We start from the raw sequence: 56,114 nt of genomic DNA, 5'->3' as shown, positions 1-56,114 counted from the left end.
CCTTCACAGAATGGCCTACACCCTTCACCTTTCTTGGGTGCTTGAGCATAATGCGTGCTGCTTCCAGGATTCATATTTGCCGTTGCAATATCCACCTGCAGCATCACTGAATGCACTGCAGCTGTAATATTACATTGTTTTGTCTTTTTTATGTGAAACAGATTTTGCTTGTGACCCCCAGACAAATTATAGATCAATCTGACAAAGTGCAATCCAATCCACTTAGAAGAGATCATTTAAAACTGTATTTATATGAATCATCAGACCCAGGCATATATTTATTAATTTGGTGTATTAGTTCTGTAATTATAAATGCATTTAAAAAGTGGTACAGTGCCTTATGATACTTCAGTAAGAGAGCCTGGACAACGGTTTCTTTCCACACAGTCTCCTGAGTTTATACAGAATAGTTAACAGTAAGAGCGTTCTATAAACATCTGGCTCACATGCCAGCGATGCCAACAAACAAAACAACAGAATTATAAGACCCAGAAACTGCTGTGCTGGAATGGAACTGCGCTGAGGAAACACAAAACCCTCATTTACCAACAGTTGTACTGTAGCGTACTTACAGCCAAAAAAACAAATGCTATATGCCATACTGATAGTTCATAAATATAGTTCTCTGGTTGCCACTCAGTTCAGTTGGCCTCACTGGGAGGTACCATGACATCCATCTGTCCAGAGCTGCTGTGTTTACAGCTGTTTTTCCTGGAAGAGGATCTGAGCGTACACCGTGTCAGGGCTGGAGGGAGTGGGGTCAGGGTTGGAGGAGACTGGGGGCTCGGGCCTCGGCCTGACCAGCTCCAGTTCTGCATATGTCAGACTATCCTCCTGTGGTATTCGAGGCTGGAGGAGGGAGGGAAAGAGTGAGATAAACTTAACGGAATTTAACCCAGAGATAAGGCAAAAAAGGGAAATATATATATATATATATATATATATATATATATATAGACATTTCAGAAAAAAAGATGTATATAGGAAGTGTATGTATTTAATCTTTTTCAGCAAACCGTAGTTTCTTCCACTTTCCCATGATCAACATCCCCTTAGTGCTTTTCAGCTGCAGAAAGTATGTGTTTACAGGACCTCTTGGAACATCCAGTTTACCCAAAAAACATGTTGTACAATAGGAGTCCTATCCAACATCGTCAGATCCTCCTAGTTGCACTAATCCAATCAGTATGTTCGTGCAAAAGAAACGCTCACATCTCCGGAGCTTCGTTTCACTTCACAATCACAAGAATGTAGAAATACTGATGATCCTTAGTTTTAGTAGTTTTCTGCTGTATATACTTGTTTGACATTTTTATTGTAGATATAAAACCAATGAAGCACTCTAAATAAATAATTGTGTTTGAGAAGCAATAAAGCTAAATAGAATTATCAAACTCATAACTGAATGAAGAGACGGCAATAAACTCCTTTAGACAATCATGCAGTCGTGAGACAAATTCCCTCTTGCATGTACCTCAATAACAATAACTCTGTGCATGAAAAAAAACATCTTTTCAAAATGTTAATACATTTTAACAGATATATGTATATATAAGTGCATATGCTTTATAATTGATTTTATGGAGGAAGTGGACATTGGTGTTTGTATGACAGGTGAGAACTCACAGTGGCAGAACTCCTGAGCTGAGTCTTTAACCTTCTGGGCTTCTGAGGTCTCTTTGCAGCAATAGGCACTGAAAAACCGAGACAACCTTAATGACTCAAAAAGAACAGCCAAGAGGAATGAACTCACAAATATGACTGTGGTCCTTTACAACCACTTCTAAACCTAGTCAAGGTGTAGTTTAAAACCAAAGTAAGAGCTTTATACTGTCATTGTCAGCATCAGTGTTGATTCTACCTCAGACAATACACGCAGCAGGATTTTACCCAAATGCAGTATAAAGTTTCATTCGCCCTTTTTGGGGACCTTATCATACTCAAAAACTCACCAAACTTTGCACACACATCAGGCCTGGTGAAAAATGTTATATTTTAAGGGTTTTGGGAATAGGCGCACAAAAATGGCTCGCTAGCTCCCCCTACAAAGTTAAAGAAATTGAGCCCCTACAGTAAGTTTAAAGTAGACTAACAAAACGTGGTACACATATGTAGCATGTCAAGATGTACAAAAAAGATCATTGGAGCCATACCCTAAACCCAACAGGAAGTCCGCCATTTTGCCTAGAGATTTCATCCGATCAACTTCAAATTTGGTCTGTGCCATCTTAAGACGTTAAAGATGAAAAGTTATTAAAAGAAAAACTTTTCGTCATAGGGCATGGCTGTGGCGGGGGGGCCATTTTGTGCGTTTGAAGTGGGTGTAACTTGAGTGTACATTGTCCAATTGGCTCGAAACTTTTCAGGATTCATAAGAGTCCAACCCTGAGGACATATAAAGGCCGATATTGGCTCAAAGTCATAGCGCCCCCTAGTGGCAACAGGAAGTAGGCCTAAAAGTCAAGGTTCTATACTTTAACGAACTCCTCCTAGAGGAGGCCTGAGGACATTTATAGGCCAAAATTGACTTTTGGTCATAGCGACCCCCGCTGGCAACAGGAAATCAGCCTTATATGACAAACATCATCCGATTTACATGAAACTTATTATGTGTGGTCTACATGTGATACAGAGCCGCCCCCTATACTTTAACCACGCCCACTTACTCAGGCCACACCCCCTTTCATAACATTTGAACCGTTTAAGGTAGAGTCTTGTGTGAGGTGTCATTGAACTCAGCAAAGAGTTCTTTCTTCATTGGTGATGGTTTGGCCAGCCCCCTATGCTTAAGCCACGCCGCTTTCATAACATTTGAACCGTTTAAGGTAGATCCTTGTGTGAGGTATCAATGAACTCAGCAGAGACTTCCTTCTTCATTGTTGATGGTTTGGCCCGCCCCCTATGCTTAAACCACACCCCCTTTCATAACTGGTGACCCATTTAAGGTAGAGTCTTGTGTGAGGTATCATTGAACTCAGCAGAGACTTCCTTTTTTATTGGTAAAGGTTTGCCCCGACCCCTATGCTTTGGCCACGCCCCCTTTCACAGCTAATGAACTGTATGACGTAGAGTCTTGTGTGAGGTATCATTGAACTCAGCAGAGAGTTCCCTTTTCATTGGTGATGATTTGCAGTGTCTGAGTGCCACGCAAATGCACGGTCGCAAGGAACAGCGTCCGCCAGTAACCCCGACGCGTGCAGAGGCGCGAGGGCCCGTCCAACGCTGCTTGCAGCTTTAATTTACTGTTGTTTTCTTTACTCACTAATTCCTTTTCTTGGGGCTGGAGCCTCTCTCAGTCCCCCTGTTACTCTAATACAGTAATCAGGTTTTTTTCTTTTCAAGATTTCACATTTTTGTGAAATACTGGCTAATTTTACCTCTCCAGGCTGATATAAACCATTTAAATGAAACATTCTAAGTAGGAAAATTACTCTTTGGTTAAATTGCTCATAACTCATGTCCACACTGAGGCCATAACCTGTGACATGGGGTCACAAGTAGACTTTGCTTTATTTTAAAAGGGCACAAGCCATTATGGTTGGAAACCACTGAAGAATTTAAAGTGCTCATATAATGCTTTTTGGCTTTTTCCCTTTTGTGGTTTCCTTTATTGTGTTATATATCTTTTTTGTGCACGCTATAGGTTTACAAAGTGAAAAAGCCCAAAGTCCACCCCAAAGGCACTTACCATCTTCCAGAGAAAACAATGTTCACAAACTGCTCCAAACAGCTCTATTGTAGTCCAGCCTTTACTTCCGTGACGAACGTGCGTCATTTTCTAACACGTTATAATGCTCGCCTAGCTGCTAGCATGACACTCCCTCATCTGCTTCTGACTGGCAAGTAGTCCTTACCTAGCTACTGTGCATGTGCACATTGTGACTCCCAACAAAGATGGAACAGAAGTGGGATGTCTCACTCTGTAGCTAAAACAGAGAGCTCAACACACAGGGTGAAAAGAGGAGCTGCAGCAATGTTTTTTGAAAACAATGTAAACCTATTCTGGTACAACCTCTGAATACAATTATGAACTCGAAAATGAGCATAATATGAGCACTTTAATTTTTCCCAGAGGTTCCATCCTGCCCTCACAATGTCATTTTACCTTTGTGGTGTGGTATGTATGGTGGTGGCTCCTTGGGTAGTTTAGGTGGTGTTACTGTTATTCTTCTGTCAGGTTTCTGTCTTGTGTCTTTCCTTTGGGCTTTTGGGGAGGAACTGGAGGAACTGCTGAAGCTGGTTACAGTCTCTCCTGAGCTGCATGGAGCAAAAGCAATACTTTAAAATTTAATTATCAAAATTGTGCCTGATTAATTTTCTGTAAATTGACTGAGCAATTAATCAACAAATTGTTTTAGCACTAGTTTAAAAAAAACAAAAAAAAACTGTACCTGCTTTCTGGACACTTGACCAGAAGGTAACTGGCTGTGGAGAAAGTAGAAAAATCCTGGTGACTCAGCAAAGGCATCCAGTTATTGTTTTGAATAGGAAAACTGCAAGATAAAGGTATAAATGTGGGGTTACTGTAGTAAAACAAATGATGTTTTATTACCTTTGAGCCTTTGTCTTCTGTGAAAGTACTGGCAGGTGAGAACCACAGAGAACAGGAAAATGGACAGCAGGCCCAGAGAGCAAATCAGCACAGCGCACAGATACACATCTACAAAACAGACAGACATCAGAACAGTGGCATTGTCAAAGTAAGACTTGTGTATGATGAGGTGAAACAGAAGGACTAGATATGAAAACAGTACCTGCAAATAAACGCCACAGTCCTTTACTGCTACCATCCTCGAGAGTGAAGTGTACTGAAGAAAAAAATGGTTTAAAAAGTCAGCAAAAATAGTTTGTTGAGAGTAGAAAACTGTGTTGAGACAAAGTATATTTGTAAATTGCTGTTGTCTGAGGGCACTGGCGCAACACAGCAGACAGCCTCAGTGGTTTCCAGAAATATCAAAACTGCACTCATAAAGGGAGATTCTGCTGCAGCATCAGCCAAACCCACAACACACACACACACACACACACACACACACACACACACACACACACACACACACACAGAGGCCTGGCTGTATTGCTGTTCTTGGACAGTGTTTTTGGGGGTTCCCCGTTGCTCTGCATCTCCACTTCCTTTTGTTGGTCACTCCACAATCGTTTAATGTTGCAATTTTCTTTGTGTGCTTATTAATGTGAAAAGGGAACCAATAAGGAAGTTGTTGTCAGTGTGTGTCAATGAATGATGGGTTGTATATAGGTCAGGGGTATTTAGCAAGAGGTTGAGGAGAGTGAATACTGCAGAGGCTTTGCACATAAATTACTTAGTCTCTGCTTCCCGTAATGAGTTTTTAATATGTCTTTTAAACACAGGTTGATAAACATATTAATAAGAAATGATAAGATATTAACTCTAATTGGCTTCTAGCCTTTTTCCAGATCACTGGACTGGCAGCAAAAATGTCAAATGTGGTCTCTGCCGTTCCGTCTGAATATCATGGTAATTAATGTCAGGCAGCAACACAATGGCTGTTGTGAGCAAACGTGAGAAACTGTATCAGATGTTTCAGTGATCAGTTTTACAGGCAGTAAAGGCAGGAGAAGATACACTTTAGAATCTCAACACATTACTTCTGTTATGTTATATAATCTGCTGATTAGATTTTTTATGCTCATTCTTTTTCTAAAATATGCATCAGTCCAAGAAACAAGACTGATGCATATATATATATATATTAGAAAAAAAATGAGGAGCAAAAAAAAAATCTAATCAGCAGATAGACATCAAATGGAGGCTTTATAACAGTGTAGTATAATACAAGAGCCCTGTAATATGCTGATTTTTTCTAAATCTTAAATGTAATTTTTTTGTGTTGAGACTAGCTAATTAAATGCTATGATCATTTTGTTTGATTGGACTGCATTCAATTGTATGGTGTTCCTGTTTTTTTGTCCAACCACTGTTTACCACAAGATGACAAGTAATTACAGAATTGTAAAGTAGACAAATTGTAGTCTAACTCAACTGATGAGATGATGGGCTACAGGCATCTCTTGACAATTTGAGCAGTTAGCAGTTAATGTAAGTAAACCACATATCTGACCTTTACACTGTGGTTAACCACATGCTAAACCCCAAATGTGATCTGTGCACCAGCCCCAGGTTAACAGGTTGGCTGTTGGTTGGGAGCTATTAAAGGACACACTCTCTACAGATGTGTCTACACAAGCTCAAGTTTATGCAAAAAAAACAACAAAAAAACGCAGAAAACCATCAGGTACATATTTCGGCTCATCTGCTTTCCTCCCATCAATCCAGCCGTGAAGGCAGGATTCAGAAAAATGAACCATCCGCTGAAACTGGCAGGGTTTGAAACCTGAAGTCAGACAAAAGTGTGTAAGATTGTAGTACAGATTGACTGCTCATTTTTCCAGTTTAGAAAAGCACCAGAAATCACTCAACCATTAGGTCTGAAGTGGGGATTTAGAGATGTGGGAGAGGGCAAGCATCTTGTCTCCGTGCAAAGTCTTTTGAATAAGACTAGTCTAATTATCTCAGTGGGGTGTGGCCTTTGCTCTGAGATCTGCAGACGGAGGGGTTACCTGGATAATAGTTACAACTTAGGTTTCTCTTTGTTTACACTTATAATGTCAGCTCTTGGGTTTCTGGATCTGTGGTCAATGCATGTCGGAGATGCCTGAGGTTGTGTGGCTTCCTTAGTGCGACATTTCCCTGAATATAGGGCAGGGCGTTGTCAGATGGCTTTGTCCAACTCTAACTAAGCTTTTCTGGCATTTAACTAGTGAAAGGTAAACTGTTCAACTGTGTCAGGTGTAGTCACGCTTATAGCACAGTATAGCAACGTCTTACATCTCTATTGAACCCCTTTTATCAGTTGCATCCCACAGTGACAGACGGCTTCCTTGTTGATCAATCCAGTTAAATCAGATGAAGGATCGTACTGTATAAAGACATATTTATTACTGCATCAGATTTAAATTAGTTCTTAACCTGATTAGTTCAAGATGTTTATCACACATTGGCCACACATTGTTCCACTGCAAGTGAATTCTCCAGTACATTTTCTCCTGAGGCGTGCATAAAAGTAAACCCAGAATGCTGACATCATGTGTTATAGAGTTTTTGAACGTAGCCAGCTCAGCAACACTTTTACTCCTCACACTCCATCGACACACAGAGTGATATTGTTGAGTGTGGTTTGGCTGTGTGAGCTCATTGTTTTGAGATGGAAATGCCAGAGGATTGGGGTCACACTCAAACACACACTACTTACAGCAGAGCGCAGGTCGAGTCAGAAAATATATGCTACACATTTCTATTTGGCCTTTGTCCTTTAATAAAAACTATTGCTCCTCCTTCATTTGGTAATTTCCATTGCCAGATAACATGGACAGCATGCCTCAGCTGTGCGGCTGTAAGGGAATTCCTTGGAAAGGAATATTCCATAGAAAACCTTTTCACCGGAGGCCCATTTGCATTTGATCCTCTTTTGTCAGTGACGAGGGTTGCGCAAAGTTATATAAAAAAGAAATGTAAAATACTTTCTTCATATTTTTTTGTCAAAGGCCAAATGGTGTATGACACAATTCACACTTTTACTGTGTCGTTTAATGCAATCTGACCTATCCTATCCTATTCTGCTAGAAATAGTGCAATAAGTGCCTTTAAGGGCCCTTTCAACAGACAGACACATGTGATATGGAGAGCAGAGTGTGTTAAAGTAGGCTACACCTTTATTACCTGTCAGCTGTGTGGTGCTGGTACCATTGGACGATGCCCTCCATGTGTTTCTGTGTTTGCGAATCTCCTGAACTTTGCAGGTATAGAAACCCTGGTCCGTCCCTGTCACATTGAGAATCCGCAACCGGTACAACTCTCCCTCCGTTTCTTCATACAGACGAAACTTTAGCTGGGGGAAACGACGGGTGTAGTTCCCGTACAGCTTAATTTTCTTTATGCCCATCTTCACAATCAGAACCTGAGAGGGCTCGATTGCAGGAGGAGAGCGGGATGGAGAGGAGGGAGGAGGCACGAGAGTGGGAGCAGCAAGAGGAGAAAGGAACCAGCGTAGGATGAGGACGCTGCCGCTCCTCTTCCTCTGAGATACCAGGCAGGAGAGTGTCACATTGTCTTTCTCTGTTACCATGACAACAGGCCCAGGGGTCACTGTCACATTCAGGCCATGACAGACCTCTGTTGACAAAAGACACAAGCAGTACAGTTGGTATGTACAGTCATTTTTTGTTATTTTCTGTTTTGCATACAAATATCTTATACTCTATTGAATGTGTTTCTTTGTGTGTGTGCTTATTGTATTATGCATTGTTAATATTTACTCTGTATGTTATACATGTTCTGTTTTTTGATGAATAAAATCAAGCCAAATCATAAAACGTATGCTTTTCGAAACATAAGGACACTCAGAATACTGTGATCTGGTAGCTTGTGTGACCCCTCCCTGCTAGTTAAATTAGTAATTGCAAATGAACCCCACATGGGAAAAATCTGAGTTAATTTTGGCAAGATCTTTGATTTCCCGCCAATTAAACATAATTGTAGCATTTAGACAAAGCACGTTTATATGCACACCCACAGTGGCTGCTTGGATTCCACACTATCTTTGGTTCTACTTATATATGTCATTCCATCACTGGATGGGAATTTGGTCTGTCACAGCTAGAAAGTGCAAGAGGACTGAGAATCAGAAAACTAAAACATACTTTGTGTGCACCTATTTTACTTCCCTGAAGGTACTTTTATTGTGCTGCCAGCTGGGTCAGGTCTGGAGTTTGAACACAATATGTATGATCAAACAGGCAAAGAGAATCTACAGGTGGGAAACATTCATCTTCAGTACGGTACAGCCCGAAACAGGCCAAGAGAAACGCGACAAGATAACAGGGACCATCTGGGCTGCCTTGCTGTTTTGTTTTTTATTTTGTTGCTGTGTTAGTTGTGGAATCTCCCTCGGGGTCTGTCCTACACTATTTAATTTGACAACAAAAGCAGTGACAGGGACTCAAACCAAATACAAAACTGAGCATAACCAAAAGATTATAGGGCAGGAAATATGAGTTGTAAGTCCACTTTATGGCAGTTTATAGAATGCAAATTATACTGAGGTTTTCTCTGATCACAGGGAACAAACTCGCTTAACTCCACAACTGGTTTGATTTTAAACAAAATATTTGCCCAAATTGCCCAAATTGCCCAGTTTGCAAAACACCTTCTGCTTCATCAATATTTTCAATAATGTAGAAATAATTAAAGCATTTGCAAGTTTTGGTTGTTGTAGACGATGACTGTTAAGATCTGTGTTTTTTTTGTATGTTTGTCATGTTTTTCATGCTCCATAATAAACTCAAAATATATGGTTCACAATGGTGTTTCTTAGATGATAGATCAAGTTACTAGTTTAGACACATTCTCTTTCTTTCTTGCCAGCTTGCTCACTTTCTTACTGGTTATTGCTGTAAACAAGGTGAACTTACCTGTGACCAGAGCCTTAGTCAGGACAAGGACCACTATAGAGAAGTACATTTTCCACAGTCAACGAATCCATAAACCCAGAAAACTGCACAGCACTTACACAACCAGCTACATTCAAAACAGAGCCTGGCTGGACAAGCCACCAGAGCCCTTACCCACCATTAACTCTTCTCCTCTTTCTCCTCTTTTCTGTGTAATATGAAACAGAAAATTCTCTGTTTCCACTTAGAAACTCCCACTCACTCTCCCAGTACACTCTCTCTCTCTCTCTCTCTCTCTCTCTCTCTCTCTCTCTCTCTCTCTCTCTCTCTCTCTCTCTCTCTCTCTCTCTCTCTCTCTCTCTCTCTCGCTCTCTCTTGCAAAACGTAGGAAATGTCATTTCCTGTGTTCCTGTGAGGAGTCTTGGACAAAAGCCCCAAACCCCAGAACTCTAAAGCGATGGTCAAGTCTCGTGGTTTGTGTGTGTGCATGCGCCTTTCATATTGTGTGTCATTTGGAGAAGCATATACAGTAAAGCGCTCAAAATGCATAGTGTGTACATAGTGATAATCCTCAACTGACATCTCACAATAAAGTTTACAAAGAGCAATGTTCATTTATGTGAGCTTTGTGTGCGTCATGCATGCGTGTGTGTGTGTGTGTGTGTGTGTATATGCATGTGTTATTGCATTTATGTGTGTGTGTGTGTGTGTGTGTGTGTGCAGGAACCTCTCCCTGTCTGGCTGCTGGTCAGAGTGGCATGGGCTTGTCTCTGGCTGTGGTTGTCAGACTGTCCCAGTGGTATGAAGCCTGCTGCTTTATTGGGCAGACTGAACTGCTGAGGCAGGGCTTCTGCTGGCGCTTCGAGCTCTGCCAAAGCCAAATGGAATTACACAACAGATTTAACCCTTCAGGTCGTATGTAGGATTCTCCAGGAAAGCATGGATTCAGTGGAAAATGGACTGGCTAGGTTGATAATGGGGTTTAATATTTCTAACCTTGACAAAATATTTTATTTTGAAAAGATAAGTCTTACAAGTTTTATCAATTGAGTGTCGTGTAAAAGTGTCAAAATAATAGTTATGGTAACTGTGTAGAAACATTGTCTTCTGAACTACATCTTTTACTTGGGGTTTCCCAAAAGTTTTCCTTTACATAAGTCTCAAGTTCAAATCTTTTCTCCAGTGGAGAATCGCTCTCCTCTGCCCTGCTGTGGTCAAAGCAGGTTACTGCTTCTCAGGGGATCAACAATACATTACATTACATGTCATTTAGCTGACGCTTTTATCCAAAGTGACTTACAGTTACTACATATGTCAGAGGATGCACACCTCTGGAGCAACTATGGGTTTGTGTCTTGCTCAGGGATACATTGGTTGATGTATTACAGTGGGAATTGAACCCAGCTCTTCCACACCGAAGGCATGTGTCATATCCACTACGCCATCACCAGCCACCCATACTACTTTACTTTAGGTTACTCTGAAGCTGGGGTGTATATGCAATGCAGGCATTCTCACCACAGCCATGTACATTTTATCTGCATTGGGGAAACAAGGCAAATCAAAGAAAAAACATTGTCATTCGATTATTTCTCACTGGATCCCATAGGTATACTAGGCAAATACAAAAACACAAATTTCATTACCAAAATGTTATTATGTCTTTTTGTGTTTATCAACTCTCTCAGGACATATCATTGAGCTCTCTCAATAACACTTTGTAATTGTCTATGCACTCAGTAAAAAAGACTCTTCATTTTGAGTCATTTAGACCCAGGGTACATTTCAAGAGTGAGAACAGGATCACAGTGGCAGTAATATTATATTGTTATTATAGTCTTCTGAGTGGTAAAATCAAATCAACCTGTAGCAGCAATCTTATATTTTTCCTTTTTGTTTATTTATAATCTTTACAATGTGATTTTGAAACAGTCATTGTGGTGAGAAATTATTTATTTGAATCACGTGTGTTGTAATTGCCTGAGTAAGTCCATGTCACACAATTCTGTTTCACAGCAACACAGAAACATTCTCACACACTTCCAACTTTAAAAATGGACTACAGTATGAAATTAAACCTCCAAAACGGCAATAATCACATCACCATGTTTTCACTTTGACACAGTGGTTGAACACACAAACTATGCTTTACACCATCTGCAGATATTTAATTGACACTGTGGGCTTAATCACAAAATGCCAAAAGTATGATTTCTTCAACAAGAAAAAACTAATTGCAAACTTAAGCAGGCCTGCCAGTGTTCAAAACTACTAAACACTGTGGACACACTGTTGCTGTTTGATATATGATAACATACTTTTAGGTTTAGTAGGCAATGGGATACTGATCATACAGTATACACAATAAACATATCTTAGCTTCTCACATTCAAAAGTCAAATGGAATGAACTTCTCTGTAACACAATAAATAGCTCAACAGTGAATCACCAAAATCAACAGCATCAATCTAACAACATGTCACAAGGGCCCTTTTAAAACTACAAACCAAAAACTTTCTTAGACTATTTTCACTTGAAAAGTAATTTACAAACAGTTACAATACTGCATATTATGATTCATTCATACTGTGCTTTGTTTGATCAAATACTTTATTTAGCTACCCCTTCTGAGTAAAAGCTACCAGTCTTTGTTCTCACCAGTCAGACACCTCCATAAAGTCCTCCAGTTCACTCATAGTTATTATATCACGGGGCTGACATTGTGAGTGGGCTGAGTTATCATTTTCACAGACTGAGCTTCCTGCAAGCTGGCTGTTTGTTTCTCCCTCTGGGGACGACTCATATGGGGCATTAACTGTGTCCATGTATGGAGTCTTTTCTGGGCTGTAGCGATGCCCTTCAGAGTTCTGTCCCATTTTAGGGGCTGGATATCCGTAGCTGTGGCTCTCCCTGACAGGCTGTTGGTCCTGGTGGAGAGTCACAGGGGCTGATGACCTGTTGCGGGGCACAGAGTTGATAGCCAGAGGTTGGTAGTCTTGGGGATAACTCTGGCTGCCCTGATAAAGCACAAAAGGCTTGCCAGCTGGAGAGGCCTGGGGCTGTTGTTGAAGCTTGACCTGCATTTGGGGTTGGAGTTGAGGTTGTGGGTACGTCTGCTGGGGCTGGGTTCGGGAGGTGCTCTGGCCCGACTCGCGAACATTCAGCTGGACATACTTTCCTGTCTCTGGGTCAAAGAAAGTCTTCTTTTTCACTTCAACAGGCACGTCCACCACGAAATACTGACCAGAGCCGAGGTCTTGCAGCACCTTTCGCTGGGTTAGTGGGTAGGACTGGTGATAGCTTGACTCTACATGGTACTGTGTCACTGGAGCTGGGTGGTTGGCATGATGGAGAGTGGGAGAAGAGGAAACATGAGCAACTGTCTTAGGAGCAGTAGTGTGGGAAGCAGGGCCAGTAGCATTAGGCAAGGCAACAGGGAGGGAAACAGGGGCAGTAGCATGAGGTGAAGCAACTGGGATGGAGATAGGACCAGTGGCATGAGGGGAAGCATAGGAGGAGCTGCGAGAAGATTTGTGCTCTGTGTGTGAAGAAAGCAAGCTAGACCCCAATGTTGGAGCATGAGCGAGGGAGACAGGTGAGGAAAAATGGGAGGAAGCCATAGCTTGGCGGCTGGAAGAGCGTACCTCAGTGGAGGAGGAGGAAGTAATATTGGAGACTTCTTGAAGAGATTTCTCAACTCCATCAGGGCTGTCTGCTGCAGATTTGGACAACTCCTTCTTGATTCTCCGAGTAGTCAACCTTTTTGCTCTGCGCAAGGCTTTCTCACTCTTTGGGGGAACAGTCGGAGGCTTGCCCAAAGAACGGGAAACATCACTGCTAAAGCTACAGGCTGATTCTGGCCTCTCTCCATCATAGAAGCCTCGTACATCTGCCAGGTCTGTTGCACCGGTGGCAAAACTCTCTACATCCTCTGACATGTTGCTGATGAGAGAACGGGAGTCATCTTCATCCAGAGCGATGCTCTTCCTGGAGTAAGGCCTGTGTTGTGGGAGAAGGGCTGAGTAATCCTGTGATGAATATGCTGGCTGAAAAGTGGAGGATTCTTTGATAGCAGCAAGTCTGTTTGATCCTGTGTCCGGATAGACAGGCGTTCCAGCACTGTGTCTCATTATGTCTTGCTCTTCCTCTCTTCTCTCTGACCCCCTCTCCATCGGCGAACCCACTCGGAAATCCTCTCCAAAGTTCTTATGGAGGCGTGGTTTGACTGACTTGAAAGAGGAACCTCTGATGGTGTTATCCTTCACCCTGAACATTGAGGGCTTGGTTCCCAGAGCAGGAGAGGAGGTATTGGAGCGGGGCAGAGATGGAGCTGGAGAAGCAGGGGCATGTGGCCTATAAGGCCTAGTATGGGCTCCTGAGTCCTCAGGTGATCCAAGCCCTGATGGATTGTGTCTTTGTTGGGATGGTAAAGGGGAGCATAGTTGTCTTTCTCTGGGTTTCCGCTCTGATTCTGTTGAGGTGATGGCATAGTACTGGAGAGCATCCATCCTCTGCGCTGCTCTTTTTTGCTCCTCCATCTGAGTGGCTCTCTTCTTTTCTCGGTGAGCTGCTAACGTTTCTTCTCCTCTCTTTTTAGCCCTGATCTCATCCTCTCTTTGAGCTAGCGTCCATTCTTGTGCTAGTCTCTTCTCCTCCTCTTTCAGTGCTGCTTGGCTCTCCTCAAGGAGTCTGGTTCTCTCCTCTTTGGCTTGCTTTTCTTCTCTTTGTTTTATAATTGTTTTGTCTTTTTCAACAGCTCTCTGAGTTCTCATCCATTCTTCCTTTTTCTGTCTTTCTTCCCTCAGCTCTTCAATCATCTGCTCTGCTTTCTTTTTCTCCTGGATCTGTTTGAGCCTTTCCTCCTCTGAAATCCGAGCAGCTTTTTCCTCAATATCAGCGAGTATCCGCTCCTCAATCAGTTTAGCTCGCCTTTGCTCCTCAATCAGAGCAGCTCTCCGCTGCTTCTCCTCTTCAGCAGCTCTCCTCTGCTTCTCCTCTTCAGCAGCTCTCCTCTGCTTCTCCTCTTCAGCAGCTCTCCTCTGCTTCTCCTCTTCAGCAGCTCTCCTCTGCTTTGCCTCTTCAGCAGCTCTCCTCTGCTTCCCTTCTTCAGCAGCTCTCCTCTGCTTCTCCTCTTCAGCAGCTCTCTGCTTTGCCTCTTCAGCAGCTCTCCTCTGCTTCTCCTCTTCAGCAGCTCTCCTCTGCTTCTCCTCTTCAGCAGCTCTCCTCTGCTTCTCCTCTTCAGCAGCTCTCCTCTGCTTTGCCTCTTCAGCAGCTCTCCTCTGCTTCTCCTCTTCAGCAGCTCTCTGCTTTGCCTCTTCAGCAGCTCTCCTCTGCTTCTCCTCTTCAGCAGCTCTCTGCTTTGCCTCTTCAGCAGCTCTCTGCTTTGCCTCTTCAGCAGCTCTCTGCTTTGCCTCTTCAGCAGCTCTCTGCTTTGCCTCTTCAGCAGCTCTCCTCTGCTTCTCCTCTTCAGCAGCTCTCCTCTGCTTCCCTTCTTCAGCAGTTCTTCTCTGCTTCTCCTCTTCAGCAGCTCTCTGCTTTGCCTCTTCAGCAGCTCTTCTCTGCTTCTCCTCTTCAGCAGCTCTTCTCTGCATCTCCTCTTGTGCAGCTCTCTCCTCCTCTTGCTGTTTCACCCTCCTCTTCTCCTCATTCTCTTTTATCTGCTCTTCCTCCTCTCTCAATTTTGCTTTACGCTCCTCAATTTTTATTCTCCTCTTCTCCTCAATTTCTTTCATTCTCCTTTCTTCTTCTCTTTGATTTGCTTTTATCGCCTCTTCTTTTTGAGCAGCTCTTTCTTCCTCTGCCCTTCTTTCTGCTTCTCTCTGTTTTTCCCGCTTCTCCTTGATCTTAATAGCAATGGCCTCCCGCTCTCTTGCTCTCCTCTCCTCTTCTTCTCTCTGAGCGGCTCTCCTCTCTTCTTCAGCAACAGAAGCTCTATTCTCCTCTATCATATTTCTTACTCTCATGTCTTCAGCTCTTTTCTCCTCTTCTATCCTAGAAGCTTGTTTTTCCTCAAACTGTTTTGCTCTATTCTGATGTTGTGTTTCGGTTTCTTCATGCCGAGTTGCAAGCCTTTCTTGCCTCATTTTATCTGTTCTCTTTTCCCCAATCTTAGCCAGTGCATTTTCAATCTCCTCATCTTTTTTTGGAGTTGCTGTGCTTTCCTCTATGTTGTACACTTGTCCCACAAGTTTTTCATATGGATTGGAGTTCTCATGTGGCTTTAGGTGTTGTGACACAGAAGTGCTTCTTGGCCTGTTGACTGCAGAAGATGAGGTTGTTGCTTGCATAGGAGGATTGTTTGGCTGATGAATACTTTGTTCTCCTTGTCGAACTCTTTGGGTATCAGTTCCAGTCACTTGTTCTTCACTTCCCTGGTTCTTAAGATGACTTGATGGTGACTTGTTACTTGCTTTGAGCTGTTGTGCATGTTTTGCCTCAGTGTCTAATACACCTTCATTGGCTTTGGCATCTAAAATCATTTTCTCTTGTCTTTCTTTGTCTCCCAGTTTAAACATCCCCGTCCTTTGGTGTTCTCTGTCAGTAATGGGAAATACTAAGGGTTTGGGCTCTTTGTTCACTTTGGAACTGACCTCTGTCTTATTTGGCAAACTTTTCTCTTTTACAGAGAGGTCTTGTGGGTCAGCAGTGAACATTGGACGTTTGCTATGACGAGTTTGTATTAGTGGGAAAAATCCCTCCTTTTTGTTGGGTGGGAATTCCTGAATTTTGTTTGCCTCGTCTTCTGAAACAATTACTTTTAACCTGGCATAGTCTGCAATTGCTGATATCTCAGGTATTGTGGATACTCTTTCTTTTGGTTTTGGTTTAACTTTAGGTTTTTCTGTATTTTCCTGTGTTGGGTGTGAATTTCTTGAGCTCTGTGTTTCCCTTGTTGTTAAACTGGACTGGTTCTCTGTATGATGTTTTCTGATATGAACAGCTTGACCAGCATCTGTCTTCTCATTTTTATTACTCTGTCTCTCTGTGGGAACATCACTCGGTTTTGAATCCAGGTTATCATCTGTTTCCCTGTTTTTCTTTTTCATGTTCTCATCTTGAACTCTTACTGAACTTGATTTCCTTTTACTTTGATCCAAAACAAATACTTGATTTTTTCCTTCATTGCAAGATTCATTGCTGATAGCTGCCTTGTTTGTTAGTAATGCTGGAAGTTCCCTTCCCTTTGAAACAGCATCTGACGTATCTCCAGCATCTGACGTATCTCCAGCATTAGTAGGATTGTATGGTTCATTATTTGTTTCTGCGACCCCTTGCACTTGAAAGTAGTCTCCCACCATTGGTCTTATTGTTGATTCATCTGCTGATTTCCCGCTTTTATTTACTTTTTCAGGCTTTCCATTTTCAGCTTGAGTATTCTCTCTGGTGGTGTTTATGCTGTTCTGTTGATTACTGAGTTTTAGTGATTTGGACAGTTTTTTCACACTGGACAAAACGCATTGTACTCCAAATTTGTCTTCCAAACTGTCCTCCATTTGCTTTTCCCTACTTGCTGGATGCTTGCTTTCATTGTTTAAAGTGTTCACTTTTTTTTCAAGACTAGATGATGCATCTTGTTTATGTTCATTAGCTGCAGCTACATCAGACGGGAGAGTGGTGATGTTGACATGCTGTTTTTCTGCCATTTTCAGGTTGTCCTCAGTTACTGCTGGCACAACTCTGATGGCTATGCTGCCTATATTCAAATCATCATCCCATTGATTATTTTCTCCAATGTGTGTCTCTTTATACTGATGTTTTGGAGATACATGAACATTTTCATTCTCAGTTAAATGGTTAGATGGAATGGTTTTGTTGAATGGCTTTGGTGGTGTTAAGTCACATCTCTTTTCTTCCACTGGTGCACTCTTACCATCTATGTTCCTGCTTTTGGATGGATGGATGCCAGTTGTCATATCTTCTTTCACTGATGGCTGGATGTCATGTTTTATCAGAGTTTCAGCAGCAGCACTGTTTGAATCATTTGTGTCGCTTATTGCTGAGTTCACCACTTTGGCTATGCAGTTCTCATTGGCATGTGCTGTATGACTTTTTTGTGGATTTTTCTCTTCAGTATTACTCTTTACTTCAACTTTCTTTATGATCTTTACTGAGTTTTCTTTTGGCATTTCATTCGTGTTGTCTTTTGTTTTATTTGCTATTATGTCTTGGTTGTAGAGAAGCGGATTCGTTTCAGCCAACACTTTATTTTTGCAAGGCACACCTTTTTCAGCCAATGGCTCCTGGAGTTGTGTTATCCTTTGGGGTCTTACATTTATAGAAGAACTCTCCTGTTGGAGATAAGTCCTTTTCACAGTAACATTCTCAGACACATTGTTCTGTCTTGCCTCTAGGGTTGAAGTTTCTTGCATGTTTTCAGGATGATTATTCATACCAACTTTAGTTTGATCTTCTTTCACTGTAGGATGAGTGTTCTGTACAACTCCATCATTCGGCTTTACTATGCTAACTTCCTTTGAAGATGTATTTCCTTTACCTATTTCCAAACCTGAGCTGGGATGACATTTATCTAGCTCTGAATTACTGCACTCTTTCTCTTTTACATTCATTTGTTCTTGAGTGCTGTTATTCCTCTGACCATTGTCCACAGAGGGCTTTCTTTCTTGTACAGTTACCAATATTCCCATGATCTGCAATTTGTCCTCAGCCACAGGGGTCTCATTCTGACCAAAGGTAAGACTTAGTGAAGGTGCTGAGTCCTCATGAACTGCCTCATGTTTACTCTCAGCCTTTTCTGTCGGCATAGGTTTGGAGCTTTCAGCTTCGACCAGAGCTGTAGCTTGTGGAGGATCCTGTTTCTTCTTGTTGAGATGATCAGTGTTTACGACAGTATTGTCTTTAAGTCCCTCTTTCTGTTTTCCAAATATTTCTCCTTTCTTTGCTTCCTGTGTTTCTGGCTTGTTTTTGAGTGCCTGCTCTTTACTTTGTGTAAGTGATTTAATTCCAAATTGATTCTCTTTCTTTTGATTTTCTACCAAGCCGTCATCTGTGCTCATGGTATAACTTCCCGTCTGTTTTGCTTCGCTGGGGGGTTTTGGCAAATTGTCATTGCTCTTCATTGGTTCTTTGTGAAGTTGTTTCTGTGAATGAACCTGACTGGTGGTTGCTGCAGACTTATTTGGTATTGTAGCAGAGCTGGGAAGTGAAACAAACTTGACTGGTTCCATCTGTATTCCTGAAGGCTCCATCTGGTGCTTTAATGTAATATTACTGGCCATTGTGCTTTCATGCTTTTTAGACACTTCCTGTGATGGTGGCCTCTGTCGTATATTATTACCTGCTAATTGCTTGGTAGAAGTTTTGGATATAAACCCATCTCGTACAGCAAAACCCTTTTCTTTAATAGCTGAAATCTCTTTTTCAGCATGAGCTTTTATCTTGGAAGTCAGAATCTCCTGCTTAGTCTGAGCTCTCTCTTTATGGAACAATGCTCTGGGAGGGGTAAAAAGCATATCTTTACCTGGACCTAAACTGTGCTCAGTTGACTTTGGTTTTCTTACAAGGGGGAGCGGTTTAGCCAAATCAGAATCTCTTTGCTGTGAAATATCAGTTTGTTTCAGAGGGTCAGACTTTTCAACACTGTCATCCTTCACTTTATCAGAAACAGTGTCACTATTTTCTCTTTTATCTACATTGATAGTCAAATAATTACTCTCAGAAAGTTTGAATTCTTTGGATGACTCACTGTAAACATACTGACTCTCTGTCAACTCAATGGGTTTAAAGCTGCCCACTTCCTCCTTGCTTTCTGTGTTAGCTCTTGCAACTCTGCTTGTAGGACTATAATTGCCTTTTGATTTCTCGTTATTCGTTGTCTCAACTTTATCGAGAGATAAAGCTGGTGTTTCATTGGCACTATTTGACACTTTGTTTCTGTTTGGTAAGTCTGTATCAGTAAAACCATATTTCTCTCTAAGACGCTCATACTCAGCCCCTCTATTAGCTTGATCTGAATTTTGCCTGCTGACAACAACTGAGTCTTCGCCCTGTTTATGCATTTGTGTTGCCTGGTCTTGATCTTTGTACTCTTCCTTTTTGTTGATATTTACCTTCAAAGGAACATCTGTCTTAATCCCGTCTTCATTTGTGAGAACTCTATTTCTGACTTTCTCTTTTTGCTCTCCTCTCATTTTCTCCTTTATTTTAGCCAATTCTGCTTTAGCTTTAGCTAACTCTGTCTTAACTTGTTCAAGTTTATCTGGCTCATTTTTTACCTGTTGTGTCACTGTTAGTTTTGCTGCCGGTTTAGCTGACCTTTCCGGCATGTTCTCTGTTTTTGTTAGCTCTGCTTTAGCTAGCTCCAATTTGGTTTGTTCCAACTTTGCCAACTCTGCCTTTCTCTCTTTGGCTTTACTTATCTGTGTTACAGGTTGCTCTGCATTTACTCGACCCGCTTGAATTGAATCTTCCTCAGCTTTCTCCTGGTTAACATCCTCAACTTGAATGTGGTTTGCTTTCACCTTTCCCACTTCAACTACATTAGTCTTCTCTTGTTCTACTTTAGCTTGTTGCTCTTGTAGGTGCTCTAATTTAGCTTGTTCTGCTTTTTTATGCTCTGCTTCAGCCTGCTCTGATTTAACCTTTTCTGTTCTGATTTCCACTTGCTCCCTTTCAACTTGATCTGCTCTAACCCATTCTTTGTCAATTTGTTCTGCTTTGATCCTTTCTCTACTGGCCTGTTCACTTTTAGCTCGCGCCAAGCAATCCTGCCTGGCCTGCTCGGCCTTTGCCAGTTCAGTTTTTATGTGTTCTTCTTTTAGCCTCTTTGCTTCGGCTTGTTTTAATTTGACCTGCTCACCCTGCTCCTCTCTCAAGTGCTCGGTCCCTACTTCCTCTGTTATATTTCTAGGCTCTTCTGTTACTTGTACTCTGGATTGCGCTGCCTTTATCTGTTCCTCTCTGGCACGCTCTGGTTGTTTTTCTCTGGACTGTTCTATTCGTTCCTCTTTTCTCTTATCCTCTTTAATATGTTCTGCTTTAGCCTGGTTTACTCTCTGGTACTCTGTTAATTCTGCTTTGGCCTCTTCTGCTTTGACTTTGTCTGAACCAGTCTGCCCTGCTAAAATTAACCTGGCCGACTCTGCTTTGGGCTGCTCCACTTGAGCCCAGTGCTGAGCCTTTGCCAGCTCTGCTTGGGTGTGTTGTGCTTTTATATGCTCTGCCATGACCTGTTCAGCCTTGACCTCAACAAACTGTCTGTCTTTTACCTGGTTTGCTATTGTGGTGGCAGATGCATTGTCAGGGTTAGATAATGACATTTTCTGCACATTCTGTTCAAACTGTGGTTTAGCTTCTATTGGCTGGAGACTTTGCATTTCATACGCCTGTGGAATTGACGTATATTGTTTTTTCTGAACGGTTTCTTGTGTGAGCATTCTTTTGTCTTTATTAGAATACAATGTGTGTTGGTTTCTGTATTCTTGATCACTATATCTATTATAGTTCTGTGTCAAATAATGAGCTTTCATTTCATTTTCCTTATTGTTATACTTCGGAGCTCCTGGTTGCTGTTGTCCATAATATGCTGGATTTTCTATAGTGTCATTACTAAATGGAGCATTTTGTTGCTGTTGGTTTGAAATGTTAGTGTTGACCAACCCAGCCTTTTTATGAGAATATGTTCCAATACCAAAACTCTCCCTCAACTCTATTTTCTCAAGTTCTTTATTTATACTTTGCTGATTTTCCCCTCTGTATGTGTCTCTTGGTGAATTTAGTTCCTCCTTTATCACAGCTGCTCTTTGGTAAGCCTGTGCATGTTGGTCTTTTTCCATTGAAGCAGTTATCTCTTGTTTCCATGGAGAGACTGCTTTCAGACTTAGACTTTCTGTATCTTGGCTGTTTGTCTGTCTCCACCTATCCTGTGAGGACACATTACTGTAATCATGTTTGTTTTCTTTGAGCTGCTGATATCTATCCACCTTTGTGAATTCCCCTCCCACTGTTTCATTAAAATGTTGCTCAGCATTTGCCTTACTTATTAAATATTCTCTTGGTTGATTGTTGTCAGCATTTATCCTTGGTGTTTCTGTAGCTGTATAAGATGTGTTCAGCCTGTATACATCTCCTCCCAGAGTTTCTACATTATCTATCATGCCTTGCTTATAGGGAGTAAATGATGATAAGTCATGGAGATGCTGCCCATTAGCCAGCTGATTGCTAGCGTAATTTTCAGGTATGAAGCCAGTGAACCCCGAGTGATGAACCATCTGACTTTGCATCTGAGCTGTCTGGTAATCACTTAAAGTGTATTCTGAGTGTTGGCCTGTATGTGCAGGTTGATAATGTGGTGTTGTAAGTGACAATCCAGGGCTATGGTACTGGTTTACATATTGATGCGAGGCAGCATTTGTTCTGCTGGATTCCTCTACCTGAAGAAATTGAAAGTCTAAATCTGGATAATCAGGGATGTCTATCACAGTGTCACTAGGCTCCTGAATAGAGTGATGTTTGCTTTTTTCCAGTGTCTCCAATCCTTTAAATTTGGCAGGACTGTAGGTGCTTTTTACTCTTTTCCTGTTGTCTTTGAGATTGAAGAGTAGGCTCGTGGCTCTGGATTTGTAGCTGCACATCCTTACATCAGGAGTGGCTCCCCTGCTTTCTGCTCGCACTGGAGGATGTTCCACAGGTTGAGGGGAAACTGCATACTGCCCGACCTCTGATGTCTCTGTTTCTTGATGTGCTTGCACTAAAGGTGTGAGCAGTTGGCTGATGTTGAAGGGAGTCATGCTTGTGTTACTGCTGACAACGTTTGGTGCCACTGTTTTTGCATTGTTGCCAAAGGGAATTAAATTATCATTGCTACAAAATACTCCTTGTTGATTTGCTGTCATCCCTGTTGTTGTATTTTTCTCTGTCATCATTTTAATTTTTTGCTGGAGGGCTTTGACGGAGCTGATGGTGTCCTGGACACGTTGAGACATATCACTGGTAGGTGATGCAGTTGATGGCCGATGCGATGGGAGCCTGTTAGTTCCCAGGCTCTGCGTCCGCTTCCTGTGAGGGTAATGACCTGTCAACTCTGACTCGCAGCGTTTCTCTACAGCCGAAGCTTTCTGCAGAATTGTGGATGTTGAGGTGGAGCGGGGAAGAGTGGAAGGAACCACAGGTGCCAAGTTCTTCCTTTGGTGTCTGATACCCCTCTCCTCAAACCTGTATGGACCCTGTGGTTGGGCCTCCATTGAAAGCTCCCTGTACATTGGTGTGTCATACCATTTAGGGAATTCTGAACAGTGCATAAACCCTGAGACTTCTCCTTGTTGGAAGGGAAACCTGTTATGGTCCCTCCAAACCTTGAAGGGACTACACTCACTGTGTATAAAGAAGTTAGAGTTACAGTTGACCTGCGTGGACATGCTGTGTTTACTGTGGGAAGATCTCATAAAAGAGGATGTAGAATTCATGTGAGCCACTGCTGCTACTTCAGAGGAGTAGAAGTTGGTGTCTTGGGATGAGAACGGGCAAGCTGAGGAGAAATGACCACTGTTAAAGTTTTGCTGGTAAGATGTAGAGAACTCAGAAAGTTCCCTTTGGATACTCATCAGAGCTGATTTGTCCCAGCTTGTCTCATCATTCCACTCTCTGAGTTGACCATCCTTCCCTGCTCCATCCCTTTGTCCTTCTGAGTTAAAAGCTCTGATCAGAGACGAAACTCTGGAGCGGCTTCTGCGTTGCCGCGAACTCAACTCTGTGGCTCCATTGCCTAGAAAGGACAGCTGTTCTCCCCCCAAAGATTCCTCCTGTTGAGAGGTTTCCACAAAGGAGTGCTGGAATGTGGCAGAAACCCTCCCCTGTGTCCTTTCCCCATAAACCTCCCATTGTGGATCTCTCTGGATCTCAGCCCCATACATTCCTCCATGGATCCAGTCCTGTCCATACTGCTGCATCCTGATGCTGAAGCTCTCATGTGCAGCTCTCTTGAGTTCATCCCTCTCTCTGTCCTCTCTGTCTCTGTCCTGGCCACTCTGGCTAAAGGCCAGCTGCCTGTCTCTCTGGGTGCAGGGAGAAGACGAACAGAGGTCTGAGTCATTATAAACAGCCTCATCCCCAATGCAGAGGCTCCTGAATGCTCGATCTGTCAGATTGCTGACCTCACGGTCAGTCTCATCCAGAAAGGACCCACCACTGGAGGTGTCGCTGTAGCCTCCATCGCTGTGCTTTCGATGCCCACCACTCTTTCGGCCTGAGCGGCGCTTCTCAACTGAGGTCATGATGCAAGGTCACTAGCATAGAGCTCTGTCCTCAGTTGTTCAGTCATTCATGCAAACACAGACCTCAAAATGATACACTCTGCCTGCTGATGGAGCTACAGGACCCAGAGTTTGGGGCCCCTTAGACCGGATTTTCTACAGCTAGTAGCTCCTAAGGCATTGTGCCTTTTAGTTGGCCTCTGTCCAAAAAAATCCTGGAATTTTTTCTTTTCCTACAGGAGAAAAGAAAGGAGAATTAGCCTGAACCTGAACAGGCACTTACATAACCATTCATCTTAAAAGAAAGAGTTTTATAATATTGTTTGCATTACGTGTGTGATGTATTTCAACCTTGATCCAAAGGCCTGATATATATATATATATATATATATATATATATATATATATATTATGAGAACATTTTAAAAGCTTTTGTTGTGGTGCTTATTTTGTAATAGCTGGCCCTGATAAGAAGCTTTTTTCCCTTTGCATTAAGCAGCAATGTACTGTACAGTATGTGCCTCTCAAAACAGCCCTGTAAATCCATCTACTCAATCACTATGACCTTCAGAGACATGTTGTGAATAAAACTACACTGTTGCTAGGCACAGTAAAGACAGCCTCACGTGAGTTATCTTGGGAAAGCAGGAAACATCCGTACAAACTTAGATGACCACACACACACACACACACACTCACACATTTTTTAATGGGTGACTTAGATCACTTGGAGCTAGATAGAGGCGTTGGTTTAACAATAATCAGAGGTTGGAACTAACTAAAAAAATGTCACATTATCAATGTATTAATATTGATAAATGGTTAGACAAGTTAGACCAGCAGGTTAGACTTCCATCAAGCTGTTTCTCTTTGAGTGAAAGACTTAAAAAGTCTGTTTACGGTCGGTCAGCTGTAACCTCTTTGGTTTTACTACAGTACAGAGAGCAGGTGGAAAGCAGATTATATATCCTTACACAGAAGTGTTGCTACATTAAGATTTCAGAGTTAAAATTACAACATTTATTGCTGGTATAAATACATAATATGTGATCTAAAATGTTTCAATGTGACATTTTAATTTATTAAAAACCAACTGTGTTTAAACTTAAAAACATTAACATTACCAAAATGGCCAATTTACAAAATAAAAAAGTGTATAAAGTATAAAACCATTATTGGAGTGCAAATCTTTTTTCATAAATAAAATCAGTGTTTTCTGATCTATAAATTTAAAACAGCCAAGGCCATGGGCTGTGACATATTTGTTTGTATTGACGCAATAGCTTTTTCTCAATGTTACTTCCACTCATCACCAGTAAGCTGACCGTTTTGTATTGCCTTCAAAACTGTACTCGTAATAAACTGGATTTAAAGTTTTAAATGATATGATGCAAAACATAAATAAATAAGTGTAATAAAGATAATGCTCATAACATCTCAGTAATAAAATAAGTGTTGTGCTCTTATAGCCTTCTTATTGCATACTCCCTCTCCCTTTAAATAAAAAGCTTTCACATTTAGATGCAACAAGGTAACGTCATATGTTCTGGTTAAATTTACTGCAGCTGCCAGGCAAGCAGTCACCTCGTTTAGAATATCCAGTAGTTCATTAATATCTCCTGACCTGGAAGCTATCCATCTTATATGCATCTACGAAACAGCACACGTCACTGCTGTACTGCACGGCTAAGTCACTATCAAATAAAACTGTTGCAAAAATGAAAGGAAGTCTAAAAATGTCATGCAACACCGTTCTTCTGAAGCAGAAAACAACAGCAGCTTAGGCGAGGCCAAGTCTTTTATAGTCACACTCACTTTATCTTCTTTTAATTCATGGTAAGCATTAACAAAATATTGAACACATATTTATCTCATTAAAAGCATTAGAAAATCATGCACAGTTGTGGTAACTGTCCCTAATTTGAGCCATTTTTCTCGTGTCAAATTGTCAGGGTGATTTCTGTTAATTCTTGCATGTGGCAGGTTTATTTCTGTCCTGTCCATTGACGGGTATCCAACTGTAAAACCTGACACCAAAGAGGCCTCGTTTTCAGAGGGACTGTGGTCCAAACGAAGACTGTTCAGCAGCAAATCTGTCAAATCTGAGAGCAGAAAGGATATGACTAAATGTTTATCAGTGTCAGCAGCTGTCAGTGGAATAAAATAAAATTCTCTCAGTCAATACCTTTAGTAAGTAATTGTGTGTTTTCTTTTGGAGATTAAAGCAGGGATTTTTTTCATGTGTTTTCATTTATTTATCTGCATGAAAATGCCCACTCTTACACTTAAATTCGCTGTAAATGACAATGCATGCATGTGTGGAAAGTCGAGTATATCTATTGTTTTAACTTTTCCCTGAGGCTTTTTATATATTATCTTTTAAGTGTCCCTACATCAATATGAACAAGAATGTAAAGCTAGCTCTTGGCTTACCTTTCAGTTTATAATCCATAATTTGGTCCCTGTCATAAACTCCTCAACAGGCTCCCCAAAAAGGCCTCTCACCTCACACAAGCCCTCTCTGGTAGTTGTGACTCTTTCTATTGACAACAATCCAAAGCAAAAAACCTCTATGTAGTCCACAGTCAAGTCTTTGAGCATCTGAGCAGAGGCAGGCAGCAGGACCCAGGGCTGGAGACCAGACAGAAATAGAAGAGTTGTCCCAGAGAGAGTGTCCACCATGGGGGGACAGAATGAGGGCTTGAGTTAGCATGCAGATCTGTGAGATCATTTGGTGTCGAGTGTCAGACGGATGAAACAAACAGCCTCGCAACTATTTATAAATCTGGACAGCTAACTGTTGGTCATTAGCAGCGAGAGCTAACTGTCACAAAGTGAGAAAGTGTTACAACTGACTGAGGTGGTTGTGGGGTCTAAACCAGGAAAAAAAACTAATTTCCTGAAGGTGTGTTATTATTGTGGGTGTTGGTTAGGTGTGTGAAGGGGGGACTGTAGTTTGGGTGCCCCTCTGGGAGATATAAATAACTAATTTCACACTAGAGTGCCACCCTCTTCGTTTAACAGATACTATATGGAGTGTCAACAAGTGTCTCCTGGTCACTACCCACCTGCTATCATCACCTTACACTTGAATAAAGCCTTCTGTTGACTATAAGACCAAATGACAGAAGCAGATTTTCAGAATTTTACAATCACTTATTACAGTACTTTGACTATGGAAGTCTAATCTCACTGGCTACAGGCCCCCCCCCCCCCCCCCTCCCCCCCAGCCGAAAAGGTCATAAGGCAGAGGAAGGGGAGGAACTGTTCCTACCCCCTCCTACAGCCCGCTGCTATAATAGGAGATTGCTGTAGCAGATAGTTTCCTGGGATAGTTGGCGGGTGCAGGGCCAGCCTAGCGGGATGATGGACACACACACATGGGCCTTAATGGAGACGCACTCCTCCACACACAACCACAACCACACACACACAGATGGTTTTGCATACAACTCACTAAACTTTGGGAAAGGCTGAGGTAATCCCTTTTTAACTAATCTCTTTCCTCCCCTCTAAACAACCTCCACCCACATGCTAATCTTATCCACCATTTTTCTCTCCACACTGGACTCTTTGTCAATCAGTAACATCCATGGATTTCCTCCATGTAGATGAGGGAATCAGCTTCACAGATCAGAAACATTCTCATCCAGAATTTGTAACTTCCTGCTATATCATCTTGTTTTGCTACTTTTAGGTCTTCAGTACTCAGCACTTAAATGTTTTTGGGTTTAATACAATTTAATTTACCAATATGTCCCTCAGCAAAAATTACTCAGTGTGTGTTTATCCAAAATGCTCAGATGTCCCACTGAAGATTGAAATAAAGGCTGTTTGTGGAGTCTGGACAAGTTTCCTGCTCACTAAGTCCCTCTAGTGGACAAACTAAGAACAGACGTCCATAACATTTGGCCTGTACTGAGATTTTGACTTTTATTTAAAAGACATATTTCCTCAGTCTTTTCAGAGTGCAACTCTCCAACTTTGCTTTACATAGTTGTGTTGTAAAGCTACTGAGGACTGTAAGCATTGATCACAAACGCTGAGGATGCTCTTCCCTGTGCTGCTGAGTAAGGAGGAGCGGAGCTGGGGTTGTGTGGCAGACAGCAGACAGGCACATTATTTGCTGCATTAAGATATGCTTTGTTTGTATTATCTCCATTCAAAAATGAGCTGAATTGATTCTAATTGATTGGGTTATTGATCAGGGCTGTTGCAGGAATGAAAAGCAGAGATGATACTTTAATATGGTGTTTTTGGCTCTTCAGTGGGCCGGCCCTCAATGCACTTTACAGTACGTCTGTTTTTGGAAACTGGGTCCTTGAATAGTCAAATTTAGGTGTTGCACCCAATGTCAAGCAAAAGAATTGTATGTATGTGCCAGTCTTTCTTAAGCAAACTGTCTCTTTTAGTGTGCCTCATATTGTCTGTGGATGGGTGCATGTGCACAACGTCGCCCTGTTTCAGGACATATTTCCCCACATCCCTGCAAAATATTTCATTACTGCAACAAAAGAAGCCCATTAACTGCACTGTAAGAACAGAGTTCAACTGCTGTCCCCCATATTCACCATGTTTGTCTGGTTTTCTGGCCGCTCTCCAGCTAATTTGATATAACAATGCTCCACAAAACCGCCTCGGGACTTTTTTTAGGTGACAGAAAATTATCAATGATGCCACATGCACAGCTGAATGTCAACACCAACTTGACTTGTTTATGAAATATTAAAGCAGTGAATTATGGGCACCATGCAGACTTAATGATGATCGGAGTCATTATAACTTCAGCATCCTTTGTTTTGGCTAATGATTAAATTCCACAACTACTGTATTCAATTTTGGAGAGATTGAATGTGTTTTCACGTCTTTTGTATGAGTTGGCTGGATTCCGTCATCCATATTGGTACATTTTTGGAAAAAAAGAGCTGATTTGTATAAGTATATATTGTGTTATCATTAGCTGCCATGTCAGGGGGCTTAACATCTTTGCTCTGGAGCTCTCTTAAAGCAAAATCATTATATTAGGACATGATGTTTTTGGTAATGATATTTGTGGCATGAATAGATACCTGCTGTATAATATTGTGATACCAAATATATAACAAAATAGGCCATAGGTTCTGATTTTGAAAATGTATTTTAACTGCATTTTGACATTTCTGTCTCAAAAGTGGAAATGTATTTGTATGGATGGTGTGTGTGTGTGTGTGTGTGTGTGTGTGTGTGTGTGTGTGTGTGTGTGTGTGTGTGTGTGTGTGTGTGTATATATGTGTGTGTGTTTTGTAGGGAAATATGATGTCCCAATAAAATAAAATCCCATCAAATTTTAAAAAGTGTTAATGTCACTAGAAAGTGACTCATAGTCAGTGAAAGTGTCACTTTATTGAAATATTTGTAGAGTGCTTACAACATGCACATATAATGGTGTAAAAAAGAGGATGTGAATGAGCTGTACTCCGTGTACAACCTGGTATGACTTCTGACATTATCTCCCTCTTCTATGTCACCAGGGTGTCGCCTCATCAATTATTGAACCAGTACTTCATGGTAATACATAATTTCTTATCAATTATTCATCATAATGTGTGGGTAGTTTACTTAATTGTGTTATTGACTATCAAAAGCAATTTCCTGAAAATCTTCAAGGACGCAAATTGAATCAGCCCAACTACTGGTTGTGTGCTCTGCGGTTAAGTATTCTCAATCTGATCAGCTGATCCTTTATTCAAGAGCCATTCTAGTGAGGAGAGATATTGAGGAATAATAAATCAACACATGTATTGCCTGCGATAAACTACTGCATGAAGAGCCCTGAGGTGATGAGAGATGATATTTAAAAAAAAAAAAAAAAAAAGGTAAATTCAACATTAATAAATAGCATGTATCATGTTTAATAGGGTTTATTAAAAAATGCTCTGGGAGAGGAAAAGAAAGAGGAAGAGGGTGAGCGTTACTAAAAGTAAATAAATAATAAGAGTCACAATTGCTCTCCTCTCCCGGCTTCAAGAGAAACTGATAAATAATGTATCAGAACAGATGGCTGGAGCGCGAGGCAACAGGAGAGGAACATGAGCGACTACATCTTTAATTGTTTTAAAGAACATGTCACAACAGGACTGGTGTGTGTGTTCCCTGTCTGCTGGCGCTACAGATGTGCTAACAGAGTGGAAGGGACAACTACCGCTCTGTCACTGGGTCTGCTTCAGCCTGCCTGCCTGGGGTTCACACGTAAACATACTGTATTCTGGCACATGTACACATTTATGCTGAAAATGGCTGATTAATATTAAAGTGCACATTCACTTTAAACTCAAAAGAATAAGAGATTGTTTGACCCCTTTAATGACCTGATGGCATAAACATTATATTGCCAAAATCCTCCAAAAAGCCTCACTGTCCTGCCATCAGTTGTACACTCACAGTTTACATGCATTAACATTTACAATGTAAGCATCTGTCCTCTTTTTGAAAATGAGAGGAACTGTATTAGGATTACTTAAATTCACATTATCAAATAGGTCTTTGTTGCACACATGTTGGATCTATCTTAGTCCATCAAATAGAGTCCAAGAGTGCATGAAGATCCCAAACCACATTTGTGCTTCCATGGGGATAACAAGGCCCCAAATATTCAGCATTTCTCACAAACAATAATAATTTACTGTCAAATAAATATTGTAATCTTTGCATCCATACAATGTGATATCAGCAAAGTCTTTTCCAGGCTGTTTCTTGAGTCAGTCAGTATTTGTGCTTAGGTGCTCATAGGACCAGAGTAGAGTAGAGTAGTAATAACAGGCACGATCACACAGATTTAGAGTATCAGTACATCCATTTTTTTGTCCAGCACTTCACTTTTTCTCCAGTGGTTCCTTGGAGCAGTGAGGGTGTTTGTCAGGACTGCTGCCCAGGACTGGGACCTTAGTGACCGTGCTAGGACTGGAGCTGTCTCCCCCTCTTCCCACAGTGACGGGCACCTCGATGGCAGGACCCACTGTGGGCCTCGCCACCCCAGCTGCGCCCATGCCGACTCCAGACAGGACTCCCACGCCGGGCCCACCGAGCAGGTTGGCAGACTGCAGTACAGCCTCCGAGTGCTCACGGGCCTTCATGCGCAAGGCGGCCACGCTGGCTGTGCGGTTGCCCTGACAACCGTAGGGCGGCAGGAAGGACAAGCCCATGGGGTCAGAAACACAGCAGGAGCACAAGCCATTACCTGAAAAATACCAAAAGTGGGACTAGTGGTTAGACTACTTAAAACCAGATGTTCATCATCACATCACCATTATCACCATCTCTTTTTTCCAATTAATGAGAATCATATTTACCTTTCAGTGTGGCGACCTGTGAGAGGGCCTGGGCATAGGTGGCAGAGTTGAGGAGTGTGCCTGGTATACAGGATGGGAAGAACGGACCACTTGGACCCACTGTCCTGTTGATACTGGAGAAAACAGACATACTGTATCTAATTATCTAGAAGTTAAAGTTAACCAAACAAATGTTTTAATACACATACATTTCTATACAACTATTGTACAACTTTCTTCTAACTAAAATGTGCACTATAAGAGCTGATTTTCTCTGTGGCTTTGATTGTTTCATAATCCATTCAACTGGAAGATTTTTATAAAGGACATTGTTTAATTTAAAGAAATGATCTAGATGGCTTTGAGTTTTGTGGGGACAGTTATTAACGGCCTCTTGTTTATTTCCATCACCCAGATCCACCAGTCTGCAAATCTGGACCAGCCACCTTTCTGCTGCCAATGGGACACTGTTTCACAACAAAATAATAGCTACAAAAAGCCTCTATCTGTCTTTTCTCACCTCTGCTGCATCTCCAGTGGTTCTTTCTGCTTTCTGCTGTGGTCCACTGGAGACTGAGAGTTGATGTTGCGAGATGGAGGACTGCTGTCACTCATCTGCTCTTTCCCTCCTTCAGGGTCTGCGCTCCCTCGCTCCGTCTTCCTCCACTTTGCTCTGCGGTTCTGAAACCAAACCTGCATAAAAAGAATTAAGGGGAAGACAATTAAATTAAATCACCAATTAAAACTGGAAAATGGCTGCATTTCCTGACACATTGGCAGTTTGCATCCATTTATTTTATTTATTGAATGCAGCTTTATAACCATGGCAAATTGTTTTTGCCAACATAATTCCATTTGCATATTCTTTTGGCATATCACAGACATTATATTTTACATTATATATTATATTTTTCTATCTTGTTAACAGGTCTAGCAAAGTTTAAGCAAATGTTCTATTTGCTTTGATTTTCCCTTGTATATCAAGAGTTGTTTAAATGTGTCACACCAGCGCTCCAATTTCCCACAGTCACCGACTTATCCCAAAAAAATCACTATCCACACAGCTGAGAACATATAACCAAGTTCTGGTGTCTTAATCGAATGAAGGTCGCTGCCTATAACAACATTTAATTGAGCAATTTTTCATTATCATATTTTAATGACTTCCCACTGACAGTTGTGCTGCCCGAGAGAGAGAGAGGCAGCTATGATGAAGTCGTTTATTTCCCTATTTAGTGATTGTTTGACAACATCAGATTCGATTAGGACTTGGTTCTAGTAGGCATTAATCATGATGTGTGAATGGAGGTTAGAGTCGGTGTGCATGTGCTCTGCATCCCTCCTATTGTACCAGAGGTATAAATGATGTCAACAGCCAACAAAACACATGCATTCATTCGGCATAAAGAAAGGACAACATGTTGGTGGCAGGACAACAATACAACCAATGGACTTATCTCACCCCTGCACCTTCGAGCTAGAAGTCGCGCCCCCCCCCACACACACACCCGTTTCTGAATGGGCTATAATTGCTCCATTAATCTCAATTTGCAGCGTGCTCTTAATGCGGGGGAGGCCCATTGACACTTTACAAAAAGGGGGGCAATAAGACTACAACAGAAAGGAAATTTATTTTCTAATAATAATGTAAGTTTAATATCCCTGCATACTGCGGTGGATTCATGTTCAGATTTAATAATAGGAATGTGGTAATCGGATTAGGAGGGGAATAATTTGTTTACAATCCCTAATTTACAGCGCTGGATTCCATTATCAACCCCGCCATTGGGTTTAAGCGATAGTAAGATGACCCTGGGGAACAAAAAGCAAACTATTATATTTCCCACAATTAGATCTGTGCGCACAACAAAACCCAAAAGCAAATCTGGAATGCAGGAAATTACATACAGGACACATAACTTAATTACATCTGGCCAAGTTTATAACCGCGCATATGTGCAGGGCAGGACCGGAATATAAATTGCCAAATTTAAGGTGCGTGTGTGTGTTTTTTTTGTGTGTGTGTGTGTGTGTGTGTGTGTGTGTGTGACAGAGAGAGAGAAATAAAGAGTTTTGGAGGCTGTTTGCCCTCTTTTAAAGCACACATCGTTTTCTGTCTGCGAACACTGGAAAAGGATCTGCATGGATGATGTATTCCTACCTTTGAGACGCGGACAAATTAGCGAGGAACATTATCGCTGGTTAATTATGAATGACCGATTAATCAAGCTAATCTAATATTCACCATTATGTTGATGTTATTAAAGTGCATTGCAGGAATGACAGAGTGGCTTAATTTACCCTCTCTTGCATGGTCAAACGTGCCCAGGACACATAACGCTGCTGCAGCCTACCTGCACCCTGGCCTCGGTCAGGTTGATCTTCATGGCCAGCTCCTCCCGGGTGAACACGTCCGGGTAGTGAGTCTGGGCGAAGACGGCCTCCAAAGCCTCCAACTGCATGGACAAAAAACACCAGTTATAGGCTACTTTAAAGAAGTTTATCTTCTCTTGATGTAGGCTATTTGCACTTTTCTATTTAGTTAGGTTTTTGTTTATTTCATTCTTCCTCTTCCTATTATCATCATCAGATCTATACTGATTCAAATGTAGGCTACTCGCTTATACATTTGACAGGGATAACAGACCAATATGAAAAAGGTAAAGTAGCCTAAAATAGGCGTAAATATTGGCCTAACATCAAATTGCCTGCATGCATAGAGAGAGGGCTATATGTCCACGCACAATCTTCAAAAGGAGAGATCTTAAATTTTAGAGGTTTCCTAATCTTCTTGCCTATTTTTATTTTCATGTGTGATGTGCGATGTTTTTTTTTTTCTTTTAGGTTGTTATCGCAACAAACTATATATTAGTTATATTTCTGTGATATTTTTGTTCTATGATAGTTATCCGGAAAGCAGAACTCTCTGCCAAAGTCCTTCATTTTGAAAACTTTCCCAAGTGTTTTATTCTTTTCCTACTTTCAGTATATGTGCCATAGGCCTGTGTCGCTTATGAAGTTCCATATATTTCTTATTCGGGATATGTTTGTCCTGGAAAATAATTACCTGTTGCAAAGTAAATGTTGTTCTGTTTCTGCGCTGTTTTCTGCGTAGAAATCCATCATCAAAATCAGCCGGGGCGTGGTTGCCGAAGCCGCTTGAATTCACTGGGGGGGAAAGTTTATTGGAGAGAATTCAGCCACTTAATAAAATATGGTTTACAATTGCATGCTTATATTAAAATAATTTCAATAAATGTGTTTAAAAAAAAAAAAGAAATGCAGAAAAAAAACAATACATTTTGGCCAAAGCAGACAAGACCTCTGGCACATTTTGTATTTCTATTAGTTGCATGAAACATTGATGCTGGGTGTCTGAGGGGAACCATGACGGAATAAGAGCCATGACACCCAACATCTGTGCCCGGGACAAAACGCCCCCTCTGCCCCGGGGCCAAACCACCAGCGCTTTTCACCAAATCAGCCAGCAGATTGACATCGCAGAGTGAAAACCAGACTTAACCCTTTGTATCCACCTTTCAATTTGTGGAAAAGAGAAAAAACTCGTTGACTTAGCTATTCATGTTGATGCATCAAGCATCCACGTCAAAACATTGAATATCTGTTTCCATGCTGTTGTTATAGCGATCACTATTCACTGCATAAAAATAACTTTTTCTTAGGCCTGTGTCATTTTCATTATTAATTGGACATAATCATAAAAAAAAACAGAAAAAAGAAAACATCTGCTCAGGCCTATTCTCGGTCCTCCAACAACAACAACAACAACAACAACAACACACACACTTTGTGCGCACGCAGCCTTAATATCACAAACAAACTTTTCAGACTGGCTTTAACAGATCCTACATTAGAAATAACTTGCAGCTGTATAAAAACGATGTTGTATAAATGCAGGAGACACAACTTACATGTGTTAGAGCGACAGCACTCTGCGTCCAGCTGAGGTGGACAGTGAAAGTAGAACATCCTGGCGTTTCTCCGAGCTGCGAATCTGAACCTGGAACAGAGACAAAAGTTTCAGCTACATGCAGCCGCTACCGTGCGATTCAGATCTGTGGTGGAAAAATAAACACATTTAATCGTCCTAAGAAGAGGTGTTGCCATGCGGGACTTGGAAAGATTCAAAGTTGATGTGAAAGAACATCCTACCTGCAGTCAGGATGCTGATGTGAGTGACTTCCCGCTCTGAAGAGAAGTGGCTGCTGCACTTCCACTGACTCTCTGACTGGGAGTGTCCTCTCTCTCTCTCCTCCTGCTCTCCCACACACACACACACACACACACACACACACACACACACACACACACACACACACACACACACACACACACACACACACACATCTCTGTCTCAGTCTCTCTCTCTCTCTCTGGGAGTGTCCAGATGTCTCTATAACTGTATAACTGTCTACAGAGTGTTAAGGCTTTCAGCTAGAGTCGCAGAATCTCACGCCTAATTGGTCCTAATCGGATTATCACGGGTTTGCCTCTCTCACCCCCAACCCCTGGTGTGTGTCTGGTGTGTGTGTGTGTGTGTGTGTGTGTGTGTGTGTGTGTGTGTGTGTGTGTGTGTGTGTGTGTGTGTGTGTGTGTGTTTCAGAGAAAGATAGAAAAAGGAGAGAGAGAGGGGAGCTATACCCAGGGTGGCAAACGGCAGCTCTGCTCTGGTGCCAAAAAAATTCATCACAAGTGATTGTTATTCCAGAGTCAAGCATATTCCCTAACTATAAACATGCACACATACCCGCTGCACTTTTTATTTGGTTCTTTCATATATTAAAAAAAGGAGGATGACTGCTTTTGGCTTTTAGATTGACTGTCGAGTGGGTTAATTGCTCGTCAGGGTGTGTTAGGGGGTCCACTTTACAAGGGGTTGCGCATGTAGAACACTCACAAGGCCAAATTTTTGATTTTGTTCACAGCAAGGGGTCCAGCGATTTATTTCGCTTCCTCAGATAAATGATCTGCTGCGGGACCCTTTCAATTAGTTTTAAAGCGCATCTGGGACGGCAGAGCGCAGACGCCATGCGTCTCTGAGGTGGAGGCAAAATGAGGCTTCGAGAAGCAGCTGAAATTTAGAAGAGGAGTGCGGGATTGGACTAAACCACATAAAGTGCAGAAAATCCCTTCTAATGGCGCGTAATTGGTTCTGTAATATCATTACAGGCGGATAATGGCCAGTTACAGGGCCCCGCGCTATTAAGGGTTTCCCTGGCGTGCAGCGTTTATGTTATTAAAGGGGGAATATAATGATATTTTAGTTATTAAATGCGCGTAATTAATTTATGCACCACTGAAAATAAAGTTGTTATTATGACCTCGGCGAGGTGCGTGGAGAAAATTGAAATCAAATAACGGTTGATAACTTTATCCCAATATTTGGTCTAGACAACTCTGACAAGAGTGCAGGCCTGAAGTGTGTGTGTGTGTGTGTGTGTGTGTGTGTCTGCTTCCTGTCAGCGGCTTCCTCTCCATCCTCTGATGATTGCTTAAGTGACTATATTAAATTACACTCTCATCTTCGTTGGTTAGAAACCATTTTACAAGTTAACTTTACCTATGTCTAGTGGAGTTTGAGTCCCATTTTTACATGATTTCTATAGTTATCAACCGGACTTCATTTCAGGACCTTGGTCAGCACCACACCTCCACACGCAAGTTAAACTCCGTGATGGTCTTGCTGGGACACCGATCTTAAATCAGATTACATTTTGATTAATCAAATTAAAAACAAACTTACATATCTACCACCATTATTGCGGTAAATACGATCATTTACCACAAACGTGTCAGATTTCTGCTCAGCAACTTGTATTTACGGGCTGATCATCTACTTTGAAATAAAAGAATTGTTTACATCGTTTCGAACTAATAGTCTAGACTAATAGGTCTTCTTTTACTCTAATCCTGTTCAAACAATTAAACTGGAAAAAACAGCAGTTACAGAGGTTTATTACATACAATAAATGCAAGCCAGTGCATTACTAGCCTTTCATTTTTTTTTTATAAAACATGACACCTAAGTTACTCTGCTTTTTGCCCATTTTTCCACAAAAAATTGGAGGTAGGTCATTTTAATATTACTGAAGTCCCCCCCACCCACACACTATTTGCACAGTTTAAGAAGTCAGTCATTACAAAATCTATGGTGATTTAGTCATATTTACAAAACGACACACTACTCCCCTATATTTCATAGAAGAATATTACAAAAGATGACACAAGTGAGGCTGTTAAATCTAATAGGAATTACTCACTGTATTACAGTTTTAACTTTCAGGCAAATATAAAACAAGTGAATTCAAGTATAACCAGGAACAACAAAGAACAGAAGCAATTGTAATAAGGTGTGAACAAGCACAAATCTCAAACCAACTCACATTGTAACAGATTTTACCCTTAAAGATGTAGTTAAGGATAATGAACTGATAATAATATGAGTAAATGTCTTTCCTACAATATGGTCCTTCCATGACAAACCCATTTCAATCTATTGTGATTTTGTTGTTGTTAGACATCTCAATTTGACAGAACATAAAAAAGATATTCTAGGCTTGAACTCTACAGATATATAGCTGACAAGTACTCAAATATGCATCACAGATCAGTCTTTTCTCTGGTTCTGTGCTTCACTCAGCGGAAGCCCTCCTTCAGTCTCCATATGCCCTCCTGACCAGAAGTCCTCTGGAAGTCACAGATGCTCCTGAGCAGCTCTCTGAAGACAGGCGCCTGTTTCTCAGTCAATCTTGGTTTGAAGTACTCCAGCACTTCCTGGGTGGAGGCCTGTCCGTCCACATTTGCCTGGAAGGCTATAAAGTTGCGCACATCCACCAACAGCTCGTCATGCTCAGTGGGCGGAGGTGGGGGGGAGCTCGTTCCTGGAGCTCCGGAGCCGTCCTCCTCTTCTTCTGCTTCTTCTCTTTGGCTGGAGGGCATGCTCAGGTAATTCCGGGCTTTCATCTTGGCCAGCAGGGAGGAGGAGGAGAGTGGGGCGGAGATTGAGTCACTTTCTGCACCCTCCCCACTGAAATGAGCTCCTGAACCAGGCTTCTTTGACACAGACCTCTTCACAATAACAGCATCCTAAAAGAGAGAAACGGATGCATTCACACAACATGGCCTCACAAATGCAAAATAACTGCCAATATACAGTGTATCTTTTCATAATAACAGTGCTGTTACCTTGCATTTGCTCGGAGTGGGGACAGATTTAACAGAAGGTGCAACCAGGAGAGAATTATTCTTTTGTCCAAACCGTTTCCTGAGACAGCAAACAAGGGAAAAACTGAGATGTTTATTTGACATGAGATTAGTGGAGCCCTAAACAACCTGTGTGTCAGTGTAAGACTGTATACCTTGCAGGTGGAGGAGGGGGTCTGTTGAAGGACAGCCTGCACTGCTGGCGAGAAACCTTAAGCGCTTTCAGGGCATCTTTGGCCACCCTGTTGGCTTCTGCTTCCACAAGAACATAGTCAGGGTTGGAGGACTCCATGATGCTGTCATGCTGCATCACACTGTGGATACCTGAAGAAGAAAAGAGTCAACAAAGAAGCTTATTGTTTTGCCGGACTTACTAAATGAACCATGATTGATATGGCTGATGGGGGTTGTGCACAAAAAGCCTACCAGATTTCTTGAAGAGCTTTGCCAAGACATAATCGTCTGATTTCTTCTCTGTCTCATTGTCTTCACTCTCCGCTTTCTTAAAAGTCTTTTTCTTCACCAAGTGAGAGATGCGGTGGCCTTCAAACCGAGAACCCTTGGAGTGTTTACGCTTCTTATGTTTGTGTTTGCCCGAGTCAGCTGAGTCGCAGTGCTTCCTCTTTTCCCTGTGTTTCTGTGGGCTAGTCAGGACAGAGTCTATGTCTCTGTGTTGGTGAGAGCTGGATGAGTCCGAGTTTCTAACTGCTGGCTTGGCTGTGTCCCAGTCTCTGTTATTTTTTCTTGTATACTGTGCATTTGCTGAAATATTTGGCTCTACATCCTGGCCATTTTGGTTGGTGCTTTGACTGTCTGTCGGACCGTTTGGTTTACCCGGAGAGTTTTTACTGCACGGAGTGTTTCCATCTCTTAATGCAGGAATGTTTGTAGCGGAGTGTCTGCTGCCTGCACCAGCTTCAATCAGGTTTGCTGAGGAGTGGTTCTGTATATGACTGCCATGGGTTACCATGTGTGATGGCCTTGGCCTCTGAGGCTTCTTGGGTGCCTTGACATCAGAACCAGTACCTGTAGGACAATCAAAACAAAACCTATTAGGTGAATTCTACCAAACTTTTTTTTTTTTTTTTGGAATCTCAGTGGATGTACATAATACAGCACAACACATCCATCATTTCCCGATGTTATATAGAAAAGAATAAAATAAAATGAACCAAAAGATAAATAAGTTAAAAAAAATAAAATAAGTGAATTAATAAGTAAACAGCATTTGCACTAACAAAGGTAAAGCATAAAGTAAATAAACTACTAAGAAAATAAAATAACAGATTAATTAATTAATAAATAATAAAAAATAATATGAAAGTAAGTCAGGCTGAATATATGTACTTCTAGAAAAGATTGCCAACCTAAATAAAATGAACAGTTAACATTTGAGTAGCTTCAACAAGATCTTGGGGGAGGTGCGGTGTAAATTAGATTATCTCGAGTCAAGTTAATTCTGGTCTGAGTGTGGATAATGATTCAAGTATTTAAAATGTATCCAGTTCAAGTCTTACAGTAAAAGTTTCTCCATCACATAAATACCAATTCTCAGCCTTGGGTACATCTGTTGTCAACCACTTTCTTGTAAGGGCTTTCTTACTAGCTATCAACATAATATTAAACATATACTTATTTCTTCTAAACCAAAGGAAATTAAGATGATCTAATAATAAGATAATACAATGTTTCTCAGGAAAGAACATAATGGAAAAAACACAAGAAAATTCTGCAGACCTGCAAATATGGCACTGGTCTCTGTTCCTTGACCTCCATCAGGGTCAGACAGAGTGAAGAGCTCATAGATGTCGTTAGACTTGAAGAAGCGCCTTTGTTTGGGGTCCTTCAGAACGCGGTTGGTCAGAAACTGTTTGAAGATTTGCCTGAATTACAACAGATAAAATACAGAATTAGATACTTGTGTGTAATTTGTTATTTTACCTCAGCAGGCAACCTTGATCATCTGTCACCACAGAGTAGTTTGGGTGATGGATGAGAAAATTAGTTAACCGCACTACTGCAGGTATCAAAATAGAATCCCTGCAGATCTTTCAACTTGCTTTTTGAAAGCACTTTACAGACCTAAACCAAACTGAGCAACAGTTTAGAAGTCCTAGATTGGCCATTTAATAATGCAGGAAAGCTTTTCAATTACTGAGAACTGGGAAAGTGCAAGTAGTAATACAGCAGTGATGTGAGCAATTAGTCATTTCATTACCAATATTCACGAATGTGTGAAGTCAATAGAAAGATAACTAAAATACAAGACTGCATTAGAAAAAGAACAAAGGCCAGTGCAGGATTTTTTTTCAAAACCTCGTTTTAATTAGGTTCTGTGATTGAATATCACATGTATGAAGAGCTTACGACCAAACATAAAAAGAAAAAATTGCACTCTGACTGACCTGTGGTAGATTTTCTCCTCGATGGTCCCTGCAGTCAGCAGTCTGTAGACCGTCACCTGCTGCTTCTGACCAATCCTCCATGCTCGCTCCCGTGCCTATGAACAACACAATACATTCAAATTAATTGTTAATGTAAATTACTTGAAACACACAGTCAAGTTTGTTTTAGCATTAAAATAAAGAAGGAAAAAACAGCAAGAAGAAGAAAAAGCATGCACTATAAATGTAGGTAATACAAGTACATAAGTGATAGTAAAAATCCATTAGAAATACTGCACCTAGTTAAGGTTTTATTTGAATTACTGAGTGTGTGCATCTGTCGAACCTGTGTGTCAGTACTGGGGTTCCAGTCTGGGTCATAGATGATGACTCTGTTGGCTCCAGTCAGATTGACTCCCAGACCTCCGACTTTAGTGGTCAACAAAAAGATAAAAATGGATTTGTCCTGCAAGAAAAAATGTCAGCGATTAATGAACATCATGTCAAGTTTTATACTCCTTTCGATCATCACTTTGGTATATAATCAAATAAATAAATTACATTATTAATTCAATTACATTTTATTGCAAGACAACAATACCCTGTTCTCTAACATTAAACCCTATTTAAAGAGAATCAAATAGCTTAATCTAAACTTGGCTTTTGGTAACTTGATTATGATTGATGAGAAAAAAAAAAGTCAGACTTTGCATCAGATATGACTCAAACTCCAAAATACTGGTACGTTTTGCCATGCATTTTAACAGAATCAGAGGGTTTGATAATTAAAAAAATCTTTCTACTACAGACAGAGACAATAAGGTACGTCCAGTTTGAACAACAGATTGTCATCAATAAGTGTTTCCACCTCAGGGTGTGCTGGGTTCCACTGAAGCATTTTATCCCTCAGGGCGGGATTTTCATGGGAAACACTTAGAGCCATTAGGGATAAATAATCCTTACCTCATTGTAGCGAGCGATGAGGGGCTGTCGGGAAGCTATCGGGGTAGTACCGTCCATTTTAAAGTGTGAGTAGTTATTCTCTGTCACAAATACCTCCAAGATGTTCAACATCTGGAGAGGAGGAAGACGATAAAGACAGCAGAGAGACAGTGAGAAAAGGAAGACAGGGAGAGAAACAGAGAGGAAAAGAGGGGCTGAGGTTTGGATAATCTCTAAAAGGATTAGAGCAGATTAATATTACATGGACAGAGATACCGACAGGGAGGGTCTCAGGTTTCCTCTGAGGTATAATCTCATTGGTATCGACTGCAACAGCTGGGGCCCTCACTCACATACACTCTCTTTCTCTCTCTCTCCCACACACAATTGTACAGGCATGGGTTGTAGGTAGCCAGGAGCAAATACAGTGAAGTGACAGGACAACTTAAGACATCATTTAATTTGACGCGGGGAAGAAATTACATATCTTGCCTATGCAAAACTCCATGCAAATAGTGCATTATTACAAACAATTCTAAAAAAGTATTATTATATATTAAGTGCAATTTTAGCAAACTGATTGATAGGTGAATCAGAAAGTCAGAGCAACGTGTTCCTAACCTGTCGCGACTGAGTGAAGAGCAGGACTCTGTGGCCCTGCTTGAACCAGAGTCGCAGCAGTGACTCAACCACTATCAGCTTGCCTGAGCGTTTCCAAAAGCCAAAGTGTTCCTCCTTAGTTAGCTGGTCTTCAGGGATTCCCCTCAAGATCCGGGGGCCGCCCGAGAAAAGGTCCGGGTGGTTACAGATCTTACGTAATGCTATTAAACCTGAGAATACCTAAACAGCACAAAAAAAAGATAGTTTTTGTGTTTCCTTTATGAACACATAATTGGTGGCAGGTTACAAAACTGGTAGAAAAACAGCTTGGAGGATTTCACAGCATTTTACAGCATTGCACCGCTAAAAAAATAAAACACATTTACTTTAGTCTACAGGAATTAGTTACATAATTTATTTACAAACAAAAAGGCTGTGTTTCTTGATGAAGGCACAATGGTCACTGCATTAGTAATGGTGGTTAATGGACTGAGAATGACCACTGAATATGTCTATAACAGCGTGTGTGTGTGTGTGTGTGTGTGTGTGTGTGTGTGTGTGTGTGTGTACACTTTGCTGTGGTCAGCCCTGGCTCTCCAACCATGTCCATTTGGTCAGTGGTGATAAATGGTTGAGTCTCTCTCTCCAGGGTCTAGCTAATGTGAGAAGACCAACTACACAGCTCCCCTAAAAGAGAGCGTGTTAAAGAATACAAAAGTCAAGCTATTAGGTGTTTAACAAAATTTAGATTGCAAAAATCTTGAAAAAATGTTGTTCTTTAAGTGTACAAAACTGCATAAAAATACACACAAAAGGGCTGTGAGTGAGAGAAGTGAACTGATATTCATCAGTTAGGAGGTTAAATAATGAATGGGGCAAGTCTTGTTCCTGGACGCCTTCTCCTTGCCCAAGAGTTTTGCTCTTCTTGTTCTTATAATGCAGCGTGGATCAACACAAAGAGCCCAAATGGACGAAGCATGAAACAAACAGAGTGAGATCGGTTTAACTATGAAAGTGAGGCTTACCTGCATGTCCCCGTTAAGTATCTGGTAGACCTCTTTGGAATCTAAGAAACTCTGATACACCTGCCGCTGGTCCTCTGTTAATCTGCAAAACAGAACCTACGCGCGCACACACACACACACACACACACACACACACACACACACACACACACACACACACACACACACACACACACACACACACACACACACACACACACACACACACACACACAAAAGTGTGTAATAAGCAGTGAGCATCCGCTTTAAAACCCCTTGATGAAGTGCATTGTGTGAAAAGAGAAATTAGAGGGAAGCAACGTGTTTTTGGAGCCACTGCTGTCCCGAGGGACTGACTTAATGAGCTGAAGAGGACTGAGGAGTCAACCATCATCAACTGCATTGGACAGACCAGGGACCAGCCACCTTAATGAATACCTGCTCCTTTTACTTTACTAGGACTTTATTAGCTGGCTTCACCTGACAAGGGCCATGCACATTCATCAAATACTCCTTAGACGGCACATACAGTCACATCCAATCAGATAAACACCTCCCCAGTTAAGAGAACCAGGCGTGAGAGGCTGTTCAATACCTACACACAACAGGGTCAAATGTCTTAGAGTATGATGAATACCTGTTCATTTTTGTCAGGTAAGGAGAGGTTGGCCTTAACGTCTGCCTTCATTCTTCTGAGCAGGTAAGGATTTATGGTGTCCCTCAGCACACATGCACACTTAAATGCCGTCTGGACCTGAAAAACAACACAAACAAACAGCTTTAAAACAACATTCTGTTCAGTATGTCAAAACACCCACATCAGCACCCACATCTGTCAGTGTCCTGAGGCATGATTGTCGTTTAGCCCCTCCTCTGCTCTCTATCATCACCTCCCTCATGTTGCTGTCCCTCTCAGCAGCCCAAGCCATTAAACATTGATCAGAGTGCCGTTAGTCTCGAGGGACGGAGCCCTCTTCTTTCATCAGTACTACCAGCCAGCTCCATTGTAAACAGAGGGGGCGCTTGAGAAACACTCTGTCCCACCCCACTAAAAGCTCTACTGCAAATGCCCTGCTACCCCTCATCCAGAGTCAGTGCTAAAGGCCAGTTAGCCTTTTAAACATTAACTCACTGGGGGTCCACAGAGGGATCAAAGTCACCCTTGGCAAAGCTAGAGGGGACAATAATATGGTAGGATTTAGGGCTCAATAAAGGTCAGAGTGGAAAAGAAGAAGAGGAGGGCAGCAGATTATCCGGTGATCTCTACACAAGCTGCTGAGTGGATTCACATGGGACTGCAAACGCATGCTTGAGTAATGGATCCCGCATCCACGTTCATCCAGCACCACCCCATCCACATACAGTTTTACATACATTTAGTTAATATACAGTACATGAACATCAGTCGAGGACCTGTTTTGCTGCTCTGAGAATTTCGAGAAGAGGATAAGGCAGCAGCGCTTAGCCCTCTCTGACCATTTAATAACATTAATAATTAGTAAAGGTTTTTATTATCGACAGCGGAAGAAGCATCAATAGCAAGCTTAAATAATTAAATCCATACAGTCAGTGGGTTATTAACGATTGAGCACTAATGACAAAGGGCTACAATTTAGCTCACTGGCTCTCCACTTTAGCCTCTCCCTCTCTCTCACACACTAGGGATGTACTGAAGTTCCTTTGCATGGACCTACATTATCCTGCACTGCACTTAATGACTCTGTTGCTCCACTATCTCTCCTTCTGACTTGCTTCCATCTTGCTCTGCAAAATTGTGTCTTTTGTGTGTGTGACTATTGTTGTCAAGTGACACTTTAGCCCTTCATCGCTCCTTCCCTATGTTACAGTTATAGGTAACTTATACCTCTTTCACACCACTGACCAGGGTTGGGCCAGGGTTGTCTGATCAGGGTCAACCTTCTTTTGGAAATTCAAACCAAGCCAGTCAACATGGCTATATCCCTGGTCATGACAATTCAGAGATCACCTGGGTCACAACCCGGGAGCAATGCATAACAATGACCTTAAGTGCTAGAAATGGGCGGGGCTTTACATGTCATTTTCAGTGAACAGCTAACTTGTCACATACTCCAGTCCAGCTGTATACAAGAAGAACTAATTGTTTTGTAGCTTCTTGAATTTGTCATTGTACAGTAGGGAGAGAGAAATAAAGGTTATTTTGTGTTACGTTCTAAAGCATAAATAAATAACCATCAAACACTTATCAGATGATTTTGTGCAGACTGACTTCTCCTCTGCATATTTATTGCAGCAGCTGGACAAGGAAGTAGGTTACTCTACTATCGATTTATGACCATTTTAAGACGAGGGGAGAACATTTCTCTTTGTTTGATTTCATTAGAAACAAAGTTGGTGTTTTCTGTAGGCTTCACAACTCATTTTTTTTAAAAGACAGAGAGGAAAAAAAGAGAGATTCGCAGCAGCAGCAAACTGCAGGCTGGAGTGAAACAAAATCTGTGTTGCTGTCGTTGTGTGCAGCAACCCGTGACGACTGGTAGCGACCCAGGTCGTGTGCAATTCACACTGAAATCGAACACACCTGGCAACCTGGGTCACAAAGCCGAGTAGATCGAGGAGGGTTAACCCATTCAAACACATAGTCAACCTTGGTATAACCCTGGTTGAGCCATTAGTGTGAAAGGGGTATTACAGGGTTGCTTGATATTTCACTATGTATGGCTATAGGTATGCTAGTCATCCTTTTTCTTCTATTCCCATAAGCTTTAGTCTGCTTTTTACGTTATCCTATTCATATTTTGAAAGTAACCTTGTTAAATTACTTCGTTTTAAGTTGAAATAAAAATTGTCAATTTAAATCAAATTGTACACTCCAAAATATAAAGATAAAGCACAATGACAGTTATGCTCAGTCCTTACACCTGGTTTCTGCTTTCTCTTATCTTCTGAAAATGTGGACCAAGTCTCAAATGGTGTGACATTTCTTCATGGATTTATTGTACTACTAGCCTTTGAAGTTCAAAAGAAAGGAAGACTAAAGAGCCGAATTTAAACAAATCCTAATTGTGCATTTGTGTGTATACCAGTACCTGTACGGGTGAGGCATTGCTGTATCCTCCCATGGTGATCGGCACAGAGAACTGCTCCATGAAGACAGGCAATGTCCCCAGTTTGCCGGGGAAGACGAAGTCAAACAGAGACCACAACTCCTTCAAATTGTTCTGCATGGGAGACCCTGACAGGATGAACCTGTGGGGAGTGCGAAACTAGAGAGAGGGAAGAGAAAATGTATGTTATTCCTTAAGATCAATGTGATGTCCTAACACGTTTGAAGTTGCTCTACAAGAATGAATGGAAGTAAATAAATAGTTTATTCTAGGTAGGAACGTGGAAAGGGATCATCTAGATAACCGACAGACTTTTTTAACTGAGCAAAGTTTAAATGTATTCACAAGTAAAAGTTGTTACTACTGTATGGTTTCAAACGTTGTGGTTAGAATGTGTGTGTTCATGAATGTGTTTGTGTTTGAAACAATACCTGTTTGCAGGCAGTGGTAACTCCGGCATTTGGATTCCTGATCTTATGGCCCTCATCCAGGATAACGTAGTGCCAATCGAAGCGCTGCAAGGTGTCTTGCATATTCCTCACAGCTGAATATGAGGTTATCAGGACACCATGACATGATGCTATCTCTGGAATAAGCTTCTCCTGCAACAAAAACACAGATCAGTGCAGGTTTTCATCAGTGCAATTACTAACCATCTCTGGTAGCTTGAGCGTCAAAGTAGGGCATCTACTTTATTGTGGTTTGAGGAAGGAGAGGTGAAGAGGGGAGAAGGTTAGGAGATAATGCTGCATCAACAGACCTCTAGTGCCCCCCAGAGGTAGAAAGACCCTGTAGAAAACTTTCTAACTAAATTATTAAAATCAATTACACAGGAACACTGATTACCTTGTTGCTCGTGAACGAGCCAGTTTCATGTAGAACAGCCACTCGGAAAGGAGGCCACCAGGTGTGAAACTCCATTACCCACTGGTGCATGACTGTAGCTGGGCACACGATGACCGTCGGACCCAAACCAACATACCTACAACCAAACACATGGTACAGAGCTGTTTAATCGCAAACCTGCAATTAAGATGGGTAATAAGGGAACTTAAGGTTCATTTAACTTTGGATAACCTCAGCAAATTGCATTAGCAAATTACAGTCATCATTTCTATAACAAATTATAGAAAGTAAAGGCTTTTTCCCAATAAGTGAAAATGAGCTTTGCTTGCATGTACAATGTGGGATGCATAAGGGAAATAGAGGAAGCTGAGTGTCCAGGTACAATAATGCACGAGAATGATCTTACTACAAAGTCTAGCCCCACTGCTTCACACACTCTGTGAATGAATCTACGAAGGTGCATGTACACATGCTCAGCTCCTCTGTGAAGATTTACAAGTGCTTTGTCAAAGACAGACAGACTGACAGACAGACAGACACACACAAAGATACACTAATGGGCTGGTATGAACCTCTGCCTGGTGGAAGCTATTGATACTTGGCCATAATTGAGTTTGCAAGCAATCAATTTGTGGGCGTCTATAGTAGACAGAGTATTGACCATCAGTGAAGCTCCACCTTCTAAATGCATGGCTGTTGTTTGTGCAGTAAAACAAGATTATCGCCACCACAGCGTCATGTTTTCCATGGTTGATATGTTGTCCCACACCTGCTCCACCCCCAGTTAATCAGTCCAAAATTAATTTTAAGTGTTCACTTACTCACACACACACACACACACACACACACACACACACACACACACACCCAGAGTGTCAGTGTTTTCTATGATGTCTGCAGTAAGAAAGTGAAGAGTCTGATAATTGAAACATGTTTAATAATTCAGATGAACACTCTCAAGTAGAAATCCCCCTAATCAAATATTGATACCATACAGACACAAAGTCTCTGGCCACAGTTTGTTTGTGCGTGTGTGTGAGTGTGTGTGTGTGTACCTGTAGTTCGATCCTCTGGTCCTCAGTTTGCTGTAGCTCAGTCCAGCCAGAAAGCAGATGACCTGGATGGTTTTACCCAATCCCATCTCGTCTCCCAGGATGCCTCCTGCCTGCTGACAGTGGAGTTCCCACATCCACCGCACACCAGTCTGCTGATACCTGATAATGTGATATACACATATGCAAAACATTACAACATCACAGCAACTATGGACATCCAAGTCCACACATGACAGGTTTGCCAGGTAATCGTACCATATTTTAAATTAAATGTAGTTCAATTACATGCTTGCCAGTAAAGTGTCAAATTACCCAATCCCTACCAGCTAGAGAAATGATTTACTCGTACTTGTAAGCCAAAAGTAAATTAACACAAGTGATTAATATAGTATTATATTAAATCCATGCCAAATAGCAAGTTCTGAAAAGATACAATCACAACTAAGGGTTGGCTTAGCAACGCAATATTTATCGACTAAGCTAAAGTCAAAGTTGCCACAGTTATTAAAAGTGTTTAAAAACAACAGATTGACAAAATGACTTACCAATGAATACTAGTGACCTGTTAGCAGTAAGTGAACCAAGTTTATGGTGTCTTGATCAAATCATCTTTGGTTAATCTTTACAATTTGAAAAGGTTCAAAATGTTGTTGGAAGCAGTAGGGTTTGTAGTAGATATTTTTATACACCAATTGTTTTACAGCTATTATTCAAATGCTATCACTTCTTTAGTAGGCATTTATAAACTTAGTAACTCTAACCCTTAACAGTGTGTATATATTTGAGTTAACTCAACATTTCACATTGAACACTTACTTATAAAGTTTTTTCCACAAGAAACCAGGTACTTTGAAGCCTTCGTCAAATTCTTCATCACTGTCATCTGTTAGCACCTCGCCGCTTTCTCTCTTTACTTCCCTGTCTCGAAGACGTTGTCGCTTCCATCTCCTAGTAAGAGAATGAGTACATATTAATGAAGCACATCTAGTGGTAAAATGCATTTCTCTATTATTTTTGTGAAGCTCTTATGTCAGCCAATATAAGTGAACACAGACAACTCACTGAGCTAGAAGTCAAAGAACAAAGACTTTAAACGGATAGTTGGCTGGTGATTGGTAGCTTCAGTGTTGCTTGACAATATTTTAGACTAAACTTTGAGTGATTGATATTGTGTTTATACATCCAAAATTAAAATAATTTAGTAATCCAAGCTCGAAAAAGAGTGAGACATTTCAAGTTAATTTAGTTTCATGTTGGATTTCTCTGTCTATAGGCATTAGCCCTGTACAGGGTGTACCCCGCCACCCTATGCATACTGAGATAGGTCCAGCTACACACAACCCTAAACAGGGTAAGCAGCTGCACCTCTTGCCCTCACTGATTTATTTTAAGACTTGCCTACACAAGTGTATGGATAGCAAATGTTTTAAGTTGTGGGTATTTCCCTTGAGCGGTGGAACAACTACAGCAAAAAGGGAAATGTAAAGGAGAACAATTTTAATGGTGCAGGAGAGAGGGCAGTTAGAGGCACAGTCGTCGCGCAGCAAATGAAGATTGATACAGACAATTAGTAGTGCGAGTTCCCCAGAAAGGTGTGAGGTGGAGAGGATAAGAATCCATCTTCATTTGGGCCTGGTCCTGTCACCTGGCCACGAAACTGGTCCTTTAGCTGGGCCTGGGAGACCACACTCTCTAATTAAGTCAAGACTAAGCATTGGTTCAGTTAATTACACTTCTCTGCCCCCACTCCACCCAACTACAAATACCACCCACTCTAATATCATTCCTCATATAAGATAGCCTCACCATCCATGCCATGTCTATGCTGTTGAATTGACATTCAATCACTATAGTGTTAAAAAAAAAAAAAAAAAAGGACACATGCCAACACAATTTATTTGGCAGCTATAAATATGAAATCTCATTAGGGCTGCTCTTCCATTAATTTGAGCATTAGAGTGAGTGAGTGTATAGAACCATGTGCAGTAGGATAATTAGGCCAGTGTGAGAGCATAGAGAGAAGAAGAGCAGGGAGTGAATTTGCTTAGTCAAGAAACAGCTGCCAATCTCATCTGGGATTAACTCTCCTTCTGCACTATGGAGCCAGCAGAAAGCAACTGCTTTTCTCCTTAACTAAAGGGAATAACAATAGAACATTTGCACCACTGCAAATGTCATGTAAAGTTAAAGGCTCATTTTGGTGTTTGTGGAGCATGTCATTTACAGGCGTGGATGTATGATGAAAACTTTTCACTCCTTTGCATCCAACCATGTAACATCTACAATTCAGCAACTGAACACATTACAAAACTAGGGGCCACAATGATCAGTCATTTATCCAAGTTTATAGCAGCAGGTTTATGATCATACCTTATTCTCTGTTTGTAGCACTCCACATCTCCATCATCTTTGTTTTTTTTGTCTTTACCCTTCACATCCTCCTCTTCATCTGAACTCTCAGGGCAGTATTCTTCATCACTCTCCTCTTTTTTCTTTACTTTCTTCCTCCCTTTTCCTTCACTTTTTTTCTTGTACGGTTTCAACTCATACTCTTCTTCATCATCCTCCCCAAAGCCCTCCTCAATGGCTTCTCTTTCCTCTTGGTCAGGGTCTATGCCTTCATCACTAGGCAGGTATTCTGACCCCTCACTGTCTGCTTCCTCTCCCTCAGTGTGATGCTTCCTCTTTGGTTTAGGGAGCTGTGGCTCGGCCTTAGGCCGAGCCTTAGGATGGGCTTTCAAAGCCGTTATCTGGAGCTTTCGTATGCGCTTCCTCATTTTTTTGTCCTTGGAAGAGGTAACAATTCTGTTGTTTCTTCCCTTGGCCTCACCAGGGCTGAGTCCGGAGCTCCTCTTCTTCTTTAGAAGAGGGACTCTCTTCCTCTCAGTAGCCATCTTGGCCTGGTCCGCCAAGTATAGGTCAAAGGCCGAGTTCTCGACAAGCATCACTTTTCGAGGCTCCTTTTTTTCCTCCTTCTGCGGGATTCGTGTTCCAAAAGGAGTCATGTGACCCTTCCGGATAAGCTCCTCCCACTCGGTCTCCTGAGCAGGCATCAGCATGCTGCCCAGTGTGGACGGCCCAGCTTCTGATACAACACACACATCAGGCAGGGTTAGATACAGAAATGTTGAGTATCAGTTCTTAAAAGCTTCACCTGTGGAGGTTTTTTTTGTAGCACTATGGAGTAATGTTTTGATTAGCATTATAGCTGGGCAATATATCGATATTATATCGATATCGTGATATGAGACTAGATATCGACTTAGATTTTGGATATCATAATATCGTAATATGGCATAAGTGTTGTCTTTTCCTGGTTTTAAAGGCTGCATTACAGTAAAGTGATATCATTTTCTGAACTTACCAGACTGTAACTTTTCTATTATTAGCCTTTACCCACTTAGTCATTATATCCACATTACTGATGATTTATGAAAAATCTCATTGTGTAAATATTTTGTGAAAGCACCAATAGTCAACACTACAATATCGTTGCGGTATCGATGTCGAGGTATTTGGTAAAAAATATTGTGATATCTGATTTTCTCCATAATCGCCCAGCCCTAATTAGCATGCCCCTGTTTTGTTTGCTACTCGTGCACACATATGATGACAAATATACGTGCAAGTAGGTTTTAAAATACTTTTTTTAAATCTGTTTGTTCTCTATGAGAAAGAGAATGCATTGAACACAATTGTTAGACCTCAAGGATGCACACAATACATTTGGGTGATAAACACTGAATGTAAACATAACCTTTTTGGTTTACAAGAAAACTTCACAGTGCACCTTTAGGATATGTGCGCAGATACATTTACATGGATTTGTTCAAGGTGATAACAAACAAAGAAATGAACTTGTGTTCAGACATTTTTCAAGGGAAGGTTAAATCAGCAGTGAATCACATTTGGTTACAACTTTTAAATATGTATGTCTAATAGCCATCTCTGTTATTTTTCTATGATGTGATGATGTTTTTTTATACGGTTCATGTTCAACTCTACCAAAACACAGCATAATGTGTAAACAGAATTGGTTATGTATTGCTGTGTCCTTTTCTGAGAACATTGAAAAAGTGTTGACAGCTGTTTGGAAGGGTGTTGTGTTGTATATCATGGTTATGTTGGATTTTCACAATAGATGTATTGGTTTTCACTTCCACACACCCATCAAACAGGAGCAAGCAGATCTCAAAGGCTATTGCAAACATATAAACATATAAACTGGAGACAAAACATTTCAACACTAAATGTAACGCAGGTGTCACAATGAAAACACCAGCGGAAAGTTCAATGTGAAAATGTTTTGGTCAAATGTGTGCCATTTTTCTTATTACAGTGCACATCTTTTAAAACCTGACATATATTATGGTGGGTGTGTCAGGGTGATATGCGCTGAAGATGTAACATATATGAACATCTACAGCCATCACTGCACCGTACAGTGTGTTTTTAACCACCCGTTATTTATTCAAGCCTTTGCTTGCAATCTTCTCTGACAATTCCTTAAACAAGGAATGCCACAGAATAGCCTTCTTGGCAACCATAACTGCAACTGCTATTAATGCTTTGCATTGTTCCTGTTTTTGCTTTGTTTTCTTACACTTTGGGCAGAGCTGAACATGACCCTGGTTTCACATTATCTATAGCAAGCAGGGAGGACCTTTTTGCCTTATGTGTCTCAGTATTGATTGCCCTCATTAATGAGTTTTCAATGCTTTTAGTTAATACATTGAAAAGCAACCACAGGTTAAAAGATACCTCACCTTCCTCTTCATCATCCTCTGCCAAAAGCTCAGCTTCCACCCTTTCGGTGTCCTCTCCTCCCAAAATGGCCTGAAGTCGCTTCTGTTTGGCTTTGACTTTCTTCAGCTGTTTCTCCTGAATTAAAAAGGTGTTTTAGTCTTCATGACAGTCACTATCAATATTATTTTGATGTAACATTTATGATGTAAATCATACAATTTTAATTTCAGGATTTGCCATATTTAGTATTTTACCTTATTTTCTTTCTGTCGTTTGACAGATTCAATCTTCCTACTGATATCTTTGCTGGAGGCAGCATAAGGAGACAGCTGCTCGATAATCTTATTGATTTGTTTCAGAGACGCTGTGACGGACCTGAAACATACAATTTTATAAAAACAGAGGAAGATTTATCAGCCCTTTAAAGGTTTGTTGTTATTCTGAAATCAAAAAGACATATGTGAAAATAATGGAGAAATTTACTGCAGTTATGAATTAATTTTTTCGTCTTTTATTTTCGTCATCAGAGCTTACTTAGTGATAAATGTACATCTGATCAGGGGTCAAAAATACTGCTGTTAATAAGTCTTGGAGAAAACTGAATGATAATTATGCATTTACCAGTGATAGTAAACAGTATGATCTTTCATTTAAAAACAATAGAAAAACATTATCTTAACATTTCACCAAGCACAAAGTTATATGATACTGGTATCAGTACAAATTATAAAGACTTAGATTGAAGGACTTTCACAGAAACACTTCAACACAATACAAATATTTTGCCTAGAGGAAAACTCAGGAAAACCATCTCAGAAGTCTATATTTTATTGCAGTTATTGTCCTTTACCTGACATCATCGAGCACAGAGTGGTATTCCTTCTCAGCCTCAGCTTTAGCAGTAGCCTGACTGGCCTCCTGGATTGCCTCGTCCACTTGACGAAGGACACCTTGCTCAAGGACGTCCTGGTCATACACAGCAACACCAAGGCCCTGGAGTTCATCTGCTCCAGAACTGGCAGATGCTGCTTGAATACGCTGTCGGTCAATCTGCAGCAAAGCTCCAGACCTCTTACCACCTGTACCACACCACAGATGGCAAAACATGGAAGCATGAGATAGCCATGGGTGACTCTTTGAGGTTAACATGAATCAGTTTGACAGATCAACACTATTCATTATGTTCTTCCCTACTCTCTTGTGGTGCGAGAGTTGCATAGCTCACCGTTGTTACCCTCCCCAGGTCCAGTGTTGGCAGGATAGGCTGCAGCAACCTCGGAGCCCTGACTGTTTTCAGGTAAAGAGCACATTGCTGAGCCCCCTGTCGCCCCATCCTCCTCTGTCCCTCCCGGTGTAAGGGCAGCACTGGCAGGGCTGGATAAAGAGGAAGGCACTTGGTCCTCTGAACCGTCTAACGTCACAGGCATAGTGATGCAGCTGCAAACGGAGTCAGTCAAGTGTGTCATTCATGTGTCAAACAGACAATGTAGCGTTAAGTCTCGTCTAAGCCCTGGTTTTACGTCAATACAAGTTATATTGTAAACTTAATATAACTATTAATTTTATATCCGAAGAGGACACTTTAACTGTGAACTTAATTAACCAGGTAATTAACGTTAACATTAACAGTAACGTTAGATAGAGCAACGTTAACGTTAAGCGTAGAAGAGGAAAATGAATATTTCTACTAACGTTACCTTCTCTAGCCAAATGATATAATACAACAAGTGAGGCAGACCGTTATTACATTTACATAAAGTTGAGTTAGAAAGTCTTTCATAAATGTCCATTGTTTACATGGCTAGGCTAGCATGCTAAGCTAGCAGTGAGCCGAACATCATCAGCTGTATCGGCGACCAGCAGCAAGTCGGTTTGAATTAAACTAACGTACCAACAAATACAGAGTCATACAACAGCGTTAATACGTTGTCGGTGTTGACTAGCTAGTTGGGTGCAATTAGAGCGTCGAAGCGACAATGACAGAAATTACTTACTGCAGTTACACAACATCACTGGCTTGGTTTATGTCATGTAGCTATATTGTTGCTACTAGTCAAGCGCTCGTTTCCGGTGCCAGAGAAGGCATTGTGCTCTCTGTTCAATGATTAACTTGTTGGACAGCGCCCTCTGCTGGTACACAGCTGCACAGGGCTCTAGTCCTCTAGATGGCGCCACTAAACAACTCATTTTAGTTAGAGAATGGAGGAACTCACTGAACCACCCCCATTCCAATGAAAATGTTCTGGACCACATTTTGCCATATAACCCATTGTGTTTGTGTTTTGCATAATCAGCCTGGTTAGATGTAGCCTATGTGTTGAAGAGGAAGCAAGAGAGTTTGGGAGTTTTTGTGTTGCAATCAGGGTGCAGTCAAACCAGACCTTGCATAATGGAAAGGATCTAAAGCCACTTCAAAGGTCCAAACTTCTATTCCTCTGCAAAGCATCAATCCCTTTTTAATGGAGTTTCCTTCAAACAATTGAAAAAAACCATACACTTCATGGATGTCAAAACATGAGCACAAACTTCTCAGAGGAAGTTTGTTTCCAGTATCTTGCAAAAATAAACGAAAGACTTAATTAAAAAATCTTCTCTGCCTTGCATTGCGGTGCCTGAGCAAAGGCCAGCAGTCTTTCCAAACAGTTTTATTTGTGTAAAAAGACATATCTATGTAGGGATAGATATTGCTGTCACCCTTGGCTCAGAAAGTGTAGAAAGATGGAGACACTATTTTATTTGCTAAATGTGGGTCACCTTCAATAAACCTCTCCAGAGACACTGGAGGGGATTTGAATTTACAGTAAGAAATACTGAACCAAAAGGAAAGTGTATCACAGTAAGAAGTAGGCCTTTACTTGTAGTTTAAAAAAACAAAAAACAAAAAAAACGTGCAGAAATCTGATCAAGTAGCTAACAGACACAATGTTTTCTTTGTTGGTTTTCGTCTGGTGAGTTAATATAAGGGCCCACAGACAGGAGTCAGAATAAGTCAAATAAACATTTAAGGTGTTGATTAATCACCTATGGTGGGAAATAAACTGATACATTCACATTATGTGACTGCAAGGTTGAGCTGCAGAGCGGAATGTAAACCTTGTGTCTGTCTTCGCCCTCCATCTTTTGTTTATTCAAGCAATACTTGACAACTTTTATCACAGAGGAGAAGGAGACAATATGTATGTATATGGCTGTGTTTTCTGCACATCATAATTTAAGGAAAGTTA

At 41.2% G+C, this 56,114-nt stretch overlaps 4 protein-coding genes across 9 annotated transcripts; all 4 read right to left on the bottom strand.

The window, feature by feature from the left end:
* Window positions 1–252: 252 nt before the first annotated feature.
* vstm4a (V-set and transmembrane domain containing 4a) lies at window positions 253–10,236 on the bottom strand. 2 transcript variants are annotated; one of them, XM_031304432.2, is made up of 8 exons: window positions 10,217–10,236; window positions 7,760–8,212; window positions 4,755–4,808; window positions 4,553–4,660; window positions 4,392–4,425; window positions 4,106–4,257; window positions 1,627–1,694; window positions 253–849 (listed from the first exon to the last, which is right to left on the bottom strand). In XM_031304432.2, the coding sequence occupies exons 2-8, from the start codon at window positions 8,163–8,165 to the stop codon at window positions 697–699; spliced, it is 975 nt and encodes a 324-aa protein (XP_031160292.1). In that variant the 5' UTR covers window positions 8,166–8,212; window positions 10,217–10,236; the 3' UTR covers window positions 253–696. The 2 variants fall into 2 exon arrangements, with proteins under 2 accessions (XP_031160292.1, XP_031160286.1); XM_031304426.2 differs by lacking the exon at window positions 10,217–10,236 and adding an exon at window positions 9,511–9,767.
* Window positions 10,237–11,378: 1,142 nt separating this feature from the next.
* On the bottom strand, window positions 11,379–26,492 carry LOC116051019. The gene is made up of 2 exons (XM_035992521.1): window positions 26,130–26,492; window positions 11,379–23,929 (listed from the first exon to the last, which is right to left on the bottom strand). The coding sequence occupies exon 2, from the start codon at window positions 23,715–23,717 to the stop codon at window positions 12,144–12,146; it is 11,574 nt and encodes a 3,857-aa protein (XP_035848414.1). The 5' UTR covers window positions 23,718–23,929; window positions 26,130–26,492; the 3' UTR covers window positions 11,379–12,143.
* A 2,766-nt stretch (window positions 26,493–29,258) lies between these two features.
* drgx (dorsal root ganglia homeobox) lies at window positions 29,259–35,316 on the bottom strand. The gene is made up of 7 exons (XM_031304398.2): window positions 35,177–35,316; window positions 34,936–35,024; window positions 34,071–34,171; window positions 33,358–33,459; window positions 31,524–31,696; window positions 31,025–31,137; window positions 29,259–30,912 (listed from the first exon to the last, which is right to left on the bottom strand). Exons 2-7 carry the CDS (start codon window positions 34,991–34,993, stop codon window positions 30,548–30,550), a joined length of 912 nt encoding a protein of 303 aa, XP_031160258.1. The 5' UTR covers window positions 34,994–35,024; window positions 35,177–35,316; the 3' UTR covers window positions 29,259–30,547.
* A 1,646-nt stretch (window positions 35,317–36,962) lies between these two features.
* Window positions 36,963–54,983, bottom strand: ercc6 (excision repair cross-complementation group 6). Of its 5 annotated transcripts, none has more exons than XM_031304351.2 (22): window positions 54,872–54,983; window positions 54,116–54,327; window positions 53,741–53,969; window positions 53,145–53,265; window positions 52,911–53,025; window positions 50,515–51,229; window positions 48,961–49,092; window positions 48,145–48,303; window positions 47,090–47,225; window positions 46,675–46,845; window positions 46,226–46,402; window positions 43,795–43,911; window positions 43,179–43,274; window positions 42,175–42,393; window positions 41,575–41,685; window positions 40,958–41,077; window positions 40,633–40,727; window positions 39,965–40,110; window positions 38,654–39,253; window positions 38,383–38,551; window positions 38,210–38,297; window positions 36,963–38,110 (listed from the first exon to the last, which is right to left on the bottom strand). In XM_031304351.2, exons 2-22 carry the CDS (start codon window positions 54,315–54,317, stop codon window positions 37,661–37,663), a joined length of 4,368 nt encoding a protein of 1,455 aa, XP_031160211.1. In that variant the 5' UTR covers window positions 54,318–54,327; window positions 54,872–54,983; the 3' UTR covers window positions 36,963–37,660. The 5 variants fall into 5 exon arrangements, with proteins under 5 accessions (XP_031160211.1, XP_031160235.1, XP_031160226.1 ...); XM_031304375.2 differs by having other exon boundaries at window positions 38,210–38,288; XM_031304366.2 differs by having other exon boundaries at window positions 50,515–51,226.
* Window positions 54,984–56,114: the final 1,131 nt, after the last annotated feature.

The sequence above is a fragment of the Sander lucioperca genome, chromosome 15 (genome assembly GCF_008315115.2).
Source record: "Sander lucioperca isolate FBNREF2018 chromosome 15, SLUC_FBN_1.2, whole genome shotgun sequence".
Lineage (NCBI taxonomy): Eukaryota > Metazoa > Chordata > Actinopteri > Perciformes > Percidae > Sander > Sander lucioperca.
Note: the sequence above shows the minus strand (reverse complement) of the source record. Positions and strands in the feature narration are given on the sequence as shown.

Bases quoted from the DNA above. Each gene is read 5' to 3' on its own strand.
- drgx (XM_031304398.2), bottom strand. From the start codon at position 34,993: ATGTTCTACTTTCACTGTCCACCTCAGCTGGACGCAGAGTGCTGTCGC. The intron at 31,697-33,357 runs GTAGGCTGCAGC...CTTTTTATGCAG, and splicing joins TGACCGAGGCCAGGGTGCAG to GTTTGGTTTCAGAACCGCAG. The intron at 31,138-31,523 runs GTGAGAAAAGAC...TGTTTTCTCCAG, and splicing joins CCACTGGAGATGCAGCAGAG to TATCAACAGGACAGTGGGTC.
- vstm4a (XM_031304426.2), bottom strand. From the start codon at position 9,559: ATGTACTTCTCTATAGTGGTCCTTGTCCTGACTAAGGCTCTGGTCACA. The intron at 4,809-7,759 runs GTAATAAAGGTG...TTTTTTCTTCAG, and splicing joins CAGCACCACACAGCTGACAG to TACACTTCACTCTCGAGGAT. The intron at 4,426-4,552 runs GTAATAAAACAT...CTTTCTCCACAG, and splicing joins CAGAAGACAAAGGCTCAAAG to CCAGTTACCTTCTGGTCAAG.
- ercc6 (XM_031304351.2), bottom strand. From the start codon at position 54,317: ATGCCTGTGACGTTAGACGGTTCAGAGGACCAAGTGCCTTCCTCTTTA. The intron at 49,093-50,514 runs GTATGATCATAA...TTCTCTTACTAG, and splicing joins TGCTACAAACAGAGAATAAG to GAGATGGAAGCGACAACGTC. The intron at 38,298-38,382 runs GTATACAGTCTT...TTCCCTTGTTTG, and splicing joins CCCCCTCCTCCACCTGCAAG to CTGTCTCAGGAAACGGTTTG.
- LOC116051019 (XM_035992521.1), bottom strand. From the start codon at position 23,717: ATGACCTCAGTTGAGAAGCGCCGCTCAGGCCGAAAGAGTGGTGGGCAT.